The sequence below is a fragment of the Cibotium barometz genome, chromosome 52 (genome assembly GCF_041138505.1).
Source record: "Cibotium barometz isolate CiBa-2024 chromosome 52, ASM4113850v1, whole genome shotgun sequence".
Classification (NCBI taxonomy): domain Eukaryota; kingdom Viridiplantae; phylum Streptophyta; class Polypodiopsida; order Cyatheales; family Cibotiaceae; genus Cibotium; species Cibotium barometz.
Window position 1 is genome coordinate 20,222,883 of NC_141097.1, and position 63,187 is coordinate 20,286,069.

A 63,187-nucleotide genomic window follows, 5' to 3' on the forward strand; every position below is an offset into this window, starting at 1 on the left:
GAAAAAAAATTTCCAGAATAAAGAATACAATTTCCAGAGAAATAATGTATTTTTTCAGGATTTTTTCCTTTTTCCAAGCTTTTCCAAATGAAGGTATCTTGAAAAAATATACCTTTTTCTAAAAAAAGATTTTTTTTCCAAAAAAAAACTTATAAGCTTTTAATTACAAGCTTTTAAAAAAAATTTATAGGGGGGGGGGGCGATTCAGCCCCCGCCCTGCGCCTGTGCGTGGAAAAGCCAAAGAGGAGGAAGCAATCCTCTCCTCTCTCTTCTCTTCTCTTCTCTCTATCCTTTTCATACCCACCCATCTCTCCTCTACTCTTCTCTGTTTAGAGATTAGAGAGATGCTTAATTACTTATTAATCATAATTAGTGTTTAATTATGATTAATATTTAATTAAATTATCTTATTTAAAATAAATTCCACATATGAGAGAGAAATGGAGGTAAAAAAATCCAGATTTTGAGGAAGAGAAGATATTTACGCACACGGTAGAGAACTCACGCATCAATTGACTGCCCCACATTGCTTTTCAGCAAGAAAAAATTGGCAGAAAATTGAAAACATGCCCGCGGAAAACCCGCAAAATGTATTAAAAATACATTTTTACCAAAGAAATGCTCAAAAAATCTCTTAAAAATTAGGAAAAATTTCCTAAAAATTTTAGAAATTTAGGGAATCCATTCTACCAACAATATTCACAATAAAATATATGAAGTTTGGTAAGAATTTCCATGAATGCTTATTTTAACCATAAAAAATAGGGAAGAAATAGCATTAAACTCACGGGATTCCCCCGCAACGTCGATTCGTCCATTGAGTAGAAGTAACATGCGTTCCAATCGCCATATCGACGATCCACGAGCAAAATCACCAAAACAAACCAATAAAATAACATTTTATTTAGTAAATATAAAAATTTACTTTTAAAAAAATGCCAAAAATTGGAATAAGAAAGTAGAAACAACAACAATTAACTAGAGATTGCTCTGATACCACTGTTAAAACCCTAAGATCTCTCTAGATAATTAACATGCATAAACATGCATAAATCAGGCATAAGCTCTACCACCCAACCACCCCCGAGCCCAAGGGTTGCACACATGAAATATAATGGAGTACCACATACCTTCACCTTAGTGTCCCATACCACCAAGAGAGGTATAACTCCAATACAGCAGCACTCAGCTCTATAGTGAAATGGCAAGAATGTAGATACAATCCTCTACACAAGAGAACCTCCCTTGAGTGTGCCCCATGCCCCTATTATATAGGAGGGCCCTCAAGTGACTCTTGACTCTCCATTTCCCATGTGTGACCCTTGGATGCCTGACCCTAACCTTTACCCTTAAGGTTAGTCCTAACCCATGCTCCACTAGAGCTTGTTCCCATGCTCCCATGCTCACAAGCCTAATGTGGGTTAGCCTCCTAGTATATGCACAAATAATGTGTACATAACATCTACCACCCTCATCTCCCTCTACTACCATCTCTCTCTCCTACCATCTCTCTCTCTCTCTCTCTCTCTCTCTCTCTCTCTACCTTCCTCCCTCCAAGGTTGCATATAATAAGGTATGTTTTAGTGTACAGTAGAGTACGGATCCATACGTGGTAGTTTTTTTAGTTTTCCCCCCTTCCTACTAACTAGCCTTTGGCCCAGGATTCTCCCGTAGTTATCGATTTTTCACTACCCATAGACGCCCATCTGCAACCGCTTATTTATCCACCCGTAGTAGGCCATGCAACAATGAAGTGGATTAAGCGCTTTGCAATGTGTAGTGATGGTGACACTAGTGACTATAACTTCTTCTTTTTTAGCTTCTCTAGATAGTAAGTTGTCTTTTATCTTTTAAATTTTGATTGCAGTGTGTCTATCGATTTCACCATAGCGGCTTACCATTTACCGAAGTTTAGTTTATCATAGTCTCGGATAATAGGTCAATATTTCATTTTTTTGAATGAACATAAAGAATATACAGGCAAATAGAGAGCTTTTTAAAAAAAGCACTTGCTTAATGTAGGATCGAATCCGTATCGATTGTAAACTGTCTTTTAACTTTAAATTTCGATTGATTGCTTATAGTATGTAACCTGTGGCATTTAAGTCATGGGTAGTGAACGTTTGAGTGATTCCATTTCATGAAACCTATTTATGCTTTTGTTTACTGATAGCTCTCATTTTGGTAAATGTGTTGTTCAGAAATGAATTGTTTTTTATTCCTTTTTTTTGTATATGTATACACTATATAGTATATTTTTTATGTTTTTACGTACCTTATGTATTTAACGTACCTCAAATCTCAACATGTACTTGAATGTGTACCTTACATAACTGATTCGTACCGTACCTTACATACCTTTCCACTTTGCCTCCCTCTTTGTCTCCATCACCCTTAACCCTCTCCGCTCCTCTATTTCATTAATAGTCTATCACTGTCTCTCCCTTTCCAACTCATTTTCACTCTTCCTTCTTATCAATCTCGCTCTCTTTGGACTGTTCCTATGATGTTATAAGGGAGATAGCATCCTCTCTCTCTTCATGTTCTCTATCTCTTGTCCATGTTGTCACCTCTTGCACCTCTCTTGCTCTTCATGTTCTCTCTCTCTCTTGTCCTTCTCATAATTTGAGGTTACAAACTTATCATTAATTTATTATCTTTATATTAAATGCTCATTAGCCACTAATGAGTTGTCTAAAATGGTATTAGAAATTAATCAAAGATTAACTAATCTTTCTCCCTTTTGAATTAATAAAGAGTCTTTAATTAATTATTAATAATCAATTAATCCATAATCCACACCATTAAGCACATCATCAGATGGATCCTTGGATCATTAAGCTTAGTTAATTTACACTTTAGATTAAGCTTTGTGCTTAATCTAAAGTGTAAATTAACTAATAATTAAAGATTAATTAAGTCCTTAATTCTGGCTCTTTTCTTTATGCAAATTAGGCCAAAGAGAGTAAAAATTCTCTAATTGGTGAAGAAATTGATGCAATTAGATGTTTTTATGCATCTGGATGCTCTCAAAGCACCCCAAAACATTAATTTTGACACCCTACATGCTCGATTTTGACCCCAAAAAATACATTTTCTAGTTTTTTTGCCTCTTGAACTGGATTAATTACCCTTTAATGAAAAAAACCAATAAATTAGGAAAGATTAGTCAATTTCAAGATTTTAATTCTAAAGAGAGCTAAAAATCACAAAATTACAATCCGTTGTATTGTTTGATGCAATGAATGCAAACTGAACCTAACACACTCTATGTGCACACTTAACAAACACTAAAAATTAACAAAATAACACATTTAAGCCAAAAAAATCATTCTTTCAAAAGATTAAAAAAAGAGCTATTTCTCACAAAATCACATCCAAATTTCCATATTAACCACATATTTTTTTGTGGAAAACCTTTAATCAAGACAATGGGCAATGGGTTTGCATAGATTAGAAAGCAAACACTGGAAAAAGCCAAGGGATGGCTTCCCGACAGCGGTGAAACACATCAACAAGAAGATTACCTGTCGAACTACAACTGTCATGGGGGGGTCTTTTCGATGGCCGAGCTCATAACCCTTGAGGTCTCCAAGCTCCACCTTTCCTGGAGTAGCGATTCCAATGTAGCCTCCCACATGCATTGTCATACACTGCCGCATTGCACTATGTGCACTCGTCCCTCCTCTCACCTCACTTCACTCAGTCACACTCACTGGCATGGATTAGAGAGATTAGCAAGAGCAAGAATTTATTGCACAATGGGAGAGTTCTTTGTATTAGGAGAGATTTTCACTTATATACATAGCCATAAGTGTTCACACTCACTTAAATTGTGGGGCCAGCCGGGCACTTTAGGCTCATAAGAGGCCTAATGCTACTACAATGACTACTCTCATAAAATATCCATGAAGCACATCACTTGGGACTTCATCCTAACTTGTTACCACACATTCTTAGATCGAAAATCGCCATAAGTATTCTCTTGGACTATTATGAGCACCCGTCCAAGTTTAGATTTGGACACCGTTGAATGTATTGACCTTTTGTCGTATCTACCTTGACCCTTGATGTAAGATAATGGCAGTAGCTCTTGTTAACCCTAAAATGGGTTAACAATATATACAAAGACTGCTTACATGGTTTAGTCTTGATAACTATAAGCCAGTTGCTACACCAATAGAGACATGCACTAAGCTTGTCTCCGAGATATAGGTGAACCATTTGATACATCACTTTTGTAGGTTGTTGTTGGATGTCTCATCTATCTATGTAATACGAGGCCAGACATTTAGTTTGGGGTCTCCTAGTTGAGTAGGTTTATACACAGTCCTAGAAGTAAGCATTGGCGCAACAGGCTCCTAAGTGAGTATTCAGATACTCACATAGCACTTTGTCCCTTGGCTTATTCTATATTAAGGGAGGTGATGTTCAGCTGCATGCTTTTAGTGATTATGATTAGGCTAGATGTTACGATACACAAGTATCCACTAGTGACTTTTCCTTTCATCTTGGTGATTCATGTATATCATGGCGGCTCAGTAACAAGAAGCAGACAATGGCCACTTGAAGCTGTGAAGCTGTATGTGACGACTTTTACAGTGATTGTGGAGTGTGTATGGCTTAGAAACCTTTTTGGTAAATTTTAGTGTTGGACATAGTAGTCCCCCAGCTCTATGGTCATTGCTAACAAGAGTTCATTAGTCGTTGAGGAACCCAGTGTTTCAAGCTCGCACAAAGCACATTGAGGTGCATTATTATTATGTCAAGAGAGACTCATTGTATGAGAGATTATCCTAGCGTATGTCTCTACACATAACAATATATTTTCACGGAAGGCTCTCTCACAAGAGAAGTTTGAAGCTTTTCAGTCGCAAAGCTTTGAGCTTATTGGTTGCCATTTGGGGATTGATGGGCCACATAATCCCTATACATGTTCATGTCATCACTACAGGGGGATTTGTGGCCATTTATATGGCAGTATGGTAGTGATGTATAGATGTAGGCTAATAATAGATCGTGGCACTTTTTTCATCTTTAGGAGGTTTTCCCCCCTGAGTTTATGTACGCACTCTTACGAGTGTGTGTAAGTGACCTTATCACGTCACTTCATTTGTACTTCACTCATTCTATCAATCTACTTTGAGAGTGGTACTTCCATCTATCTCTTCTTGCTTGATACATCTATGTGCGTTGCTACATTGATCTTCACTCCAATGCTATGCAAGGCATACTATAATTGGTTTATAAAATGGTGCATGGAGAGATTTTTTAAAATTTTATATTTATATATACATTAATAAAATGGTACTGTTTTTTTCTTCTTGCCTTGCTTTTCAGAACCAATGAACTTACAAGATCTTTACTAATAAATATGGAGGTGTAGAGCTGTGTATAAGCAAAAATTGTTAACTAATAAATTATAAAATTATGCTCCTTTCACAAGGACATACACTTAATTACTTAAACTTTGATATGGTGGTACATAAATTTATTTAAATTCATTAAAATTTTTATTTAATTTAAATTGCGATCCTTTCACAAGGGACATAGTGGTACATAAATTTGTTTAAAATCATTAAAACTTTCGTATAATTCATATTCACTATGTGCCCATAATTCATTAACGAGGCTCTAATGAGCCCCGTTAATGAATTAATAGGATAAGGTTAGAGCCTTACGGCCACCCCTCTCGCCCTCTCCTTGACCAGCCTCTCCCTCTCTCCCCTTCGCCCCAGGCTGTGTTGCTTCTAGGTGTCCCTCTCCTTGCCTTGCCCCAACAGCCATCCTCTCTCGCCCTACCTCGACCAGCCTCTCCCTCTCTCCCCTCCACACAGCCTGCATTGTGTCTAGGCGTCCCTCTCTATCATGGGAGTGAGATTTTAAAAATATTTTACTATCCAATTTTTATAAAAAAAAGAAAGCTTGTAGAGCAAGCTTGGACTAGCGAGGATGCTTTTGGCACACGCTTGGAGGGGAAGTTGGGACCCAATTTGGTGTTTTTCTATTGTGTCTGTATTTTCTTATTGGCACACTTCCCGAGGTTCTGCGTTTTTCCCGTTTCACTCTCCTTACCTTGCCCCAACGGCCACCCCCTCTTGCTCTTGCCTCGACCACCCTCTCCTTCTCTCTCTCGTCTTCGCCCCAACCTTCGCCTGGATCACCCTCTCCCCTTCACCCCAGCTTGTGTGTCGTGTCCTCGCCTCGACCACCCTCTCCCCCTCGCCCCCTCTCTTTCCCCCTCGTTGTAGCCCTAGCCTCCCTCTCTTTCCGTTCACCTTAGCCTCCTCTCCCTGTCCATCTCAATCCGCTTTTGTACCACTCGAAGTCGGCCTCCGATGAATATCGAAGGCACCATAAGGTTTATGATCCGAGTTTTATTTCTTTTGTTGCAAGGTTTACTCTCGGCAGTTTAATGAATTAATTAATTTGGGGACCCATATTTAATTACATACTCATATGTAAAACCTCAAAAGCATAAGCATACATTTGACAGTGATCTCGTTCTTCTTCGAGTAGCTCTTCTGTGGAATCAAGGGTTGAGCTCGACATGTTCTGTGCAAGTAAGTGCATAGTCGCCATGGATTGCTTTTTTCTGTTGCTTTTGCGTCTCCTTGACAGCGTGCTTTGCAAATGCGAGAAAAATCACTGATTTTCATGTGCCTTTCTCGCAGTATCGGGCGTCACGCCCGAAGAGCCTGTTGTTAGCAGTCGCACAGGCCTCCTATTCGAGAGAAGGCTCATCGAGAAACACATCTCGGTAAGGGTTTATGTAGTCTGTGAATTAGTGCTCATTTAGGTTTCTTTTCTGTTTTCTCTTCTTTTCATTTCCTGTGAGATTTTGTACAGTAGGGTTTCTTCTTTTCTGTGCAGGAATATGGCACTTGTCCGGTCACGAAAGAAAACCTGTCAGTGGAAGATCTTGTCCCTGTCAAGGCTAACAAGGTAAGTTAGGGTTTTCATGTTTGTGATTCATGGTTACAGTAAGTTGAAATCCTTATTAGGTAAACAAGGTAAGTTAGGGTTTCATAAGTTCCGCTGCTTACAGCAAGGGCTAACAAGGTAAGGTAGGGTTTTAGATGCTTACAGCGAGATGAAAGCTTCACTTATCATGCTTTGTGGGTTTTGTCTACAGGCCATCAAGCCAAGGTCTTTGCAAGCTGCTAGCATTCCTGGGATGCTTGGGCTTTTTCAAAATGTGAGTCCCTCCTCCCTGCTCCTCACATGACGTTTTTGCAAGGTGTTTGATTTGGATATAACAAATGTAGACGCCTTCAAACCAACACTCACACCTACACTTTGACATGCAACGTAACACATACACCAGTATTTATAAGCAAGGCATGCAGATCGGACTTGACTCTTGAATACACACATACAAATTAAAGTTAAAGAAAGATGATTCAAAACATATAAGTATTTTAAGATAAAGGAATATGCTGTTTGAAACCCTAATCTGCAGTTTGTTTGAACCCTAATCTGCAGTTCAAAACCCTAATCTGCCCTAATCTGCAGTCTGAAATCCTAATCTGCTGTTCAAAATGAACCTTAAATCAGAATTGAAGAAGCAGTTTGCGAGCTCCTTGGAACCTGCAGACAACCTTTGCATCTGGTCCAGCCCATGCTTTTACTCTGCTTGTTCCTCTTTTGAACTCGCGTCTATTCCAGCACATGCGTGTGCCCCAGCTTGCATTCTTCTTCCCTTTGTGCCTGTTCCTGCCCACATCTTCTGCCTCCTCTGTCCATGCAGCCTTCCTTTCCTCGTCTCATTCCTCAATTTACAGGTTTCAAAAAGCTTTTGATTGAGTTGAAGTTGGCCTCCACCCTTGATTTGCGTAATGGTTTCAGCCTCTACCAATTTCTCTCCATTCCCTTTGGCCAGGAGCACAATATCATTTTCTCAAGATGATTCTCAAACACGAGACAGAAAAAGAGACCCTGATGAAAGTGCGAGCGAACTTGAGAGCTTGAGAGCTTGAAAACTTGAGAACTTGAGAGATGTGTGGCAAGAAGCCCACTTGAGAGGTTTATAAAGGTTTCCCAAAAGCCAAAAAATCTCCAAAAGCTAGGCTTAGCTTATGCTTTGCTTTTGTGTTTTTTTTCTTGAATAATATATATATATATATATATATATATATATATGGATATATATATTCTATTTTCTTAAAAAAATAAAACACCTTGGAAACCTTGAAGGAGGGTTCTTTTAAAACTTTAAAAAAAATTTTAAACTCCAAAAAAGAGAAAGCTCATTAAAAAAAACGTGTGCTTTTACCTTTTTTTTTTCCCCTCCAGGATTAATCTGCCGACTCTTGGATTAGCCCGCCGGTGGAGCTGTTGTCGCCTGCCGGCGCCTGCGTGTCATACGTGCGGCTGTCACCTGCGCTACCTGTGCCATCTCGCCGGCGTGTGCCTCGCTAGCCTGCGTGGGCCTTAGCGTGCTGGCCTTGCCTGGGCACTGCCCGCTTGGCCTGGGCGCTGCCTGGGTTGGTTCCGCAGGCTTGGCCGCAGGCTTGGTCGCCTGGCGTAGGTGCTGCTGCGCTACCTGGGCTGGCTGTGCAAGCCACCTGGCTTGGTAGGCTTGGCCGCCTCTTGTAGTGTCGCCTACAACACGTCGCCAAGGATCACCCGCCAGCGCACAACCGGCCAACAAATAGGCGATCCAACCCGTCTCTCGCTCTCTCTCTCTCTATCGTTCATGAAAAGCAAACGTGCTTTTTCTCTTTTTTTTTTTTTTCCTGTTTCTCTCTCTGCAGTTTATGCGTATGCACAACAAACTTGCCTCTTCTTTGCAAAGCAATCAACCCTACTTAACTACCATCCCCCCATCAACATGGGTTTCTTTGATGAAGGAAAACACATACTATTCTGAAATCTGCAGTATGCATAGTAAAAACAGCAAGCTTTTTAACACATACCGTTCTTCGACCTCATCTTCTCTACCTACCAACTTGCTCGTTCACGAGGTATGCTCTGATACCACTGTCAAATCCCCACGGATCCCCTCGTGTGATCGATCTTGGTTCGAAACTCGAATCCTGCAAACAAACGAACAAACAAACAAGCAAGGGGGTGCAGGCCTGACTCACCTCCCAACCATGACAGCCGTGGGCGAGCCCACAGTCTTGGCTGTTCCCACCGAGCCACGAGCTGAGCTAACTAGGTTGACGTATCGACCAATCTCCTCCTCGCGACGTCCCATACCGCCACGAAGCTGCCCTTGCGGGCCTCGAGACTGCTGTCGGCCTTGGCTGCACAAAGCAGGTGCACGTCTGCAATAGATTCATGCTCCAAGACCATAGAGCTCTCACAAACTCGCGAGACTCTCTATAATACAATAACTAACCTTGGCCACCCTTTTATAGGCTCTTGGCCGGTCATCGGGCGTCCACACTTGGGCGCTCGCCCTGATGGGGAGAAACTAGAATTAGGGTTTAGAGTTCATTCATGGGAGACATACACAGAGAAGCAAGGGAGAGAGAGAGAGAGAGTTGTGGGGATAAGTCAACTCATGAAAAGCATGAGTGTGTGACTCCCCTATCACACATGTATATTGCACTAGTACACATAGTGCACTTAGTACATTAAAAGTACTAAGTGTACTATGTACTATAACTTATGGGCTTGTACACACTATAAGGGTGGGCATAACGCCTTTACCCCAACAACCTCCCACTTAAAGGCAAAGTGCCCTTAAGTAAAGGAAAAGAAAAAATCAGCATGTACATGATAATATACAAGGCCATATCAAGGCTGAAAATGGCCTCATCCAATGCCCATCAAGTGTCTGCAATGAGCAAACCGCTCCGGAGGCAAACTCTTCGTCAACAGATCAGCCGGGTTGTCATCCGTGTGAATCTTAACAAGCTGAATTTGCTTGTTCTCTATCACCTCTCTGATGAAGTGATACTTCACATCCACATGCTTCGTCTTTGCATGAAAAACAGGGTTCTTTGCCAACTGAATGGCACTCTGACTGTCACAATGCAACAATGGAATATCCCCTGTATAACCCAAATCAACCACTAACCGAGATAGCCATAATGCCTCCTTGCAAGCCTCTGTGGCTGCAATATACTCGGCCTCTGTAGTAGATAAGGCAGTGCACTTCTGCATCCTGGATATCCATGACACAGCACCTCCTGTGAATGTAAATACATAACCGGTAGTAGACTTCCGGTTATCTGGATGACCGGCATAATCCGAATCCGTGTAACCATGCACTAATGCATCCTGTTTGCCAAAGCAAATGCACAAATCCTGTGTGCCCTTCAGGTATCTCATGACACCTTTCACTGCTTCCCAATGCTTCTTGCCAGGGTTGGCCATGTATCTAGAAACCACTCCCACTGCAAATGCAATGTCCGGCCTAGTAGCAACCATGGCATACATGAGACTGCCACAAGCTGAAGCATACGGAATCTTGGCCATATCAGCCCTGTCACTATCCGACTGTGGGCTGTCCATAGCACTGAGTTTCACATATGGAGGCAAAGGAGTACTAGCTTTCTTCCCCCCGTCCATATTGAACCTCTGCAAGACTTTGCCAATGTATTCCTTCTGAGACAAATACAACACATGCTGATTTCTGTCCCGAAGTATCCGCATACCCAAGATGTGATTTGCATCACCCAAATCCTTCATATCAAAGGTTTGATGCAGCCTTTGCTTCAAGGCATCCATCTCTTTACGAGATTTCCCGGCAATCAACATATCATCAACATACAAAATGAGAATCAAGAGACTGCCATCCAAAGCTTTCTTGGTGTACAAGCAGTGATCTATGTCACTTCTCCTGAATTTCTGAGATTTCATGAATGTATCAAATTTATGATACCATTCTCTTGGTGCCTGTTTGAGCCCATAAAGACTCTTTTTCAGCTTGCATACAAGCTTCTCCTTTCCACTCACTGCATAACCCTCTGGCTGCTGCATATATATCTCCTCATGGAGATCACCGTGAAGAAAAGCAGTCTTCACATCCATCTGAATCAAGTCCAGATCATCATGCGCAACCAAAGCCAACACAGCTCTAAGTGTGGTCATTTTGACCACTGGAGAGAAGATCTCATCAAAGTCCACACCATATTCCTGCTTGAAGCCCTTAGCCACTAACCTGGCTTTGTATCTTGGCTTAGCATCTGATGCAACTTTGAGCCTGTATACCCACTTGCATGGCAAAACCTTCTTGCCTGCAGGCAAAGGCACCAACTTCCAAGTTCCATTTTTGTGCAGAGAATCCATCTCTGACTTCATGGCACGCTCCCATAGAGCTTTGTCTGCCCTCTGTAAAGCCTCTTTATAACATGAGGGCTCCCCACAGTCAGTGAGCATCAAGTAGTCAACCCCTGGAACAAACCTGTCAGGGACTCTGGAGGGTCTAGTGGACCTCCGTACCCAATGACCATCATTTGCAGGTTGCTGTCCAGCCTGCATATCACCCATTGGTGGCTCCTGTTCCATGCCATAAGGCTGAAAAATCATGCCCGGTATCTCCTCTAACTGTGGTATATCCATAGGGATATCTTCTGCCATATCTGGCTGTCCATTTGGACCATTTTCAGCACCATTTAAGGGCTGGTTTTCCTGCTGTAATGGCTGATTTACAGCCCTTTGTTGTTGTCCATGATGTCCATCATCATCAAAGATGACTCTGCTAGGCTCCTGTTGCCTTGCAGGCTCCTTATACATGCATGTTTCATCAAAAATGACATCATTGCTGCGTATGATCTTTCTATTCATGGGATCCCAAAGTCTATACCCCATTTCACCTCTGTCACCATATCCTAGGAATATGCATTTGTGAGACTTAGGATCAAGTTTGGTGCGCATTTCCCTGCGTATGTGCACGTACGCAACGCAACCAAATACTCTCAAGTGCTTGTATGACGGAGGCTTCCCTGTCCATACTTCTTCTGGCACTTTTCCACCAAGCCTCGTGTTAGGTGACCTGTTTATAAGGTGAACGGCTGTCATAACAGCTTCAGCCCAAAAACCATGAGGTAATGCAGCATGTGACAACATAGAACGGACCTTCTCCTGTATGGTCCTGTTCATCCTCTCTGCTGTCCCGTTTTGTGGAGGATCATAAGGAGTAGAGAGCTCCCTCTTGATGCCTTTAGCATCACAAAAGTCCTGAAACTGTTTGGACGTATACTCTCCACCATTGTCGGAACGCAAAGCCTTCAGTGTTTTGCCAGTTTGATTCTCAACAAGAGCAACAAACTTCTCAAACATTGAGAATGTATCACTCTTCAAACGAAGAGGATAAACCCACACCTTGCGTGTGGCATCATCAATAAAAGACACAAAGTATTTTGCCCCTCCCAAAGAAAGCTGAGGCATCTCACATACATCTGTATGCACAAGCTCTAACTGAGCATCTTTCTGTCCAAGAGCTTTCTTGTGGGGGCACTGTAGTTGCCTACCATATATACAATGCTCACAAAATTGAAAACTGGAAAACTTTAGAGAAGGCAAGTAACCCAAACGAGACAATTGCTCCATTCCTTTGACACTCATGTGTCCCAACCGGCTATGCCACATAGAAATTTCCGGCAGCTCGGTTGCATTTACATTAGCATGGTGACAAACACCTGCATGCATGAAGTAAAGAGTGTCCACCTTAGAGCCTCTGGCAACAACCAGTGAGCCCTTACTAATCTTCCACTTTCCACTACCAAATGTGGTAACATAATCAGCATCATCAAGCTGTCCAGTAGAAAGCAAATTCTTCTTGATCTCAGGCACATGCCTGACATCATGGAGCATAAGCTGTGAGCCATCTGAAAATACAAGCCTCACGTCACCTCTGCCAAGAATTTTGCATGCATGGTTATCACCCAAATAAACCACTCCTTCATTGCCAGCAGTGTACCTGACAAACAAGTCTCTGCAACCTGTGACATGAAAGGAGGCACCTGAATCAATGATCCATGAGTGCATACCATGACCACCTGTAAGAAGTGAATGGGCATCAAGTGAAGACGTAAAGAGGACCTCATCCTCACTGCCACCTGCATGTGACACATTGATTTCTTCGATCTTGACTCCACTTTTGCCCTTTGGCTTTACATCTTTGGCTTCATCCTTCTCTTTGTCTTTGCCTTTTCCCTTTTCCTTTTGATCATTTTTCCATTTGTAGCATTGCTTTTTGATGTGTCCATTTTTTGCCACAATAATGGCATTCCAAATCCTTTTTGGAGCGAGACTTGCTCCTTCCCCTTTCTTGGCTTTTCCCCCTTTGCTGGGATCTCCCACGTGCATTCATTGCATTAGACTTGCCAACAGAGTTGTTTTTCCTGTTCATCTCTTCTTGAAGAAGAGCACCCTCAACATCTGCATATGACAGCATAGCATTCGAATTGCTAGTGGCTGTCTTGAATGTGTCCCAACTCTCTGGCAAAGTGCATAACAAAAAAGTGGCTTTGAACTCATCGTCCATTGCCAACTTTTGATTTATAACCTGGCTGACAATACCATTAAACTCATTGAGATGGGCTGTCATAGAAGCCCCTTCCTTCATCTGAAGACCTATGAGTTTCTTCAACCAATACACTTTGCTTGAGGCACTTTGTTGGGCATACAAGTCCTGCAATCTCTGCCACATTCCCCAAGCTGTCTTCTCTTCACGAATGCTGAAAAGTAATGAGTCTGACACAGACAACATGATAGTAGATCTTGCCAGCTCATCCATATCTTCCCACTCTTCAGCTGTAAGAGAAGCGGGCATCACACCCCTTTCTTTGATAGGCTTGTGTTGCTTTTTCTGAAGCAACACATTGTAGCACTGGGTTTGCCAAATATCATAATTCTGCGAGCCTTCAAGCTTCTTGATGTGAAGCAATGAAGAGCTCTCACCTGTGGTTGCCATAGCAAAATACAACCTGTAATGCCTGACTCCCTGCAAATGTGCAAACACTGCACCCAAAAGATGTGCAAACACTGCACCCAAAGCACACAAAGTGCTAACAAATGTTCTCCCAAGCTTTATCTCCCACTGCGGAAGCAAGAATGCAACTTTTCTCCCACTTTTTGTGATGAAAACACCAAAATCTGGTTGCTGCAGATTTTGGACAGCACCTTGAATGTGCTCTTTTGCCCTTCCAAAGTACTGTACAGCAGTACTAAGTGCTTACAAATGATGTACCAAACCTGTACCGGCAATTTCAGCAGCTGAATTTGAACCTTTTGATCACTCAAAACAGTGTACAGCCATGCCAAAACATGTACAAATCTGTACCAAAACTGTACCAGCAGGTACAATAGCAATAAATGCTCTCCTGGCTGTCCAAATGAGTAAAAATCAGACTTTTACAGTCCTGTAAACTGCATACAACAGTCCCGAACAGAAATTGGGCAAAAGCCCCTTGACTGCAAGTTGATTTTTGAGGATTCAAGGCATAAATGGCTTGCCTGCTGCTTTGCCAAGCTCAACAAGCATACAAACTTGAAAAGCCCCTTGATTTGAGATCAATTTCTGATCATGCATGGTACATTGGCGCACATGAAGGCATCCAGAGTGTTCACGATGAAGGCATCCAGAGTGTTCACGATGCTTCCCCCTGGCCACATATACATCAAATACATGAAAGCCCCTTGATTTACAGGCACATTGAGTGCTTGTAAGGCATCAGCACATTAACCACAGCATCAAATGCGATTGCCTGCATGCAAATCAACCAAATCGGCACAAAAGCCCCTTGATTTGCACTGCAATTTGCTGCAATTTGCTGCGATTTTGCCCAAATGTGCAATTTCTCACATCATACAGCATGTATGAGTGCTTAATTGCACAATTACATCAAAAGCCCCAAATTTCGACATCCAATTTCCTGCAAATTGATCCTGATTTGACCAATTTCCTGCAAATTTATCCTGATTGTGACCAATGTCACCCAATTTTGCCAATTTAGCTCAAAATTGAGCAATTTGGGCACCTGTACCTGCTCAATTGCTTGAATTCATAAGAAATTCGCAAAATTGAAGCAAAAATACCTCTGAAATTTCTGATTTTTTTTCTTGCAGTAAAGGAGAGCGTCGATTTTGCTGTTGATGCTGCTGCTGATGCTGGGGAGCCTCTTCAAGCGTGCTGCAGGAGTCGTGGAGGCACAAGCTCTTGACTTGTTGCTGCTGCGCTGACTGGTTGGGCAGCTTAGCTGCGCCTGTTGGGCAGCGTGGCTGCTGCTGCTTGGCAGCCACGTGGGCTGGCTTTAGGTGGTAACGCTACACGGCGATAAGGAGCATTAGCCAATCAAGCATAGCGCCAACTTCGCGTGTGTTCGCCTGAGTTCGCACAGTCGGCGCATTGATCGCCTGAGGTCGACTTCGCTTGGCGCTGGCGATTCGCTCGTTGCCTCAGCCACGCTACACGATTAGCGTGTGGCGCCTGACACGCCTGAGTCAGGTGGCGCCTGACACTGATGGAGTGCTGCTGCCGTCGTGCTTCCTCTCGCCCAGAAGCTGCGCCAGCCGATCAAATCGCTATATACGCCTTTCGTTTCGCTCGCCTGGCTGATGACGTCTACACGCGACTTGGGCTGGGTTTTGTTTGCTTCGCCGCCTAGCGCCACTCTGATTCGTACGATTAAATGGCTGTGTAAACAGTGACGAACGCTTTGCTGCTGCCTTCGTTCACTTCGCTTTGCTGCTGCTCACACTGACTGGGTCACAACCGACAAGCTACTTCAGCCCTCCAGGTTCCATGGAGCTACACACACAGCCTGCATAGCAGAAGTTGAGCCACGCTTTCCTCTTTGATGGCTGTGTGAAATGAGAGCTATGCAGCAGAGAGATTCAAAGGGCCAGCCTAGCTCTGATACCAGTTGATGGGGAGAAACTAGAATTAGGGTTTAGAGTTCATTCATGGGAGACATACACAGAGAAGCAAGGGAGAGAGAGAGAGAGAGTTGTGGGGATAAGTCAACTCATGAAAAGCATGAGTGTGTGACTCCCCTATCACACATGTATATTGCACTAGTACACATAGTGCACTTAGTACATTAAAAGTACTAAGTGTACTATGTACTATAACTTATGGGCTTGTACACACTATAAGGGTGGGCATAACGCCTTTACCCCAACACGCCCGACCATACTTGGGTGCCCGTCCGTTAGTATTTTCCTAACGCAGCTCGTCAATCAGCCTGCCTAGTTTCAAGCTTCCCCAAGCCTTGAAACTAGTCTTGCATGCGTATAGCACACGGTAGATACACAGTGTGCACATGACAATGGAGGGGAGCACTATTGGCCTTCCTTATGAATTCATGGACAAAATAGGAGAAGCTCTTGACTTATGTACTGCATTGTTTAAAGCTAAGTTCTCATTCTTAGCAATTGCCCATGGCTAAAGAATATTTATAACTTTATGTTTTCATTCTCTCTAAACTTCATTACTCTTGGATTTTCTTATAAAGGATCCAAGATTTGAAAGGCATACGGAACCAACGTTGGGATTGGTTTCATAGCCCCATCCATGCCGTTGCCTATATCCTTCATCCTCTATGGAGGAGTGAGGAGAAGTATGTGAACAGAGAATTAGAAGATGGATGGACAGTTTATATGAGCAGGCTTGTGGGAGATGACGATGATCTACTCTTGAAGCTGGAGGATGAACGTTTCTTGGTGGGAGAAATACGACATTGAGACCTATCCCATAGAGCCCTGTCAAGTTAACCCAAATAAGATAGACATCACAAAGTGCACCATGCTCTACGAGGAACTCACTACTCCATGACACATGATCTCAGGCAAGACTCAGGAGCTTCAGCCGCTGGTGCCAATACTTCGCATTGTTGAGATGTCAAGTTCAACATGAGTCGACACTCATGAGGTGCCTTCGTGACTGTTCGACATTTACATCACTGGTGGGTTAGGTAGGTGGCATCGACATATCTTCGCTAGAGATTCTACAGCTAGACTACACCGACTAGTCCACACCTACCCACTCCACTTAGCGTGTTCACATTATGTACTCTTAAGTATGTGTGTTAGTCACTTTATCTCTCTTGTAGATCTCTTTTGTTGAAGAACAAGTTTCAGCCTCTCATCTTGTGTGCTCTTCTAGGGTTTGTGTGAGTGTGTGTGCTTGCAAGAGCTGAAGCTTCCTTCTCCCTTGCATCTTTTTATGGTATTAGAGCTTGGTTCATGCTAAGGAGCTAAGCGGCAAGCAAGAGAAGCATTGGAAGTGGTACGAGGGTAAGAGCTTCATCTACTGTTCCTTTTTTGTGTTGGCTATTACACTCTTGTTGGGAGCTCTTTGGGACGCCCTGACAAATGAACTCCGATTGAGGAGCTGTCTTCGTGGGAGTGGAGCTGCAGGGTAACTATATGGTTCTTTGGACATAATTTTTTGGGACCAAAAATGCGTTTCAGGTGCGTCTTGACGTCCGTTTTTTCATTTCGCCAGCGTTCGCGTATACTCTGAGTAATTTTCGATTCTCTGTAGATTTTGTTTTTGGAATTGCATGAAGGGTAATTGGTTGTGTAGACAGTTTGGGTGCAATATAGTATTACTGCAGAGAATACAATAGTTTGTGCAGGTCAAACAAGAGTGTTGTTTTTGGTAAGTTTGTGTTACAGACAAGATGTCGAATGATGGAATTAACCAGATTGTTGCAAAAAAGCTTGACAAAAACAACTTCCATGCTTGGAGGTTTAGATTAACAAATTTCCTGATGGGAAAAGACTGTTGGGACTACATTGAAGGTGAACATGAGGAGACACCAGAGATACTTGAGATTAATCCAACTGCTGTACATGTAAAAGAATATAAGGATTGGAATTAAGGAGCAAGGAATACTATGTATTGGCTTTCTATTAGCATATAAGACACTATGATTGGACATATATAGGATGCCAAGTCATCGAAGGAGGCACGGGACACCTTGGTGAAGCTCTAAGAAACTAACACCAAGCATGAAAGATTCAATTGAAGAATTGAGCTTCACACTGTAGAGAAGAAAAATATGTTTGTGAATGATTATGCCTTGAAGATCAAGGGCATTGTGGAATCCCTTGCATCTATTGGTGTTTCTGTTGATGATGATGATAAGGTGGAAGTATGTCTACATGGTCTCGAGCCACAATAAAAGGCATTCAAGACGTCTATTCAAACTTAGGAGAACATTCTAGCTATATATATTCAAGACTTCTATTCAGATTCAGGAGAACATTCTCAACTGTACAGATTTGGTGTCAATGCTGATCATTGAAGAAAAGAGTTTGGATGAAGACTAGTCTTCACAAAATAAAGGTAGTTTGGAGCAGTAGGCTTTCTACACAAGTGCAGGTAGAAGACGAGGTAGAGGCTGAGGCCGTGATCAAGGTGGTTGCCGAACAGGTAATCAGAATTATGGTCAGCAGCACAATAGTCTCAAGATTTACAACAATAACACACATGTGGAAGAGGTCAGTTTAGAGGCAAGGGGAGTCAAAAAAGAGGTCGTGGTAATAGGCAAAGGTAGCATAATGATACACAAGGCGGTTTTTACTATGGTAAACTTGGACATGTGTAGACAGATTGCTACAAGATACAGAATGACATGCGAAATGAAAAAGTGCAGCAAAATAACTATACGTCCTCTAGCAGAAATAATGAGAATAATGAGAGGTTGTTTGTTATGTAACATGTAGCTAATCTGTATCTGAAAATAATGTAGTAGTATGGAAGGATGATGTATGATATGTTAATTCAGGTGCTTCGAACCACATGACAAGTCATGGTGAGTGGTTCAAGAAAATGAAGAATCTTGAAAGATCAGGTTTTGTTGAAATAGGGGATGACACTGCTCATTTGATTGTCCATGTTGAAGATGTGCCATTATCTATGCAGGATGGTAAGATGAAGTATCTTGCAGATGTACTTTATGTTCCGAACATTCCAAGGAATTTGGTTTAGATGATTGAGTAGGGTTTGCAGTGCGGTTTAATCCTGATGGTTGTTATATAGAAGACTTTAAAGATAAGTGCAGGCTGGTTGCAAACGGCAATAGAGTCGGCAGAATGTTTACACCGAATGTAAATATGTCTGAAGTGAGTGCTGTAATATTTGTAAATGGTTCATGAGTTGTTACAGATACAGATATTTGGCATAAGGGAATTGGGCATGTAAATGTGCAAAGAATGAAGTCCATGCAGACTAAAGAAATTGTGACAGGGTTGCCTAAGTTTAAGATTGATGGTATACAGAAAGTATGTGAAGCATGTCAATTTGGAAAGCAGACAAAGCATATGTATTTTCACATGACAGAAATGTGAGCAGAAATGTACTAGATGTTATACATTCAGATGTATGGGGTCCGACAAAAATTACGTCCATAGGTGGTTGCAGTTATTATGTACCATTCATTGATGACTACATGAGGAGAGCGTGGGTTGTATTTCATGAAGGAGAAGAGTGAAGTTTTCACTCATTTTCAGAATTTCAGAGTGATGGTTGAAAAGGAGACAAGGAAGCATGTAAAGTGTCTAAGGTTAGATGGAGAGGAAGAGTACTTCTCCGATGAGTTCTCTGATTTCTTTGGGAAGAATGGCATTCAGAGACAATTTACATGTAGACACACTCCGTAGCAAAATGGAGTTGCTAAGCGGAAAAACAGGCACATTATTGAGATTGCATAAGCATTGATGGCAGAGAAGAATATGTCGTATAGCTATTGGACTGAGGCTGTGTCTATAGTAGTTTATATAATAAACATGACTCCTACTGCAGCTATACATGATGTAACACCAGAGGAGAAGTTTACTGGTAAGAAACTTGATTTGTCTCACTTGAAAGTTTTTGGATGTATTGCATATGTGCATGTGCGAGATGAGTTGCGTACTAAGCTGGATCCAAAGGTAAAAAAATGTGTATTTATTGGGTATTCTCTTGAGTAAAAGGGATATAGATGTTATAATCCTGTTGCATGTGAATTGAAGGACAAGCAGGGATGTTGTATTTGATTGCTATGTTGTTGAAGAAGATACTGTTGGTTTTGATATAAGTGAAAATGTAGTTGCACAGAATGTAAGTGAGCAATCACAGTCATTGAGTGGACCAGGAGAGTCCTCATGCAGCGGTTGTATTGATAGACCATGGAGTGGCAAGCTGTGCCATAATATCAGTCCTGGAAATGTAGTTGGTACATCGTATAAAGGCAAAGAAAAAGTGGTTGAGTCCCTTGGTATGCCTGATATTTCTGCAAGGCATTCTTTTGTTGATGGAGAGTCTGGTGGCTCGGAGATGAGCCTTGATGAGGAGCTTGGGATTCCAGCAATGAGGATACGTGGTGTAAAGAAGGCTTTGGAAGCCATGAATGTAAAGTTACGAAGATCTGGAAGAGTCAAAAATCCTGTGCAGAGGTTGACTTACGATGGTTATGTGGCACATCACTATGCTTATATAGTAAAAGTTATGTAGGTTGTAGAGCCCACATGTTTTGATGAGGCTATTGGAAATGTGTATTGGGAGAAAGCTATGGATGAGGAGATGGATGCATTGTATGGAAATGAGACATGGGATTTGGTGCCATTGCTTGAAGGCAAGAAAGCTATTGGATGTAAGTGGGTGTATAAGGTGAAACATAACAGTGATGGTAGCATAAGCAGGTACAAGGCTAGATTGGTAGCCAAAGGATATGCGCAGACACATGGGATTGATTATGAGGAGACGTTTGCTCCGGTTGCAAAGATGGCAACTGTTAGAGCTGTGATTGCGGTGGCTGCAGCTAAAGGTTGGTTTTTACATCAGATGGATGTAAAAAATGCGTTCTTGCGTGGTGACTTGCAATAAGAAGTGTATATGGATTAGCCACCTGGTTTTGAGGATACAGGTTACTCAGAGTATGTATGTAAGCTTCGTAATGCCTTGTATGGGTTGAAGTGAGCTCCACAAGCATGGCATGACAAGATTGTTGAGTATCTTGTTACTATGGTTTTCATATGGCAGATGTAGATCACTCTTTGTATGTGCGCAAGAGTGATAAGGGTATTGTGATTATCACCATCTATGTAGATGATCATATTGTTGGGGGTGATAACTTGGAAGAGATTAAGCATGTGAAAAGTCTTCTCAAAAGGAAGTTTGACATGAAGGATTTCGGAGATCTGCGCTACTTTTTGGGCATTGAGATCATTCGCACACTTGATGGTATTTGGCTGTCACAGAGACAGTATGTATTGGACATGTTGTCCAAGTATGGGATGGTTGGTTGTAAGTCAATCTCGGTGGCATTAGATCAAAATGGCAAGCTTAGTACGGATGCAGGTAATGTGTTGGAGGATCCCAGTATGTACATGAAGATTGTGGGGAGTTTAATCTATGTGATGATCAGTAGGCCATATTTGAGTTACACTGTTGGCTTAGAGAGTCAGTTTATGTAGGTTTCACGCAAACCACATCTTGACAGTGTGCGATGCACACTTCGGTATTTCAGGGCCATTGTTGATTATGCATTGATTTATACAGTAGGTGTACCGTTGGAGCTATATGGGTACACAGATGCAGGTTGGACAGGTAGCATCTCAGACAGGAGATCCACCAATGGATTTATGGTTTCATTAGGGAGTGCTGCTATGACATGGAGCAGCAAGAAGCAGTCCACTATTGCCTTGTCGAGTACAGAGGAGCTGCGGTGATAGCGCGAGGCAGCTTGGTTACACAAGTTACTTACTGGTTTGGGGTTGCATGTGGAGAGAAAGGTTGTCATATATTGTGACAATCTTAGTAGTATACAGTTGGCCAAGATCCGGTTTTCCATGCGCGGACGAAACACATTGAGGTACACTACCACTTTATCAGGGAAAGAGTCTTAGTAGGTGATTTGACTTGGTCTACCTCAGCATACAAGATCAGGTCGTTGACATCTTCACGAAGGCTTTGGGAGCTGAGAAGCTCCACAGATTTCGAGATATACTTAGAGTTCATGAGTTGGAGTTGAGCTTGAGGGGGAGTGTGAGATGTCAAGCTCAACATGAGCTGACACTCATGAGGCGCTTGCATGATCGTTCGACATTTACATCACTGGTGAGTTTGGTAGTTGGCATCGACATATCTTCGCCAAAAATTCTACAACTGGACTATACCGACTAGTCCACACCTTGTCATGTGCATAGTGTGTATCTACCGTGTGCTACACGCACACAAGACTAGCTTCGAGGTTTGGGGAAGCTTGGAGCTAGGCAAGCTGATTGGTGAGCCACGCACACAAGACTAGCTTCGAGGTTTGGGGAAGCTTGGAGCTAGGCAAGCTGATTGGTGAGCTGAGTTAGGGATAGACTAATGGGCGGGCATCCTAGTATGGATGGGTAGGTGCCCAATTGTGGACGTCCGATGACCGGCCAAGAGCCTATAAAAGGGTGGCCAAGGTTAGTCATTAGTGATAGAGTCTCGCGTGATTTGTGAGAGCTCTATGGTCAGGAGCCTGGATCTAGTGCAGACGTACATGTGCTTCATGCAGCCGAGGCCGGCAGCAGTCTCGAGGCCCGCAAGGGTAGCTTCGTGGCGGTATGGGATGTCACGAGGTAGAGATTGGTCGGTACGTCCATCTAGTTAGCTCAGCTCGTGGCGCGTTGGGGACAACCAAGTCTTGTGGGTTTGTCCACGGTTGTCGAGGTTGGGAGTGAGTCAGGCGTGCACCCCCTTCTTGTTTGTTTGTTTTGTTTGCAGGTTTCGAGTCTCGTATCAGGAGCGTTCTATGAGGAGATCCTGTGGGGATTGACAGTGGTATCAGAGCATGCCTCGTGAACGAGCAAGTCGGTAGGTAGAGAAGATGAGGTCGAAGAAAAGGTATGAGTTCAAGAAGCTTGCTGTTTTTTCTATGCATACTATTGTTTTTTCAGATTAGTATGTTGCTTTTTCATCGAAGAAACCCATGATGATGGAGATGGTGGTCTAGTAGGGTTGATTTGTTTAGCAAGAAGAAGGCTAGATGTGCTTTTTGCAGTCGTATGAACAGTTTTGAAGAGAGAAAAGAAGAAGCATGTCGACTGTTTTTTTTTTCTTTTTAGAGAGAGAGAGAGAAGGAGAAGTGTCGCTTGGGTGGTGGTAGCACAACTCGTACATGCGAAGAAGCTGGTATGCGCAGCCAAGGCAGGTGGATAACTGGTCGTTGGCGGCGGATGGTATACACAGGCAGGCGGGCGTCACCAGATGCATAGGCGGGCGCAGGCGCACAGGTGCGCAGTCGGCAGCATGGGCAGGCGGTTCAGGCAGACACACATGCTGGTACACACACGCTGGTAGTCGGGCGTCAGACACGTGTGCTGGCGAAATCCGTATGCAGGAGGCCGGTTACGTGTGCAAGCGTCAATGCTGGCAAGTGGGCGTACGGGTGGCAGACGCAAGAGAAAAAGCGAAAGCATAGGCGTCTTGTTTTTTTTTTATAGCTTTTGTTTAAAAAAAAAACCCACGCCATGGTTCCTTTGCTTTCGTTTTTTCTGAACCTTATATATATATATTATAATATATATATATATATATATATATATATATATATATTCTGTTTTCTTAAAAAAAAGAAAAAGAAAAAGAAAAAAAACACAAAAGCAAAAGCTACAGTTAGCTTTTGGGGTAGCCTATAAATTCTCCTTAAGCGGGCTTCTTGCCACACATCTCTCAAGTTTTCAAGCTCTCAAGCTCTCAAGTTCTCTAGCACTTTCCTTGTGCAAGATCACTTTTTCTCTCTCCTAGCCCTCTTCAAGATATCGACCCAAGAATCTGAGTTGGAGTCCCTTATCGAATGGGAAGGCTTGCCGGCTACGGAAGATACCGATGCCGACCTTTTCGACGATTATGTGTCAAAATTTAAAGTTGCTCTCGAAGTTTCTTCCTCGGAACGTCAAGCACAAATCGCCGCGCAGATGCAGGCTTTGCAGAACTCCATTTCTCTTTTGACCACTACCCTATCTACTCTTTCGGGTATGGATACCTTGGCATCTGCTTTAGGCTCCAACATTACTCCGAAACAGTTCGGGAGCGAGCAAAAGCAGCGTACCATTGAGATAGTGGACACTTGGCTACATAAGTGGCAAGTCCATTTTTAGTTCCATCCATATGACGATGGGAAAAAGATCCAGCTAGCAGCAGGTTTTCTCTCAGGCAAAGCTTTGCTTTGGTGGAAGGAACTCAACCTAAGCCAACGACTTGGGCACAATTCGAAGATGTCTTCAAGAAAGAATTCCTCAAGAAAGAGGATGATTATGATGTTGTCCGGTTTACAGCTTTGACCATGACCTTGCAGCACCTCACTTATGAGGTCTACCTCCAGAAATTTAGGGATTTGCAGATGAAAGCTATGAAGATGAATCCCACAACCTCTTGGGGTTCTTCGTAGCCGGTTTACCCGACTCATACCGTTTACAGGTTAAAAATAACAAATGCAAAACTTTGGACGAGGCCATTCATTCCGCTCGTATCTATGATGATACAATGGTCTCTTCCAAGTCCAAACCCGTTACCAAGCAAGGGAACAAGCACAAAAGAAAGTTCTCCGCACCAATGGCTAACTCGACTGAAGGAAAGTCTTTGGACCAACCTTCGAAGAATTCAAGTTCGACACTAGCGAAGAGGAAACGTCTTCTTAAAGCTTTGAAGCTCAAGAAGGAGGGACGTTTCATTTGCGAAGAAAAAGAACACATGCGTAACAAGTGCCCGAAGCAAAAGGGTGCAAAGACCAACGCAGGACCCAAGCCAAAGGCAGCAGCTAACCAGTTGTCTTTGGCAGGTACGCCAGTTACTGTACTTTCTCGCCCTAGTACATGTTCTGATTGTTTGTTCAACTCTAAAGTTTTTGGCTTGCATGATCTTCTTCGAGTTTATGGAGAAGTGAATGGCCATAGAATCCACATTCTTCTAGACCCTGGTAGCTCACACAACTTTGTTAACTACAAACTTGTGCAGAAATTGGGTCTTGATACGACACCCAACGATCATACTTATGAGGTACGCCTACCTACGGGTCGGCAAGTATGGGATCGAAAGGTGGAGATGCTACCAATCCGGATTCAGGACTACAAAGATACTCTGGAATGCTATATTATGCACCTAGAACATGTAGACTTGTTATTAGGGATTGAGTGGTTTAAGACTCTTCAAGTCCAGATAGATTGGTCTAGTCATATTTTTTCTTTTAAACATAGGAATACTCAATATAGTATCTTAGGTGATTGTATACATCCCTCTCAAGGACCTCTTGTAAATACAGTTGATTTTGGAAATATAATGGATTCTTCTTTGTATACCGCTTTCCATTGGTATTGATTCCACTTTCTTCATTTCTCATACATTCTATGGATGTCAATGAATCAAGTGTATTTGAAAGCAAAGTATGACAGAAGATACTTGATTCATTTCAAGATGTATTTCCTAAGGAACTGCTATCAGACTTACCACCTGAAAGGGCAGTAGATCATCGTATTGACCTAATCCCTGGTGCTCATCCTGTTAGTATTTCACCTTATAGGATGAGCCGAGTTGAGGAAGATGAGTTGGCTAAACAACTCTAAGATTATCTGAGAATGGGCCAGATCCGTCCAAGTAAATCACCTTGGGATGCACCTGTGTTGCTTAGGAGAAAGAAGGACAACACTTGGAGAATGTGTATAGATTACAAGAGATTGAACAAGTTGACAATTAAGAACCGTTATCCTCTCCCTAGATCAGATGACCTGATTGACCGGTTAGCAGGAGCGAAATATTTCACGAAGATAGATTTACGTACTGGCTATCACCAGATACGTATTCATGAAACGCATGTCGAACGAACCGCCTTTCGGACTAGGTATGGCCATTACGAGTTTCTCGTATTACCTTTTGTGTTAACCAATGCTCCAGCCACTTTCCAGCAAATGATGAACGATCTTTTTCGTGAACATTTGGGAAAATTTGTGGTTGTGTTCCTGGATGATATTTTGATATATAGTTGTACTCTTGAGGATCATGTTAGACACCTCACGATTGTCTTATCTATTTTAAGACAGAATCGACTATATGCTAAGTTAAGTAAATGTGAGTTTTTTATGACAGACATCATTTCCTTGGGACACAAGATCACTAGAGATGGATTGAGCACAGGTTTTCTTGTTTTTCTTCGGAAATCTGTGCGGGAGTACTGTCAGCTCACACTACCGATGACCGACTTGTTGAAAGGTCGTGGATGTAAGTCAAATGAGCCTATCACTTGGAATAATGATCTGGATATGGCCTTCAGACTTTTGAAAGATAAAGTCAAGGAAGCACCTATCTTAGCATTACCCGATCCTAGTCGGCCTTATGTTCTTAAAACTGATGCCAGTGACTATGCCATCAGGGCTGCACTATTTCAAGATGGTAGACCTGTTGCTTTTGAAAGTAAAAAGCTAGACGACACTCAATCTCGTTGGCCAACCCTTGAGAAGGAGCTTTATGCTGTGATTCACGCTCTCAAGGTTTGGAGACGCTCGACGGGCTGATTTAATGCAAGATTTTGATTTTGAGATTTGTTATAGAAAAGGGTCCATGAATAGTGTTGCAGATGCGCTTAGTCGAATTAGAGAGGTGAATACTTTGTCGTTCACCGAGATTTCTATTGACTTATTTCAGTCATTGAGAGGGCTTTGCAGGATTGATAGTTATTTTGGTCCATTTTGGCAGAAGATCCAGGACGGAAGCTCATTGATTGACCAAGACTCGATGACTGAGCAGCCTACCATTCAGGTTGCAAGAGGCCAGTGGGTGATTCGGAATGGTTTACTATTCCGTAATGACAAAATTTGTGTACCACAGATCCCAGACATTAGGTCCAAGATTCTTCAGGAGTGTCACGACGCCCCTTCTGCTGGACACCCTGGGGTACACAGGACATTATCGTTAGTGAAACACACTTTTTATTGGCCAAAGATGAAAGGGTATGTAGAAGATTGTGTTCTCAAGTGTCAAGTTTGTCAAGCAAATAAAGTTGAACACTTTAGACAAGCTAGGTTGTTGCATCCTTTGCAAATCCGAGGTAATAAATGGGAAAGTATTTCCATGGATTTTATTACCGGATTGCTAAGAACACATCAAGGCCACGATTCTATTTGGGTTGTGGTAGATCGCTTGACAAAAATGGCTAGATTTTTACCGACCCGGAAGACTATTACAGCTACGCAATTAACACGGCAGTTTATCGAGCAATGGTTTAGATTGTACAGGTTACCGCAGGACATAGTCAGTGATAGGGAAGTTTACGAGTGATTTTTGGAAACTTGTTTTTGAGAAGTTGGAAACAACTTTGAATTTGAGTTTCTCAGATCATCCTCAATTTGATGGCCAGACTGAAAGAGTGAATCAGACTTTGGAGGATATGCTTTGAGCGTATGTATCCAAAAGATAGAGTTCATGGGAGGATTATCTTCCTATGTTAGAATTTGCATATAACAGTACTAAGCATACGAGTACAGGTTTTAGTCCTTTCATGCTTATGTATGGGTTTCAACCTAGATCACCTGTTACAGTGGGATTCTCAGGACTTCAGCATGATGTAGCACGTAATTTTTTGCAAGATATGCAAGAAATGTTACAAGTTGCGAAGGAATCTATTAGAAGTGCTCAAGACCGAGACAGATTATATTCTAATAGACATCGTTCATCCAGAGAGTTCTTTGAAGGAACGATGGTGTATTTGCGAGTTTCGAAAGATTCCGAGACTTTACGGAGAGGTCGATCTCCGAAATTATCCCCTAGATACTGTGGACCATTTCGTATGACACGATGGATTGGTTCAGTTGCATATGAATTGGATTTACCTTCTCATGTGAAAGTTCATCTTGTATTTCATGTCAGTAGACTTAAGGAAGTACTGGGTGAAACAGACCAGTTAGTTCCTACAGAAATCATAGATGTCGAGGACATGACATTTGTTCCACACGAACCTGAAAAGATTTTTGGATTTCTTGAAAGAAGATTGCGTAATACGCTTATCACGGAATACAAGATTAAGTGGAAGGATCGTGTTGAGGAGGACGCCACATGGGAGACATTGACTACTCTTCAGAGAGATTACCCTGGCTTTTTAGTGAGCTCAGGAGTGAGCTCTTAGAGGGAGGGGAGTATGTCATGTGCACAGTGTGTATCTACCGTGTGCTACACGCACATACACGCACACAAGACTAGCTTCGAGGTTTGGAGAAGCTTGGAACTAGGCAGGCTGATTGGCGAGTTGACTTAGGGATAGACTAACGGGCGGGCATCCAAGTATGGACGGGCAGGCGCCCAAGTGTGGACGCTCGATGACCTGCCAAGAGCCTATAAAAGAGTGGCCAAGGTTAGTCATTAGTGATATAGAGTCTCGCGTGATTTGTGAGAGCTCTATGGTCAGGAGCTTGGATCTAGTGCAGACGTGCACCTGCTGCATGCAGCCGAGGCTGGCAACAGTCTCGAGGCCCGCGAGGGTAGCTTCGTGGCGGTATGGGAAGTCACGAGGTAGAGATTGGTCAGTAGTGAGCTCAGGAGTGAGCTCTTAGAGGAAGGGGAGTATGTCATGTGCACAGTGTGCCGTGTGCTACACGCACATACACGCACACAAGACTAGCTTCGAGGTTTGGGGAAGCTTGGAACTAGGCAGGCTGATTGGCGAGCTGACTTAGGGATAGACTAACGGGCGGGCACCCAAGTATGGACGGGCAGGCGCCCAAGTGTGGACGCCCGATGACCTGCCAAGAGCCTATAAAAGAGTGGCCAAGGTTAGTCATTAGTGATATAGAGTCTCGCGTGATTTGTGAGAGCTCTATGGTCAGGAGCTTGGATCTAGTGCAGACGTGCACCTGCTTCATGCAGTTGAGGCTGGCAGCAGTCTCGAGGCCCGCGAGGGTAGCTTCGTGGCGGTATGGGAAGTCACAAGGTAGAGATTGGTCGATACGTTCATCTAGTTAGCTCAGCTCGTGGCTCGGTGGGGACAGCCAAGTCTTGTGGGTTTGCCCATGGCTGTCGAGGTTGGGAGGCGAGTCAGGCCTGCACCCCCTTCTTATTTGTTTGTTTTGTTTGCAGGTTTCGAGTCTCGTATCAGGAGCGTTCTACGAGGAGATCCTATGGGGATTGACACACCTACCCACTTCACTTAGCGTGCTCACATTATGGACTGCTTGTATATACTCTAGTATGTGTGTTAGTCACTTTATCTCTTTTGTAGACCTCTTCTGTTGAAGAACAATTTTTAGCCTCTCATCTTGTGTGTTCTCTTCTAGGGTTTGTGTGAGTGTGTGCGTTTGCAAGAGCTCAAGCTTCTTTCTTCCTTGCATCTATTCACGCATGCACCTCCACCTGATGAAGATGCATTTCAGGAGTCTTCTGGCAGTGGCACTAGGAGTGAGGATGAGGTTGATGATATTGAGTCTGTAGATGAGGATATGGATCTGGTTGAGCGTCAGGACGATGATGAGTCTTGACTCTTGAGTCTTTTGTTGTAGGAATTAGGACTTGGGATTTAGGATTTCATTTATAGTTTGACTTGTGTTATTTACATTTATCTTTACTTTAGTCTCTTCATGAATCATGCGACATGGTTTATCATTGATGACTCCAATTTCGTTTACATGATTCATATGTAATCTTGTTTGAGTCATTATTCATCTATGCTTTTGCTATAATCATTGTTGTCTGTTGAATGTTCATTTATGCTTTTGTATACAATGATGAATCATGATCAATCCGTGTTTGCTATGTATCATGTATGAGTAATTCTGTATATGTATAAATTTCCACAGTTATTTTTCAGTTCAAACGAAACCTGTTTCTTACATTTTACGAAACTCCTATGAAACCTATGTTTCATACCTCCCGTTTCAGAAATGCTTGGTAACTATGCTCGTGAGTATTCAAGTACAAGCACGAGGTGTCCGGAAGGACCACTAGATTTCCACATGAAACCTAAAAGCATTGCCTAGGAAGAGTGATCGGATGACAAGTGCTCTTTCTCCCTCATAACCCTCGTCTCTCGATGGAATAGGTGACATAGCATCCATGCCAGATGGATCAACCATCTAGTGCATTGCACCCAACCTCTCTTGCCTTATAGTAAAACTGCATGTGCTTACCCAACCTACTAAGATGAGATTCCTTGGGACTTGTGATTATTTGAAACCAACGGGCCAATGTCGGTCTCCAAAGTCCTACGCTTTCCACTCTCAACGAGTCTGTGGGTGGCAACTGTTATGTATTTGGACACTAATTTATGGATTAGAGATCTAATCCAGTAGGGTTAGGGGGTCTCAAGAGAGGCCAATACCTCACCTTAAAGCTTGAGAGCTCAGAAAGCCTCATTAGCTTAGCAAGGCTTTCCCAAGTATAAAAGAAGCATGAGCCTCTCTTGAGTATCAAGTTGAAGAAGAACCTCTTCATTGCGTTGCCATCTTTGTTGAAGCATGGAGATCATCTTCTCCATCATCATCTATGAACCAAATCATGGAGTTTTTTAATCGCTGCCCACTAATTCAGAGTGTCTTCATGAACTGCAATGCCATGTCATCATCTGTCCATACAATTGTATTGATCCGTACAACTGTAAGGAAGGGGTAGCGGAACTTAGGAGGCATCAAGCATATTTTCTAAGTAGCGGCGACGGGAGGCGGCTCTGAGCAGCGGCACCTCTGGCGGAATTGGCTGAGGTGGGCAGCGGCCGACGGAAGTGGTCGGCAGCGGATCGGGGCAGCAACGGTGGCGCATAGGGGCGGCAGCGGAACTGGTGGGGGTGGGTAGTGGCCGACAGAAGCGCGTGGCGATGGTTTCTGAGATAATGTTGCTGTGGCACAGGCGCAAGGAGGAGATGATGGCCGTGTAGAGGCACAAGATGGTGGAGAAGATAATGAAGATGTTCTTCCCAAAGTTGATCTTGCTCTCCTCAAAATTTCTCTCCATGAGGTTGATTCACAAAGTTGATCTTCAAAGAGTTGTTCTCCATCATCAAGAGAAATACACGCGTCTTATATACTTGAAAGGGGGTCCCTGCTTTTTTTTGCTTTTCTTCTTTTAAATATATTAATAGTCAAATATGGCCAAAGTTATTGATTTATGTTTTTGTAGCTTCAAGGCCTTGCTTTTTGGCCCCAGAGCTGCTTTTTGGAAAAGCGGCTTTTAGCTTTTTTGATCCAGCTCAGTGTCCTCTTTCCAATGGTGCCCTCAGGTCGTAGTCAACACAGTTTGAGTTTTTGTTTTTTCTTGCTTTTTGACCAAGACTACTGCTTTTCCTTGTGCATGCTTTATGAACCCTGTTCCCATGTGTCCGGCATGAGTTCCTTCATGTGAAAAGAGCTAGGAGGGCCAAATAGTTACACGGGGAATACTTGAATGGGAAGTTCCCAAGAATTCTTTAGGAGATCTGCTCTTTTGTAGGTCTTTGTCAAGTATAGAGTTCCCACATGGACAAGTTTTCCGACCTTGCAGCATCTCTTATAGACTTGCTCAAGGGCATAAAGACGTGTCGTTAGAAGGTGTCCGTCATGGGCAAAGCACTCCTGGCATTCCATGCAATGAAGAAAGTTGCCTTCGAGTCTGTGGTTCTCAAGTTGGCTTCATGGGATGATTCTTTTGAGGTGATTATTGATTCGAGCATTTTAGCCATAGGAGCTATCCTATGTAGGAAAGGTGCCTAGTGGCTTATCATAGTTGGAAATTGAATGACGCAGAGAAGAGCTATCCAGTATACGTCAAAGAGTTATTGGGGGTGATGAGGGCTCTTTAGCATTGGAAATCTTTTCTTTATGGGAGAGAATTCATAGTTAAGACGCATCATTAGACACTTAAATGAATGCAAACCATCTCTAGTACCCAATGTGGTGACAGACAAGCTTGGTGGAGTCAAATTTTTCAGCAATTTGGAGATATGATCGAATATTTGGTGTGAAGGATTGTCGCTCATTATCTTGCTCTATGGACCCAAATTAGAGGTTGAGTAAAAATGATTACCCTCCACCCCATCATGATCCTACTCAGTACAGAGAGCTTGTCGGCTTGCTTATTCATCTCACCTTTACTAGGCTTGATCTTGCTAATAACGTTAGTATCCTAAGTCAATTTCTTTCAGCACCACATCCTTCTCATTGGCAAGCTGTTGTTTGTGCTCTCAGATATATACGAGACACCTTGATACATGGGATTTCATATGGCTCTAGTCTTGATTTAGTTGGATATTCAGGTTTTGATTGGGGAAGTGATCCAGATACCCAGAGGTTTACTATGGGCTATTATTACTTGGTACGGGTCTCATTTCTTGGCAAATGAAGAAGCAGCCTACAGAGGCCGGTTCTTCAACAGAAGCAGAGTATCGTACTTACTTTGAAACAGTCAAAGAGCTTCTGTGGCTTCATCGGTTGCTTGATCATCTTCATGTCCCTCCTTCGATACCTACCGTTGTCTACTTTGGCAGTCAGAGTGCCATGGCTCTTGCACGGAACCCGATTTTCCACTTGAAGTCCAAGCACATTGCTGTTCATTATCATATGGTTCGTGACTACTTGGCGCTCGGTACCTTAACAACGGAGTACTGTCCTACCAAGGACAATGTGGCACTTTTTCCCAGTGACTAGATGGCCTTGAGGAAAAGTCTTAGCGGTCCTAGTGACCAGATGGCCTAGCACGGTTTCGATGAAACCAGACAGGACAATCCATGAACAGGAGGATCATTACTTGTGCATTGCATATTGATGTATGTCTAAATTTCTTTGACTTTGTGTGCTGTTTTTGATGTATGGACAATGCTTGGATTTATGGCATGTGATAGTCCACTGGGCTCTAGACTACTTGGCCAGTACCTAGAATACCCAGTAGACGCGAATGATGCATACTTGTTTCTTGACTAGCTTGTGTCTAGTTTTTGCAGGAGGTAAGTATGCACATGTGACATGCCATGAAGATGTACCATCAAGAACAAGAACATTGGTCAAAGAAAAGGCATTGAGATGTTGCCAAATGAGCAGATGACACCATAGATATGGGGAAAGACCAGATGCACAAGCTCACCAAATGGGGCTAGTACCTTGAAACATATGGATGTACTTTATGTACCTTGAAACATATGGATGTACGAGGAACATATGGATATACCAGGGACATATGGATGTACTTGGAAGATATGCACATGCTTTGAACACTTGCGGTTTGCAGTTGAGGACAACTGCGATGTAAGAGGGAGGGAATGTAACTATTTGGCCCTCCTAGCTCTAATTCACATGATGAAACCCATGCTCGGACACGAGACAGGTGGAAGAAGACATGGAGATAGGGTCCATAAGGATTGATTAAGAAAAAGCACCATTCTTGGTCAAAAAGCAAGAAAAAGCAAAAAGTCAAAAAGGGTTGATCTCGAGCCAAGGGCACCATTGGAAAGAGGAGACCGAGCAAGACCAAAAAGCTAAAAGGCGCTTTCTCAAGGCCAAAAAGGAAGGCCTTAAAGCCAGAAAAGCAAAGCACTAGAAGTTGAGTAATATTTTATTAATAAAAGTAAAAAGAGAAAAGCAAAGTGTAAAAAGGCAAAGCAAAAGCATGAAGGCTTTTTGGCAAAAAGCAGGGTCTCTTACAAGTATAAAAAGGATTGGACTTCTCTTGTAGTACCATGAACAAGATCATTGAAGATTGAAGGAGATCGTGGAGTGTGTGTGGACATCATTATGGTCATGAAGAGTTTCTTCTTCGCCATCAACACCTTCTCCAACTTGCTTTTCAGATGTACCGTTAGCCCTAGACTTGTATGGGTATAAGCATGGGCGATATGGATGCATGTACGAAGATATACGGAGATGCACGGACAGAAATTCCAGAAATCCTAAAAATTTCAAAAACCTTAAAACTGCTCCAAAAACCATAAAAACCGTTTTTTGGATGTTTTTATCGCCCAAAAACCATTAAAACAAGTTTTATATTAGTTTTCTTGCGAGAAAGAGCTTTTCCATGGTTTTCCTCATGGACAAGGCTATAGGAGTTGTGGAGATTACTCATGGGATGGGCGAGTGTTTCTTGGACTTGGACATATAGCTTGGACATGGAGAACTTGGGCATAGAGCTTGGACATGGAACATGAAGCTTGGACATAAACATGGAACTTGAACATATAGGTTGGGCATGAAGCTTGGACATGAACATGGAACTTGGACTTGGACTTGGACTTGGACTTGGATCCATTGGATTTGGATATTGGATCTGGTACTAGTCCGGTGAGAGATACTTGTGGGTCATCCTCGTGGTGTGCTCGACATCAGAGATCTTGACATTGACATCGACTTGGATATCCTACATCGGCATATTTGTTTGTTTTGTATTCATTGGTTGTATTGATCTTGGCCAGCGTGCTCGTGGATTGTTTCTAAAAGGGGGCAGGGCTTGTTCCCCGCTCAATGTGGTGTACTGTGCAAGATCCCCATTCCCTTTTATCTCCCCCCTCTCTCTCTTTATATTTTTCTCTCTTGGACACGTGGTTGAGTCTGTCACTGTACGCCCCGTTGGGCTTACAGAAGACATGTCCACTAAGGAAAGGCTTCCAATGTTTGAGCGTTGTGATCACACCCAAAAGGTCCTTGTTATAAACTGAATAATTCTTTTCGGCGACATCCAATTTTCGAGTGTAGTGGGCCACGGGTCTATTGTTACATTGTTGGCATCGATAATGACCTCAAAAGGTTCATCCCAAGATGCTAACTTCAAAACAGGCGCCTCTGAGGAAGCTTTCTGGAGTGCACGGAATGCATCAAGCGCCTTGCTTGTTGAGACTAAGATTTTTTGTTTACGAGTCTTTACCCCCTTAAGCAAGTCGGTGAGAGGTGTGCCAAGTTGGAAAACTGGTGAACATAGGTGTTGTAGGCTTGACAAAGGCCTACGAAAGAATGGATCCCTTGGGTGGTTTGAGGGATGTTCCAATCTAAGATCTCTTGAACCTTTGAGGGGTCCAATCGAATCCCATCGGAACCGATGATATAGTCCAAGTATTGAATCTCTTTAATACCGAAGAAAGACTTTTTGGTGTTTATGTAGAGTCCATTATCGTGCAAAAGTTGCAAGACTTTCTCCACATCTTTCTCATGTTGCACCGCAGTGGCTGAGAATACAAGGATGTCATCAAGAAAGATGAAGACACACTTACCAATGAGGACTGCGAAAATCCTAGAATGTTAGCTTTGAAATGCGGACCTGATGGTAACCACTCTTGAGGTCGATCTTAGTGAAAAATTTTGCACCGTCTAAACGTCCCAAAATGTACTCAATCCTTGGCATAGGAAACTTATTCTTTAATGGTGAGTTTATTCAATGTTATGTAGTCTACACAAAGGCGTGCAGACTTGTCCTTCTTTTGGACAAATAGCATGGGTGCAGCAAATGGTGAGGAAGAAGGCTGAATGAATCCGTATCGGAGGAGCTCAGATAACTGTCTTTCTTGCTCGCCCTCTAAAGTCTTGGAAAGACGATAGGGGAACCTGCTAGGAGGTTCTGATCTAGGGACCAAATCGATATGATGGTCCTTAGGACGTGATGGGGGGAGACTAGGCAGAAGATTGTCCCTAAGCATAATGTCCTGATGTCTGGATAGGAGGTTTGCTAACTGTGGGACTGGAGATGAGATGGGTGCTACCGATGAGGTAGAGGTTGTCTGAGCACGAATATAAAGTAGTGCTCCTTCTGTTCCCTTGCGGATAGCTTGTCGGGCCTAGAGGTGTGAAATCAATGGTGTAGGCATATGCTCACTTATGTTAGTGCTATGTGTGAACAAGGCTTAACCAAGGGCACTTTTTTCCATGTGGTTTTTCCCCTTGGATATCAAGTGTGAAAGGACACTCTACAAATAATATTTTGTACTTCTATATTATATGGATGTGACACACATGCAAGGGTTGACTTGCATTTTGTGGCTACCACCACTTTTGGCTCTCTCTCTCTCTCCACCACACATGCGAGGGTTGACTTGCATTTTGTGGCTACCACACTTTTGGCTCTCTCGGCCCATTCCTCCACCCGTGAGCAAGCCGACACCATGGGAAGCCTACCTCATGCAAGAACTGAAGAAACTCCAGGGAGAATTAGCAGCACTGAAACACGAGACTATCAAGAAAGATGAACAAATCAACGAACTGAAAGTGCAAGTGCAAGCCATGAAGACGAAGCAAGAGGAAGCACGGTCTGTATGAAGACTAGACCAATGCTGCCACCAAGTGACTGCCTCACCTGTAAGGTGGGGAGTTGCTACGTGGACTCTATCCTGAGGATTTGTGATTCTAGCTAATGGAAAATGAGTAGTAAATTGATGAATAAATTGATTAACTGCTAAATGATCACACTTACCATCATACTTACTAAAATTTGGTTGACTTCGAACGACGGTAGTCGATGTCGTGGGCTAGTGGCTGGTGGCACTTGAGGCTAGGAAAACTGAAGAGAGGTGTTGATATCTAAGATCCATGGCCTCCTTTTCCCTTTGGTGCTCGAGTAACATACGTTCTCGATCGAGCTCTCATTGGTACTCCCGAGCGGCGAGTTCAGCTTGACGCCGGTCTTCTTCGATCTTGCATTGGGCTTCCTCATAGTCCCGTCTATCTGCTTTTTCTTGTTGCTCTCTTGCATCAGCTTCTGCTTTCTTTTCCTCTTTCTTGCTTTAGCTTCTACTTTTTCTTCTCTCCGTCTAGCCTCGTCTCATCTGAAAGAAGAGGGAGCTGTAGTCGGGGGTTGCTGGAGGTGGAGGAGGACGTGTTGCTGTTGCCTCCAAGAGTTGGAGATGCTCCATGAGAAGCTGGTTCTGAGCTCTGAGTAGAGCTATGGTGTTTGCTGTAGTCGAAAGAGCTAGGTCTCTTTCGGGGGAGACGTCTTCCGACTGATGGGTACTCTCCTCTGTAGACATGATGGTGAAGTCGGTGGTCGTGCCGGAACGCAATCTGACCATCCAAGGATGCCCTCACGCTAGGATGTGTGTGTGGACAAGCTGAATTTGATACCAATGTAACATGCGGCGGAAGTATTCGTAATTTGAGGATCTTGTCACGCAAATACTCACACCGTCTTCTGTATCTTGAGTTTCGCGAGTTTATAAGACTTCAAAGTTCAAACTTTAAGAGATTTGAGAGAGAGAGAGATAAAAACTGTACACCATATGGGGTCCCGAATTACTCACTGAAGGGCCCCCTATCCCATTACTGGAATAGTATTTGCTTTATTACTTTGAAGAGAGTGACGGTGGATTGACGATAAGCCAAACGCAAGATCTAGGAAGACCAAGAGCCGGGCTGAACTGTACACGGCTGTAGAAGCACCAATGATGACCAATCTCGAGCCTATGCACTCTTCCCAATGGATGTAGGAAGGTTGCAAATTTGAGGCTGAGAGAAGGGGCTAATTGGGACTGTTCTAGACTATGTATGAATGCTGAAAATGAGTATGAATGCTGAGTTTTACCTTCACCAAGTGGCTGTAGCAAAACGATGCATATGAGGATGCTGAAAATTGTATGAATGCTGAAAACGCAAGGGGTATTGAAGGTTGAATGCTGTAATGTTGCGTTTTAGTGATAGAAGGCTGAATGGCTCAAGCGTTGATGCTCCTAGATGCTGATGAGGAAAACGCTGAAGGCTGATGTGCTGAATTCTGCAATCGCTTATGCTCCTTGTGTTGAAGGCTCCAAGCGTTGAGTTCTTCAATGCTGAATATGATATGAATGAATGAAAGGACTACATGCTCAGCTATTTATATGGACAAGGGATGCTGGTCGGCTGGCTATAGAGCTGCTATTTATATGGACAAGGGATGCTGGTCGGCCAGCTACAGAGCTGGCCGAGTGCATTTGTCTTGGCTAAAATAAATAAATGATGTAAAAATGCCCAAAAAATGTTGTAAATTATGGGAATAATATTGGATAAATTATGATGGATGCTAGATGATATTTGAAGGCTCCTGCAATGGTCTAGATGGCCTACATGCATATGGGATGAATGCTATGCATAAATGCACACTGTTGGGGTAAAGGCATTATGCCCACCCTTATAGTGTGTACTAGCCCATAAGTTGTATAGAACATAGTACACTTAGTACTTTTAATGTACTAAGTGCACTATGTGTACTAGAGCAAATATACATGTGTGATAGGGAAGTCACACACACACACTTGATGAGTTGACTTATCCCCACAACTCTCTCTCTCTCTCTCTCTCTCTCCCTTCTTCTCTCTGTGTATGTCTCCCACATGAAACCCTAATTCTCATCTCCCTTCAATTGGTATCAGAGCTGCGGTTGTGTTCGTGTGTGTGCGGGTGTGCGGAGTCGTCTTCATCGCGAAGAAGAAGCTCGGCTATGAAGCCTTGAGCTTGGCACAAGCAGAGGAGAGCTTGCTGTTGTGTTGGGCGCTGCAAGACAGTGAGAGGGACTGGCAGGCAGCAAGGCGTTGGGCGTTAGACGCCTGGCCACAAGGCGTAAAACCACAACAGGCGGCGCTCAGCTGAAGGTTTTTTTCGCACGCAGCTGGAGGAGTCGGGCGCTGTGCGAGAGAGGCTCCGTGTCACTGTTTCTACCGGCGCCTGTTTGTTGTGCACGGGCAAAAGGTGGTGCGGTGAGCGTGGAACGAACACGCGAATACACGGCAGGTGACTTTTTCGAAGCGTCGTGGGGGGTTGTTGAAAAAGGCCCACGATCTCTCCGTTTTGTGCGACGCAGAGATCGCCGTCATCACTTGATCTCTGCCGTGGCCGTCTCGCCACACTCCGTCCAGTGCCTCCGTCGACGTACCAGCTTCGACCACGCATCACGTCGATTAGTTCGCTTGCCCCCTCAGAGTCGGATTGCAGGGAGGTGCGCATGTCACAACTGGACCGAAGGGACATTTCACAGCTTCCCGGCGTCTACTGTGTTGCACGCCTGTTTCGCTTGGAGAAGAAGCGTTGGGCAACACTGTGTGTCCCTGCGTTGAACCAATGTGTGCCCTTGGCGCCATCTGTGGAAAAACCAGTGTGTGCCCCTCCCCTGCGACCTTCAAAGGCCAAGCAGTATTTCAGACTGCAGCAGCATCAGCACGACCCCCTCCCTTTCCTGCAACAGAAATTTTCAGAGGTACTTGCTTCAATTTTTTTGGGATTTGCATGTCAATTTTCATCAATTGAGCAGGTACAGGTGCCAAATTGCTCAGATTTGAGCACAATTGGCAACAATTGGGTGACATTGGTCACATTCCGGGTCAATTTGCAGGAAATTGGGTGTCAATACATGGGGCTTTTGATTGTGCCATTGGGCATTCATACATGCTGTATGATGTGAGCAATCTCACATTCGTGCCAAAATTGCAAGAAATTGCAGTGCAAATCAAAGGGCTTTTGTGTCAATTGGATTGATTTGCATGCAGGCACTGGCATTTGATGCTTTGGGCAATGTGTTAATGCCTGTCAAGCACTCAATGTGCCTGTGAATCAAGGGGCTTTTATGTATTGGATGTATATGTGGCCAGGGGGAAGCATTGTGAAGACTCTGGATGCCTTCATGTGCATTAATGTACCATGCATGATCAGAAATTGATCTTTTATCAAGGGGCTTTTCAAGATTTTGTGCTTGTTGAGCTTGGCAAAGCAGCAGGGAAGACTTTTATGCCTTGAATCCTCAGAAATCGACTTGCAGTCAAGGGGCTTTTGCCCAATTTCTGTTCGGGACTGTTGTATGCAGTGGTGGGGACTTTGAAAGTCTGATTTTCACTCATTTGGACAGCCAGGAGAGCATTTATTGCTGCTGTACTTGCTGGTACAGATTTGGTACAACTTTGTACAAGTTTTGGCATGGTTGTACATTGATTTGAGTGAAGAAAAGGCTCATTTTTAGTTGCTGTACTTGCCGGTACAGATTTGGTACATCATTGGTGAGCACTTAGTACTGTTGTACAATACTTTGGAAGGGGAACAGAGCACATTTAAGGTGCTGTCCTAAATCTGCAGCAACCAAATTTTGGTGATTTTATCACATACAGTGGGAGTAGAGTTGCATTTGTGCTTCCGCAGTGGGAGATAAACTTTGGGAGAACAACTGTGAGCACTTTGTGTGCTTTGGTGCAGTGTTTGCGCATCTTGCAGGGAGTCAGGTATTGACAAAGGTTGCATATTGGTATGGCAACCACAGGTGAGAGCTCTTCATTGCTTCACATCAAGAAGCTTGAAGGCTCACATAATTATGACATTTGGCAAACCCAGTGCTATAATGTGTTGCTCCAGAAGAAGCAGCACAAGCCCATCAAAGAAAGGGGTGTAATGCCCGCTTCTCTTACTGCTGAAGAATGGGAAGATATGGATGAGCTGGCAAGATCCACCATCATGTTGTCTGTGTCAGACACTTTACTTTTCAGCATACGTGAAGAGAAGACAGCTTGGGGAATGTGGCAAAGATTGCAGGACTTGTATGCCCAGCAAAGTGCCTCAAGCAAAGTGTATTGGTTGAAGAAACTCATAGGTCTTCAAATGAAGGAAGGGGCGTCTATGACAGCCCATCTAAATGAAGGAAGGGGCGTCTATGACAGCCCATCTAAATGAGTTTAATGGTGTTGTCAGCCAGGTCATCAATCAAAAGTTGGCAATGGACGATGAGTTCAAAGCCACCTTTCTCTTATGCACTTTGCCGGAGAGTTGGGACACATTCAGGACAGCCACTAGCAATTCAAATGCTATGCTGTGATATGCAGATGTGGAGGGTGCTCTCCTTCAAGACGAGATGAACAGGAAAAACAACTCTGTTGGAAAGTCCAATGCAATGAATGCACGTGGGAGATCCCAGCAAAGGGGTAAAAGCCAAGAACGGGGAAGGAGCAAGTCCCGCTCCAAAAAGGACTTGGAATGCCATTATTGTGGCAAGAAGGGACATATCAAAAAGCAATGCTACAAATGGAAGAATGATAAAAAAGAAAAGGGCAAAGGAAAAGACAAAGACAAAGATGAAGCCAAAGATGCAAAGTCAAAGGGCAAAAGTGGAGTCAAGATTGAAGAAGTCAATGTGTCACATGCAGGTGACAGTGAGGATGAAGTCCTATTCACGTCTTCACTTGATGCCCATTCACTTCTTGCAAGAGATGGTCATGGTATGCACTCATGGATCATTGATTCAGGTGCCTCCTTTCATGTCACAGGTTGCAGAGACTTGTTTGTCAGGTATACTGCTGGCAATGAAGGAGTAGTTTATTTGGGTGACAACCATGCATGCAAGATTCTTGGCAGAGGTGATGTGAGGCTTGTGTTTTCAGATGGCTCACAGCTTATGCTCCATGATGTCAGGCATGTACATGAGATCAAGAAGAACCTGCTTTCTACTGGACAGCTTGATGATGTTGATTATGTTACCACATTTGGTCGTGGAAAGTGGAAGATTAGTAAGGGCTCACTGGTTGTTGCCAGAGGCTCTAAGGTGGACACTCTTTACTTCATGCATGCTGGTGTTTGTCACCATGTTAATGTAAATGCAACCGAGCTGCCGGAAATCTCTATGTGGCATAGCCGGTTGGGACACATGAGTGTCAAAGGAATGGAGCAATTGTCTCGTTTTGGTTACTTGCCTTCTCTAAAGTTCTCAAGTTTTCAGTTTTGTGAGCATTGTATATATGGCAGGCAACTCCAGTGCCCCCACAAGAAAGCTCTTGGACAGAAAGATGCTCGGTTAGAGCTTGTGCATACAGATGTATGTGAGATGCTTGAGCTTTCTTTGGGAGGGGCAAAATATTTTGTCTCTTTTATAGATGATGCCACACGCAAGGTGTGGGTTTATCCTCTTCGTTTGAAGAGTGATACATTTTCAGTGTTTCAGAAGTTTGTTGCTCATGTTGAGAATCAAACTGGCAAAACACTGAAGGCTTTGCATTCCGACAATGGTGGAGAGTATATGTCCAAATAGTTTCAGGACTTTTGTGATGCTAAAGGCATCAAGAGGGAGCTCTCTACTCCTTATGATCCTCCACAAAACGGGACAGCAGAGAGGATGAACAGGACCATTCAGGAGAAGGTCCGTTCTATGTTGTCACATGCTGCGTTACCTCATGGTTTTTGGGCTGAAGCTGTTATGACAGCCGTTCATCTTATAAACAGGTCACCTAACACGAGGCTTGGTGGGAAAGTGCCAGAGGAAGTATGGACAGGGAAGCCTCCGTCCTACAAGCACTTGAGAGTGTTTGGTTGCGTTGCGTACGTGCACATACGCAGGGAAATACGCACCAAACTTGATCCTAAGTCTCACAAATGCATATTCCTAGGATATGGTGACAGAGGTGAAATGGGGTATAGACTTTGGGATCCAGTGAATAGAAAGATTATACGCAGCAATGATGTCATTTTTGATGAAACATGCATGTATAAGGAGCCTGCAAGGCAACAGGAGCCTGGTAGAGTCATCTTTGATGATGATGGACATCATGGACAACATCCAAGGGCTGTAAATCAGCCATTACAGCAACAAAACCAGCCCTTAAATGGTGCTGAAAATGGTCCAAATGGACAGCCAAAGATGGCAGAAGATATCCCTATGGATATCCCACAGTTAGAGGAGATACCGTGCATGATCTTTCAACCTTATGGCATGGAACAGGAGCCACCAATAGGTGATATGCGGGCTGGACAGCAACCTGCAAATGATGGTCATTGGGTACGGAGGTCCACAAGACCCTCCAGAGCCCCTGACAGGTTTGTTCTAGGGGTTGACTACTTGATGCTCACTGACTGTGGGGAGCCCTCATGTTATAAGGAGGCTTTACAGAGGGCAGACAAGGCTCTATGGGAGCGTGCTATGAAGTCAGAGATGGATTCTCTGCACAAAAATGGAACATGGAAGTTGGTGCATTTGCCTACAGGCAAGAAGGTTTTGCCATGCAAGTGGGTTTACAGGCTCAAAGTTGCACCTGATGCAAAGCCAAGATACAAAGCCAGGTTAGTAGGCAAAACCTTCTTGTCTACAGGCAAGAAGGTTTTGCCATGCAAGTGGGTTTACAGGCTCAAAGTTGCACCTGATGCAAAGCCAAGATACAAAGCCAGGTTAGTGGCTAAGGGCTTCAAGCAGGAATATGGTGTGGACTTTGATGAGATCTTCTCTCCAGTGGTCAAAATGACCACACTTAGAGCTGTATTAGCTTTGGTTGCTCATGATGATCTGGATTTGATTCAGATGGATGTGAAGATTGCTTTTCTTCACGGTGATCTCGATGAGGAGATATATATGCAACAGCCAGAGGGTTATGCAGTAAATGGAAAGGAGAAGCTTGTATGCAAGCTGAAAAAGAGTCTCTATGGGCTCAAACAGGCACCAAGGGAATGGTATCATAAATTTGATACATTCATGAAATCCCAGGATTTCAGGAGAAGTGACATGGATCACTGCTTATACACCAAGAAAGCTTTGGATGGCAGTCTATTGATCCTCATCTTGTATGTTGATGATATGTTGATTGCCGGGAAATCTCGTAAAGAGATGGATGCCTTGAAGAAGAGGTTGCATCAGACCTTTGATATGAAGGATTTGGGTGATGCAAATCACATTTTGGGTATGCGGATACTTCGGGACAGAAATCAGCATGTGTTGTATTTATCTCAGAAGGAATACATTGGCAAAGTTTTGCAGAGGTTCAATATGGATGGGGGGAAGAAGACTAGTGCTCCTTTGCCTCCATATGTGAAACTCAGTGCTATGGACAGCCCACAGTCGGATAGTGACAGGGCTGATATGGCCAAGATTCCGTATGCTTCAGCTTGTGGCAGTCTCATGTATGCCATGGTTGCTACCAGGCCGGACATTGCATTTGCAGTGGGAGTGGTTTCTAGATACATGGCCAAACCTGGCAAGAAGCATTAGGAAGCAGTGAAAGGTGTCATGAGATACCTGAAGGGCACACAGGATATGTGCATTTGCTTTGGCAAACAGGATGCATTAGTGCATGGTTACACGGATTCGGATTATGCCGGTCATCCAGATAACCGGAAGTCTACTACCGGTTATGTGTTTACATTCATAGGAGGTGTTGTGTCATGGATATCCAGGATGCAGAAGTGCACTGCCTTATCTACTACAGAGGCCGAGTATATTGCAGCCACAGAGGCTTGCAAGGAGGCATTATGGCTATCTTGGTTAGTGGTTGATTTGGGTTATATAGGGGATATTCCATTGTTGCATTGTGACAGTCAGAGTGCCATCCAGTTGGCAAAGAACCCTGTCTTTCATGCAAAGACGAAGCATGTGGATGTGAAGTATCACTTCATCAGAGAGGTGATAGAGAACAAGCAAATTCAGCTTGTTAAGATTCATACGGATGACAACCCGGCTGATCTGTTGACAAAGAGTTTGCCTCCAGAGCGGTTTGCTCATTGCAGACACTTGATGGGCATTGGATGAGGCCAATTTCAGCCTTGATATGGCCTTGTATATTATCATGTACATGCTGATTTTTCTTTTCCTTCATTTAAGGACACTTTGCCTTTAAGTGGGAGGTTGTTGGGGTAAAGGCATTATGCCCACCCTTATAGTGTGTACTAGCCCATAAGTTGTATAGAACATAGTACTTTTAGTACTTTTAATGTACTAAGTGTACTATGTGTACTAGAGCAAATATACATGTGTGATAGGGGAGTCACACACACACACACTTGATGAGTTGACTTATCCCCACAACTCTCTCTCTCTCTCTCCCTTCTTCTCTCTGTGTATGTCTCCCACATGAAACCCTTATTCTCATCTCCCTTCACACACGTCTTGATGCAAACTCTAAAGCTTCTACTGACTCTACATGCATGAATGCATCTCTTCAAGTGGGTTAAGGGACTTGGATTGACTGACTAAGGCTGAGAATGACCTACGTAGCTCATGCCTGACTTATCTTGGATTGAGGATTACAATGGGGTCACGATGTATGACAATTATCATCCTAAAGGGTACTAATAATGTACAATGTTGCACTAATGATGATGAGCCATCTTGTCACCATGCACTACAATAATGTAGAGTGCATGTGACATTGTAGCATACACATGGCTACTTGTAGGGTTGTTAGAACCTTCAAAAACGTGCGAACAAAATGGGTTTCAACGAGTTTCGAAAGTTTCCATCCCCAAACGGGAGGTACTGTACACAAATGTATATATGTTCATGCATACATACATACATACATATATACATACAACCATACATACACATACAATATGTCGTCTTTCAACCAATGGAAGGAAGCCTAGGCTCTGATACTAATTCTATCAGGGAGCACATATTTTGGAATTCTTAACTTTTAACTTAATTAAATACACAATTATTCACGAAGGAAAATGCCTCAAAAATAGCAAGACCATAAACACCACATTGGAACTTGAAAATGGGCAGAACAACTCCTCCCATTTTAGGTATTTTATTACGAAAAAGAGAGTATTTGTAATATAAGCTTGTGAGTGATCCCTTGGACCACTAGATTGTCAGCACAACAATACGAGATGTATATATTGAATAAACATTACTTTGCTGTTGTCGTCATAGATTCCCAAATCACATTGTGCGCGCAAGAATGAGATGCCTATGAATGACCCTTGACATGCCTTTATATAGGGAGTTGATTGCAAGTTGTATTCCGGTCGGCTAGGACCTTTATGGCCTCGAAATGTCATCCAGAAGGTCTTTTGTTGTTCGTATTGTGCCCAATGTGTGTCCCAACTATTGGTCCATGTTGTGGGCACCTTCATCTATTGGCTGCCAAAACAGCCCCAAATAGGCCATACTCTTATCACATACTTTTCCTAGAAGGCGGTTGCAAGTAGGAAGCATGTCCACATGGCACTCAGATGGGTGATGCACGTGACATTAGCCCCCTTCTTTCTCTGGCCACCATCTTTGAGTAACATACTGAGGTTGTCTTCAAAGCTTCCAAATCGCAAGAGCACTCAACACCTTGATGGATGCTATTAAGTTGGAAGCTTCACTAGCTGGAGTTGCACCAGGCATAAGGTAAACTTTTAGATTTGGGACCTTACCAGCAGCAATGGCAGCTGGCAGTATGGGTGCTGCTCTATTTGAATCCCATCCACCCATTTTTGGCTTCTTGTTAGTGTCTGCCCAAGCTGCAGCCATCCTGGTGCTGCCACCAATGTTTAATTTTTGCTGCTTGGCAAGTGCGTTGTTGGCCCCCCTTAGTGTCTCCTGCCTTTGTTAGTCACTTTGAAAGTGGTTTGTAAGCTGTAAAAACAGTAAATAATAAATTACTATGGTATCCACTTTGAAAGTGTCACAAGCAAAACCTCTGAGTTTATGTTACCTTTTTCTTATGGGAAGGAATGCCTCTCTGCTGTAAGCAGGAATGGGATGCAGTGGTGTTGTCAAATTATGCTCTAGAACAGCAGTTGCACACTGCTCGGCAAGAGCTCAGCCATGCCTTGTATCAGGTGTGTACAAACTTGATCTTTGTAGGTGTAAGCTAGATTTGAGGTTGTAGATTCATTTTATGAGACAAGCAAAAATGAACTTAAGTTTCCTCCAGCATGATGCTGCTTGCAGGGTTATTGCAAGGTTGAAGAAAGAGAGGGATGAGGCACATGCCTTGCTAGCTCAGGCAGAGAGGCATTTACCTGCTCTACCATCTCCTGTGCCAATCACGCCAGCATTAAGCAATGGAAAACGAGGTTTTTGGAGTTAACCACCTTCAAACTTATAATTCAAGAGGCATGTGTTTTTTTTTTTTTGCAGAGGTGAGTCCAAATCTTTGGTTACTTAATTGTTGCAGCTGCTGCAGAGGATGATCAGGAACCTGCTGCAAGTAAAAGGGCTCGGCAAGGTATCACTGCTGATATCATCAAGGAGCTGACTGACTGCAATACAAGGCTATCTGCACAAAGAAAGAAGCGCCAGGTTTGTGTTTTAAAAGGCATTGCTGTAACATCCTTGCAATGTCGTCCCACAATCGTCCTGTATCCAGAGCACTCATGCACATACACAACTTGAATATACAAGGAAAGGAGTAAGCGGGGGACTCACCTCCCAAAGGTAGGCTCGCTACTCCGAACCACCCCCAAGCTTGGGAGAGATGTGTGCATCACCATAGCATGAGGCCCTCAGATGTCAATACCATGTCTCAAACAGACCACCACCACCTGCATCCCATACTACGTGTCATACCAGCCCGTGAGCTCAGCAGCCCTAGACCCACTTCAAGGGATAGTCTAGTTCCAGACCCACATGTAGTTGGCCCCTTGGCCATAGAGCATGAACCCATGCCCATGCCAGGATGTCACAATTGTACTCTCATGTACCCTGTTGCAAGCAGCTTTTTTTCATGTTCTCTATCTGTCAAACCAGGTATCTCAAGAATTGGCCCCTCCAGAAGCTGTGGAGAGATATACACAGCTATCAAGTCATCCCCTTCACAAGACAAGCAAACCAGGCATTCTGTCAGTGGATGTACACCAATCAAAAGTAAGTTGCAGCTTGCAAGCTGATGCACATGTGTTGGTGCTGGCGGTCCTGTGTCTTTTATTCTCTCTCTTTATATCAAGCTTACTGGATATACTCGCACAGGATCTAATCTTGACAGGTGGGATAGATGCCAATGCTGTAGTTTTTGATCGATCTTCTGGAGAGATAGTGTCTACTCTAACTGGGCACAGCAAACGGGTTTGCTTTACACTTCATTGCCGCTATTAAAGAGGCCTTCAGTAATTCTTATTGGCTGCTTTTCAATGGAATAAATTGATGATTCCTGCTGAGTTTACATGCAGGTGAATAGTGTCAAGTTTGTTCCCCAAGATGGATATGTTTTGACAGGTTCTGCTGACAAGGTTGAGTCCAAATCATATGCTTGTGTAATCTCTTTCCAAGCTCTGAGGTTTTACATGCTAAGGGGTGGCCACTTGCTTTGCAGACAGTAAAAATCTGGCAAGGAAAAGATGATGGAGTGTATGAATGCAAGCACACACTGCGGGATCACGCTGGAGAGGTTTGTTCTATGAAATTTTAGATTTTGGCAATTTTTTTTTTCCCGGAAACAAGATCCTTCTGTTAGTTAACAAAAAACAGTCTCAAAAGGCTAGATACAAACTCGCCTCCATGTACGGAGTGAGGGTCAGAGAACAAAAAAGGGGGGGAAGGATGCACTTTTCCTTTGGCTGGTCACTCTGTGAGGAGAAGGCTATCTTATACAAGGGGGGAGAGAGAGAGAGAGAGAGAGAGAGAGAGAGAGGAGGATGAGGAGGAAAAAACCACAGAGGTGGTATGTAGTGCCAAGTGGGCTCACTACCACTATCTATGAGAAAAGGACTAGGTCGCTAGAACCTCAGGAAAGCTTCCCGACGCTTCTGCATACGGTCAGAACCACCCTAGCGCTTCCCCCATTGGCCGTGGAGGATATGAATGATGTCGAACCAGATGCTGTTGATGGACTCCGCAAGCGGAGTGTGGGTGGCTTCGATGGCTTCGCGGCATCGAGCTCTCTAGATGTGCCATGCGGCAATGTTGCTACAAATTTCCCATCTCTGGCACGAACTAGGAGTCAAGTGACGAGTAGATGGGATCGGGACTAGCATTGTCGAGATGTTAAGGTTAGAGACTTGAAGCCTAGCCCCCCACCTTCCTCCTCATAAGCCATGACAACCTCGGCCTTAGTGGCCCAAGCAACCGTGCCCCATGTAATAGTATGAGAAGAGATCCTTGTCCATAGTGAAGATCCGGAGAATCCTATGCCAAACATGTTGAGCCTTCGAGCAATCTCAAAGACAATGTCGCCAAGACTCCTAGGGATGGCCACAACTTAGACATACTACTGGTCTGCCTCTAATGGCCACCCACATGCCAACTGCAAAACTCCTATATGCCAACAACCACAAAAAGAGAGCGATCTTCCGAGGTCGAAAGCTGTCAGATAGCCTCTTTTAGAAATCTGAGAGAAGACGCGGTGAGAGGCCTTCAGATTGCTAGTGTCTTGTTGCCGGAGTGCCCTCCACCTCAAGCATCTGGATCCTACGGCCAACCCGTGCAGTGTATGCAAAAATGGGGTACCCAGAGTCTCCTCCTTGTTTTTGCAAGATCACACTAAGTCCACTTGCCCGGGTCCCAGTGGAGGCGTGTGATGGGCCGGCTCTCTGATCTCCCAAATCCATAAACGCTAGAGTCTCTCCCTGGCCGCCTTGGCCGGTGGTGGATCAATGTGTCACTCATGTGCATGGAATCTGATTGCCCTCACCCTCTGTAACGTGCATCCCCTGAAGTTCGCCAAGGGGGTAATTGATGTTATTTGCCATGAGGTCCAATTGAAAATGTGAGCAAGGCAGAGCTCTCCTTCGCGCCATGAATTGCTAGGAGAATATCATGCCTCGTAAACACTCCTAGCCACTGCAGGGGAATAGGGTCAGGGATCGGGACAGCCACTCTAGAGAAATGGTAGAGTTGATGTCGAGGTTGAGTCTGTCTCTGCCCTGGATCCTAGTCAGGCCTCTCTCTTGAGCCACTCCAAGGGACCTAGCAGGGTGCGTGCTCAAAGCTCCCCAAGATGCATGAGGCCGAGCCCCTAGCATGTGACCACTAGGTAAATGGATGAGGGGGTTCCAAATCAAGGGCTGTCGGAGACGCTCCTTGGAGGCTACCGGAATAGACTGTTGGAGGGCCGGCCTGAGATGGTCCCAAGCTCCTAATAAACTGGCTGCAAATGTGTCCTCAAAATCTGAAAATTTGGGCTAAAGCCACGGACCCGCATCTCCGTGAAGATCCACCTCCCCACGCTCAGTGTACGGGCGGATATCCTACCCAGGAGGAAATTCCTCAATGGCTCGCCACATGAAAGAAGTCCTCCAACTATCGGCTTGCCGAGAAGGGCACGGCTCTGAATGGTGGGGTCGATGATGCTTAGGCCCCCTCTGTGGTAATGATCACTCTCCAAGCCTTCTTGGCCCAGGCATGTCTTCCGTCGCTGCCAGCCCACAGAAAGTTGTGGATCAACCGCTGAACCTGACCAATGCAAGCCCGTGAGAAAGCCCAGCACGAAGTAATATACCACATGGTGGCAAGAAGAACCCGGTTCACCACCACCACTTGGCCGGCTAAGGAAAGCCTCGCTGAAATCCAGTATAGAAGCTTCTTCCGAATGCTCAAAAGAAGAGGGGCTAATTGTTGCTCTGGGGAAATATCGATGCTCATTTGGCATCCAAGATAACGGACTGGAGTGCCCCTCGGGATCCATTGTAAAGTCTTAATTGTACGCTAAGTTGGGGCGGGTGAAGAGCCAACCCAAAATCCAAACGACTTGTGCCAGTTGATTTGTGTTCAGATAAGGAAATTTGGATTCTTCCTTTGTTGGTATTTCTTTCCCTAGTTCCGTACTTTAGGTGATTTACACAATCAACATGATAGGTTTACGGATGGACATATGTAACTCATCGAGATGTTGATGATTCTCTATGTTGATATGGGTAACTCGAGACGTCGATTATTCCATACGCAGATGTGGATATGTCGGGGCGCCGATGAATCCCTGGTTTTTGCTGTTATAATGCCATGTTTTCTTACTTTATTCCGAATGGTTTACAACGAGGAAGTTACTTTGAATGTGAATTGCTCTAATCATCCGCAGTAGTCTGATGATGGGCAAACAGAGTGTATGAATCAGATTATAGTGTATTCTCTGAAGATTCTCCACATCTCCTGCTAAGTATGTTGCTGTGTCATCTGTGAACTCTGAGTCTAGTAGCTCGCTGAGAGAAAACTACTTATGGCCTCGGCAACAAATAGAAAGAGATAGGGTGCCAGAGGGTTCCTCCAAGAAAGACATCTTACCTGCACACAAGTTACAAGTTTCAAACAGGTTCTGAAGTAAGATTGGTGTGCAGAGGAGTGGCTGGCAAAGGGAAAAATATTTCAAGAAGACACCTTTTACACACAGCTTAGGAGCAGGTTGTCAGGGCTCACAAATAGGGCCTTTTGACCTAGCAGCATCCACATGCATGTCTAGATGTGGAAAAAGTGATTTGTGAAATTTTAGAACTATGGTAACTCAGATGGGTGTAATTTGAAAGTGATGGGCATTCCATTTCCCCAAGTGTTTCAGGCCCTCAGGAGAGTGCCATAAACTCAGCAAAAGAAAGTCTAGTGCTTTGTTAGAGCATGTCCATGATCAATACATGACATGGCTAAAGAAAGACCTTTGTGTTGTACAAAGCTTTTTGCAGAACCTTTAAGCACCTTAATGCTTGGTGGTTTGGCTGTCAGATAGATAGGGACCATCTTGCAACCCATTACAACTGTGCCAACAAAATTGCCCTGGGTCATTTGGCATAATGTGCCTTCTTTTTGGCTCCATGCTAATCTTCTATTTGTTCTGCATCTTGAAACGCTAGTTATAGAGGTGAGGTGCTGTAGATTGTATACCGTGGATCAGAGGCTTGATAGAGGAATGGTGTTTTCAGGTTCGTGCTGTGACGTTACATGCAACACAGAATTTTTTCGTGACTGCATCATCCGACAAAAGCTGGTGCTTTTATGATCTTTCTTATGGAGAATGTCTGGTTCAGGTCAGTCAAAGTGATATCCTTGCTTAATTATGTTGTTTAATAGATCCTTTACTGTTTATAATTACTAATCTGTTCAAATTAGTCACCATGGTGCCCTCTTGGCTAGATTATGTTGTGGGAGTTGCAATCAGGGATGACTAAGCTGATTAATTTTGATGCAGGTGACTGAATCCACGATGCAGGATGGCTATACTTCAGCAGCGTTTCACCCTGATGGTCTTATCTTAGGCATGGGAACGGCTGAATCCCTCGTGCGAATCTGGGATGTCAAGTCTCAGGCATGTCCTTTGTTCTGTTGAGTCATACGTAGCCAGCTTATGTATTATTGGAGGAGAAAATGCTTAATATTGTCTTTCCATAGTTGGAAAGCTGTGTTCCAAGGATATCTTAATCAATGATTTTTTTTCAAAACTTGTGTTGGGGGCACCAGGCTAATGTTGCACAGTTTGAAGGGCACAGTGGACCGGTGACTGATATATCATTCTCTGAAAATGGCTATTTTCTTGCTGTAAGTAATTGCTGCAATTGGATTTTGATGTTTTCTTGGTAGTATTTTCTTATGCTACCTTCTATATATCAAGTGGAAGTCCACTTGTCAGATGTATCATGTTTCATGCTACTGGAGAACCATTAGTGTAACTGCTGAGCTGAGTGCCATTGTGAGCCCTTTGATAAACGGACAGATGTCTGAGTGATGAAGGATAAAGGATGGGCCCTGAGACATTGGCCTATGAGAATGACGGGCTGGGAACTCAAGGAGCAATGCTTGGACAACACAGAGTAGGCAAACTCAGCATGACAAAGATGTGGGTCAGCAGGGAGCCTTTTTGGCCAGTTTCCAGCCAGGGGCTGGGCATGAGAAAAAAACTGAAGGGGTAAAAAGAGGAAATTTTCTCCTTTCCCTTGTCCTACAGCAGGCCGAGCAGTGTGACCTGCAGGAAGGTTGTGGTCGTGGTCCCATGTAGAGGGGGGGGGGGGGGCGGGTGCACAGGTGTGTGCGTCCCCGGGGCTCATAGCTTCTCAATTGCATGTTCACTATTTTTAGCAGCCTGCAGCCCCCTTTGAGCAGTTTCTAGCAGCCAGGAAAGGAAGCTGCTTTTTTTAGGAAAGTTGTGAATTAAAAGGGGTGGTTTTCTATTATGAATTATTAGTGGATTCCTAGGGGAGTGCATATGAAGCATGGCTAATATGGGGCACTTTGAGAAGTGGTCAATCCCAAGGTCCAGAGGAGCCGTCAATCACCGTACTAGGTGGACTGTAACCAGAATGACCTGATTAAATAATAATTCTTGGAAGCTCGAGCCTTGATGACCTCAGGGATTCTTCACTATTCTAGGTTGGGTCAAGCTGGGGAGGCTAGTGTCATCTCTGTTCTAAGGTATTACTAGTGCAAATGCACAAAGCAAGCATCTGGGATGGCAACAATTAGACAAAGATATTAACTTCTGGCCTGTATTGTCTTTCTCCTCTTCAGACTTTGACACTTCTTTTTTCTCTTTGTTTTGTTTGAAAGTTTGAAGGATTGGTTGTGTATGTCATTGTTTGTTTGCATCTATATCACATGCATCATCCCTGAAGTACAGATAATTGGTTGATGCCTCTTGTGAAACACTCTGGTAAGGGTTCAGCAGAGAGAACATGCAATTGTGAGCCCTACTTATTAGGGACAGAGAAGTGAGGATACGAATGCAAATGTGAAATGTAATGGGCCTTGACAGTGATGGGCACTGTCATGTGAATGGGAAACTCAGCTACAGCTCTAGCCAGGTGTCCCAGGGCCGGCCAGCTGTACCAGCTCACAGGGGGACTAAAGGGAGCAAAATTTCAGTGATGGGGCTGGCTGACCAGTGAACCAGCTGTGCGGCATGTGCCATTTGTTTTGCCTGCATTGTCTCAACTGTCTAGCAACTAAGATTTTGTGGATGGCATTTTCTAGACGGCTGCTCAGGATGGTGTGAAGCTGTGGGATTTGCGCAAGCTGAAAAACTTTCGGTCTTTCTCACCATATGATTCTAACACCCCTACTAATGCAGGTGAGTGCAATTGAATGGAAGCTGTCTGTGTTTCTCCCTATCCAACGAAGATTCATCTTTTGTTTGAAATCTTCTTTCTGGAAGCTTCTGAACTTAGTGTAATGTTTTTACAGTGGAGTTTGATTTTAGTGGAAACTACCTTGCCATAGCCGGATCGGACATAAGGTCAGCATTTGCATATATCATCCATTATATATTCTATACAGGTCTTGAAAGCAGGCCGAGGTGTACATGTGGAAGAGTCCACGCATCCCTTTTCCACTGTTTGGGTGGAGCATTCTTGGCCTTGCTAAAGATCACCCATAGCATTTGTGTATGAGTTAGGTTACAATTTTTCCCAGGGGAGAGCTGCCATCATACCTTGGACGAGTTGGAGTCCTGTTTTGTAACACACAGTCAGCTCTACTGTTGCATGTGGGACCACCTTCTTTGAGAGGTGGCAGCAGTTATATGTGCTAACAGTATGCCAATTATGACTGCAGGATTTATCAAGTTGCAGGTGTCAAACAGGATTGGAATACTGTCAAGGTTCTCCCTGATTTGTCAGGGACGGGTATGCTTCTGTTTAGTAATCCATGCATTTGTAGACAAATTGTTACATTTATAAGCTACTGTTTTATCTGGGTCCTTGATCCTAATGCTCTGATTTACAGGCAAAGTTACATCCGTCCGATTTGGTCCACATGCAAGTTATTTGGCTGTTGGAACTGGTGACAGAAATTTAAGAGTACTTGGTGTCCCAACTGCTTCAGTCGAACCCTGAACGTATTCACATATTGAACTTATTATTGTTTGGACAAGCTATTGTGGGGGAATGGGACCTGTGTGATGAGTAGAAGGACGGACTTTTACATGCTTTGTTGGAAGGCCTTTGTTGGGACTGGGTAGACTCTAGAGACCTTGGCTGAAAGGATTTACATGCTTTGTTGGAAGGTCTTTGTTGGGACTGGGTAGAGAGACCTTGGCTGACATGATACGAGTGTCGCACAGGAGAAACCTGCTAGAGACTCATAAGAAAGCCTTTTCCTGTTTTTGCTTGAACCTCTGAGTGCAGCCCAATCCTCCCCCCTCCCTTGCAGAGTTTTGAGCTACTGATTCTTTACTTGAGGTGCATGGTCTCCAATAATTGTGGGCAGTCGGACATCTATTACTGGCACTCGTGGAGCTCGTCCTTTTGAATTAGAATGAGACACATGGCATCAGCCCTGCTTTAGGCCATTCGTTCAACCCCTTTGTACCAGATGTTATTGCCTCGACAATATAGCTATCTAAAAATGAGGTCCATGGCAAGATGGATACTTCAAGCACCTACATATCTGATTTCAGTGCTTCCACTTCATTGCAATGAGCTTCTCTCAGTTTTATTCTGTAGCAGGTCTGATGATGTATGTGATGAGTGTCTGATTATGTCCTGCTTACTCTACCTGAATCGTCACTGTACTAGCTAAGATAATTTTATGGATAATAGCCAACTTCCATGGAGAGACGTGGCTGTGAGTCACGATTAATCGATATTCAATTATTGTATAAATAAGGATAAGCTTGTGTGCTGTTTGTGTTTGTGTGTGTGTGTGTGTGTGTGTGTGTTGGGGGTGCTGGTGATGGGGTATATCCTAAGAAATGCTAGCAAATTATAGAAGAAGATGCCTCCTAGGGTTTATCCCAACGGTAGTGCCCTTGCTAGGGAGGTAGTAGAAAGTGTTGGCATGTAATTCAAGTACCTTTCCTCGCATAAGAAGAGGAAGAAGATGAGGTTCATTGTAATTTGCCTTCAGGAAATGTTTCAAAGATGGACTACATAATAAATGACTTTATTTAATGCATATATAACAAGATTATTAAAATTTTAGATTCATGATTCTTGATATATAGTACACATCACAAAAAGGAAGGGCCTGCTCGTGGGATTTCACATTCCTTTGAGAGGATGCATGCAGCCTCACCTGGGCATTTTCCAACTCTCCACAAAAATGGTAAGGGCATGTTGTCAAATTTTGTATTTTTGAGTGTGCCAATTCTCATTTCAGTGACAAATAGTAATAAGCGGGTGGTTCAATTTTAACTGAATTCAAGGTACCTATTTCTTTGTGGATGATGAGAGGTATCAATCACTTCTCTTTTTGTTTGACTTTGGAATATAGAAAGCAAGTTGATACGTCACTTTATCGTAGGATTTTTGTATTTGGAATCTCTATACTCAAAAGTTATTTGACTTTCTACTTGGTTTTCTTATCCACACGCAACTATAAGCCATTAATGTAATTAGCTCAACAGATTCCTTTTTGTAATTGTGTCCACTATATTGCCTTGCAAATTTAGTATGACAATACATGTGTGCACGTTATTCACACATGCATATGTGGACGCATTACACCCACAAATACACACGTGCACACATTTTTTTTATTAGTGAAACCACTATCCCATAAAGAAAAACAAAATATACATTCATAGTTGTCCCAATTTGGACGGTTACTAGTCACTTCAAAAACATTGGGAACACTTCTAATTGTTGGAAGGAAAGTCCTCCGAATCCATGAGAATCTTGGAGGGATTGGAGAAGGGCTCTTCGGAAATAAACAAACAAGTGAGTTAATCTCTTCTAGAGGAACAATTAATTCCGAGCATGATAGATAGTCCACAATGCCTAGAATCTGGTCGAGCAAGTGAGTGCGAACAATACCATAGAAGGTGAGGCACTCTCAGTAGGTTGAGTGCAAAGACTACAAGAAGCAATGGCAATATGCCTTTGTATCAAAAGAGATCCCACTGGGAATACCCCAACCAAACATCTCCATCCATAGAAACAATGAATGCTGGAGGGGTTAATCCACTCTTTCAAATTCTTTTCAAAGCAGCTTTCCACCAAGGAAGAGATTTTGACATATACCAAAGGCGATCCTCAATCCATGGAGGTGGTAAGAGTAACCTATAAGCCTTGGCTGTATATAAGTTACCAAACGATACATAAGTATATATCTTGGAAGGTGTCTATAAAAACACCAATCTTGAATTCTTAGTGTTTTCTTGAGCATTGGGATTGGCATCCCCAAAGGATTGCATTATTTTTGAAATGACTCCTTAGATTTGCATCTCCAAATTGCATTGTCTAACTTCACATGGGAAAGCGAGGACATTTCCATTTTCATCCATGATCACATATACGTCGAATTTCCAATGTAGAAAGGTTATACGTCTTTCTTAGTTGAGACAAAACAAGCGATGGATCAAACATCCTACTCCAATGAATACTATGCAACAATATTGAGTTTCCTTGATTGGAGGCCTACCAGACCATTGTAGGTGACACAATATAGCTTGCTAGTCTTGAATGAGAGCACTCGAATATGGAGAGCTTGGAATACAATCATGGAAATGCTCAAAGATTATATCATCATAATCGATGATCCAATGTCCATATGAATTTGTTTACATGTTATTGCACAAAGCTCCATGTGTGCCCGTAGCTTGACTTGCTCTATAAATGCAGGTAGAGTAGTGGCTTTTCTTGCCAATATATGGTAATGAATGTTAAGAACATTGAGCCCACCATGCATTTTGGGTGAACATATAAGGTCTTGCCTTAACAAACACAACCCTTTTCTATCCGCGTTGGTTTCTTACAAGCATTCCATTGCTTTAAACATGAAATTGTCAATCTATTTGCTTGACCAATGTAAGAGCGGAAGATAGAATTGGACACATGCTATAATTATTGATTGAACTATACACAATCGCACATGCAGAAGTCATGTAGATAATTTTCAATATTCTATTTTAAAGTGTAGTTTTAACCAAAGACAATTCCCAGCCAATGGGATAACCAAGATGCATGACTATCTCTTTAGGTGGGAGAATGTGATCCGGCCACAAAAGCTAATGTCAATCATAATCTTTCAAAAGACCAACTTTGATTTTTGAAAATTTACATGTAATCTTGCAGCCAAACCTTAGAGGGACAATGCTTTTATGAGAGTCCTTACATCAGTCTCTGTATTCTTGGGAAAAGAGAATCATCAACAAATGGTTGTGCCACAAATTGTGCACCATCAGCTATGGAGAGACCATGTAGTTGTCTATCTCTTGTAAATTTATCCATGTAAAGGAGCATTGGGTAAGTCGCGATGGCATACAAAAGTGCACTAAGCGGACAACCCTGCCAAACAGATTTCCCAAGATATAATGAACCTGAAAGTTCTCCACCCAAAATACAAAATTTGTCTTCTATTCTCTCCCATATACCACCTTCCATAGTCCTGTATCACAGCTTGCATACATTGTACAAAGTTGAACCAAGCGAAACTATGTCTTGTTGCATGTGCATGAGAAGAGGATGCGCATCTGTATGTACCAAATCAGTAAAAAGAGCATGTGACAAATAAGTGTTATTAATCATAAGTAATCTTTTATGAGGTAAGGGATAGTCATTGTCGGCCATGCCAAGGTATAGAGCAAGCCATATCGGCAAATGATCAGGAAGGCACAATGTATGATCAATCCATATCTTACATTTGTATGCATCATATTGAACAGCATTTAGAAGGTACCATCTATCCAAATGTGCCTACTAATGCATAATAACATTATGATGAAAAGTATAACCCTTTGAATGCAGCATGACCTATGTCCACAAATCACATGCATCCAAAGAAGTCATTGTCTGCATCCAATCTTGTCTTTCAGAGGACATCATATGAGAGCGGTGAGAGGTGTTATCATGAAAGTCAGGCTAATTATTAAAATCCCCTGTGTGATAAAGGAATTTGAAATCCATGAGTATGCGTGTAATAAGCGCCACATCTCAGCTCTATATCTTGAAGTTTGCGAAGCATAAACACTCGTAAATTCGTAAAGTTCTCCTTGAATCATACATTGCACCACAAGCCAATGGCCATGCGGATCCTTATGGGCTAATATAGGCTGTAAATCATGCTTAACCATTATGAGAGTCCGAGAAAAAGTTTGAGTTCTTGCATAGAAGATTTGATATCCAGAGAAGCTGTCACGAGACCCTTTTGTGCTTCTTGAAGAAATAATTAAAAACTCATAAAATATAAATCAAATATCATAGCATAACACAAAGCAAAGGAAATAAAATAGCATCACCACCATCAAGACAAGATTGGGTGCAATCTCCCCCCCCATGTCGTGTAGCTTCACTTCCACGACATGAGTATTTAGAGAATTTTATTTATTAAAACAGCCCAAGGAGTTAAGAATAGATGAGCGTATAAATTTGGCTTGCTTTTCCCACTTTTGGGGTATTGCATTACATATTTTTAATCATATCAAAATCCCTAAGGTTTGTACATATAAAAACCTTTGCCCAAATATAATTGCTAGTGGGCCTTGTTACATAAAATGACTTTGTGCACATTTGCACATATATAAATCTTGTGCTCACTTGCACATTCCATTAAGCTGAATCCTACACAAAATAAATTAAACATATTTTTGTACGGTTATTAATTCATCAAAAATATGATAAAATATATACATGTAAAACAGTCCTCCCATTTGAGGAAGCAATTGTCCTCAGTTGCGGAAGAAAAATATCGTGAGAACAAGATTATTGATGTCATAACTTGCAAGGTAAACTCAGAGGTCTGAACATGGCTTAGAGGCACAAAGGCATGGCTTAGAGGTTCTTATGGACATGGAATACCAATCAAGAAAACTCGTGCAACACCAAAATTGGTTATCGTCACACTGATTATCATAAAAAATAACATGTACAAAAAGTTTAATACAGAAGAAAAACGATCATCATCTTCACACCACCTCACAATCCACCAGCTATACGACACCTCAATTGGTACCCTCGTATAGTGTGACACCTCAATCGGTACCCTCGCACTTCGCATTGCTATACTCAGACGCTATCCACGTTAGTTAAACAATTAATTAAACACATCAATTAATCCCAACGTTTTCTTGAGATATAAACAATCCATAAATAATCAAATAACAGCCACACACATGTTTACCACCACAGGCGTATGTACCCTAGGAATCACCCCTCCATACGAACCAACTAAAATAAACAATGGAGGCAGCCACACACATGTTTGTCAGGCATAAGTATCTCGAGAATCACCCCTACATAATACGAACCAATTGAAACAAACAGTGGAGGTCTAAAAGCATACCATATACGGGCATCCCATATATAGTGTGGCATAAACGCATGAGAGGATGGCTTCATGATTGGTGTGGAAGACTAGATCTACACAAAATGCATATGCAGTGAACCAATCAAATGAATGTATGTAAGACGAGTCTAAGTGACCCATAACACATATGCACGTTATACATACACACATAGAATGGTAGAACATAGAAGACGTAAATGTGTCTGGAGTAAGTATATGAAACCAATATGATGTTCCATACCACCAGATGAATTCCATACATCACTTCCTTCAGAATAGAAAATTGAGGCGAAGTGGCAAGTTCCCTCTGAAACTTAAATTCCGACACAAATTTTCTCTATCTAGAAATTTTATTTAAGTTACTGGACTTGAAATAACCTTAATGTTAAATCTATGGTTAGATTCTTAGGTTGGAAAAATATTATAGAAATTCTTATGAAAAAGTTGTATAAAAGAAACTGAATATACACGTATACATACCTCCATTGTCGTGGTGTAATTGAAATAATATGTCAAAAACAATATTTACACTCAAAATAGACATGAATCGTTATTACTTCTATGGACAGGGTATATATATAAAGTTATTAATCAGAATCTTATGAGAAACTTATCATTATAAAAATAAAAGTTAAATTGGTTATGGATATAAGGATAGGAAAATGCTAACCTTGAGTTGGAAAGGTTGTTTGAGGGGATGTGAGATTATAAATGAAAAACGGATAAACTTGATAAAACACGAATGACTAGTAGTGATTCTAACCATTTGATTAAGTGAACAAGTCTCGATGATGAAAGATTAATTTACTTTTGAAGTTGAAATTAACTTGAATAATAAACATGAAATTTAGCAATTATAAGGTTGAGTTAAGCGTAAGAGAATCGTACCTTATATATATATACATATACATACATATATATATATATATATATATATATATATATATATATATCCGATTGCAATGATGTTCTACATTGAGAAAGATGAGAAACAATGCGAACGGATTGAAATATAACTATTCTTTCAAACGTAACTAGGGTTATATCAATTTACGACGTTATAAGAAATAGAACTTCGAGTAGTATGAATTGAAATTCTATGCATACTTATTTAAGCATGATCATTATTGTACGAATAGGGATGAGAAACTTACTTGGAAGGTATTTGTCACTGTCTGAAAGATAAAACTTACATAGAAATATTGAAAAATTTATTTACTAAGCTATGAAGGATAGCAACTTACTTGCAAGTGTCGAGCAACTTTGCTACAAAATACATAATTAAAAGGTCACAAATATCGTAAGTATATGTGATATTTTAATTATGGAAAATAGAGGAACTTACAAATCGACAACTAACACTTTTATTTTAATTACTTGAGTTAGAAGAAAACAAATCGACAACTAACACTTTCATTTTACGCAAGTAATCAAATTACATAAAGCGAATACTTAATTGGTAAATCATTGGAGATTCTACATATACTAATATGTACGTTAGTTTCAATTCATAACTTCAATTGTTAATCTATAAAATTTAGAGGGTGTAGTTATTAGTTAGCTTTCATCCGTAATTCGTAAAAGTTGGAAGCTTGTATGTCGAAGAGAAGTTGTTGTCCTCCAGGTTGACTTGTGAGTGATAATTAACAACCCTTGATGAAATCTGTAAAAAAAAGCAAACCTTGACAAAACTTTTGAACGTCTAATGTTGCTTGTAGTGCTTGAAATCCTTAATTTAATCTCTAAAAAGCAATGGTAGAAGAATCTTGAAAGTATTTGTTTATCTTGGTTGATTACAAAAGTCCTTAATTATAGCAATCAATATATAAAGCTTATAAGCTTTGCTATATAGGCTTATATTATAAGTTTTATAATATAAGGCTTTTTTACATGGCTTCAACTAAACCCTTATATTTAAGAAACCCTTATATTTAAGGTTGGAATACAAAAGGGACATGTGGTTCTCTCTCTATATATATATATATATATATATATATATATATATATAGCATTAAGATGTAATTAAAGCCTAAATTAAGGCTTTCGAGAAATCGGCTAGATGAAGCATATATATATATATATATATATAATTAAACCTTAAGCATTAATTAAGGCAGGCACCTCTATGCTGTAAATTCGCGCTGTGCGCGTTTTGGGGAGGAGGAAACGGAAAGAAAAGAAAACAGAATTTCAATTTTGTGCGCTTCGCCCGCATCAGCGAAGAGGAAATGGTGGAGAAAAAAAATAGAAATTTATATATTTATATTTCAAGTTTGTTGCCCACAGCTTGGTAAAAAAAAAGATTTGCGCCTGGAGGAAGAAAAAAAAATGCTAAAAGATAAATTGGGAGAAGGAATTAAAACTGACAGTCCTCAACCGTCCATGATGGAATTCTTGTAGTTGCAACAGTTTAACAATCTGGCTATGGTTCTCCATGCTCCTCTCCTTGCTGATTCAATCCGTACGGACAGATTATGAAGAGGATTAGTGTTGAGGAAGGTGGTTTAGTGGTTTTGGAAAACCACTAATGGTTTTCTAACCTTGCTTTAGGCTTTGGACAATAGATTGATAGAGATTGGTTATCCATACATAAACAAGTCTTCTTTCAACCATACATAAACATGAATCCATAAAAGTGTTCTTCTACAATTAAAATTCAATTTTTTAAAACTAAAATCACATGTGCTTTTCTCTTTCACCTCTTTGTCCACAAGCCTTTGACCGCCTTCAAGAAGATTGAATTAAACCAAAGCTCAAGTCTTTGACCCCAGTCAAGAAGATTGAATTAAACCAAAGCTCGATACCATTATCACGGGACCCTTTTGTACTTCTTGAAGAAATAATTAAAAACTCATGAAATATATCAAAATTAAAACAAATACTTGAATTAAATTGAAATCAAATATCATAGCATAACACAAAGCAAAGAAAATAAAATAACATCACCATTAAGACAAGATTGGGTGCAATCTCCCTCCCCATGCCGTGTAGCTCCACTTCCACGATATGAGTATTTAGAGGATTTTATTCATAAAAATAGCCCATGGAGCTAAGAATAGATGAGAGTACGAATTGGGCTTGCTTTTCCCACTTTTGGGGTATTGCTTTACATATTTTTAATCATATCAAAATCCCTAAGGTTTGTACATATAAAAACCTTTGCCCAAATATAATTGCTAGTGGGCCTTGTTACATAAAATGACTTTGTGCACATTTGCACATATATTAATCTTGTGCTCAGTTGAATCCTGCACAAAATAAATTAAACATATTTTTATACGATTATTAATTCATAAAAAATATGATAAAATATATACCTATAATAGAAGCCTCCTTGTCTTCCAACAAATCTATGCTGATTATGGTCTTGCAAACAAACCACATGAGGATGCATAGTATTTATGACCAAAGTAGCCTCCATTTATTTACATCAAAGAGATCTTGTATATTGTAAGTAAAACACCTGATTAGTATAGACATATTTACAACATGAGTAATGCACAGGCTACAGCTCAACTTGCATGGCAACCTAACTGGTCAAGTCACCATGTAAAGGACATTCTACATTTTGAACAT

The 63,187-nt window shown here is 42.6% G+C and overlaps 1 protein-coding gene across 3 annotated transcripts; it reads left to right on the forward strand.

Annotated features, from left to right (window-relative positions):
- The first annotated feature begins 6,430 nt into the window (after positions 1–6,430).
- Positions 6,431–54,825, forward strand: LOC147608927 (pre-mRNA-processing factor 19-like). 3 transcript variants are annotated; one of them, XM_086788638.1, is made up of 18 exons: positions 6,431–6,563; positions 6,675–6,760; positions 6,874–6,945; positions 7,136–7,198; positions 46,231–46,317; positions 46,413–46,563; positions 46,665–46,780; positions 47,228–47,344; positions 47,447–47,542; positions 47,647–47,706; positions 47,790–47,864; positions 51,322–51,426; positions 51,588–51,704; positions 51,857–51,934; positions 53,363–53,459; positions 53,573–53,624; positions 53,942–54,012; positions 54,113–54,825. In XM_086788638.1, the coding sequence occupies exons 1-18, from the start codon at positions 6,551–6,553 to the stop codon at positions 54,220–54,222; spliced, it is 1,566 nt and encodes a 521-aa protein (XP_086644764.1). In that variant the 5' UTR covers positions 6,431–6,550; the 3' UTR covers positions 54,223–54,825. The 3 variants fall into 3 exon arrangements, with proteins under 3 accessions (XP_086644764.1, XP_086644763.1, XP_086644765.1); XM_086788637.1 differs by having other exon boundaries at positions 46,413–46,554; positions 46,656–46,780; XM_086788639.1 differs by having other exon boundaries at positions 46,413–46,554.
- The last annotated feature ends 8,362 nt before the right edge of the window (positions 54,826–63,187 follow it).

Bases quoted from the DNA above. Each gene is read 5' to 3' on its own strand.
- LOC147608927 (XM_086788638.1), top strand. The intron at 46,564-46,664 runs GTTAACCACCTT...CAGCTGCTGCAG, and splicing joins TGGAAAACGAGGTTTTTGGA to AGGATGATCAGGAACCTGCT. The intron at 51,705-51,856 runs GCATGTCCTTTG...TGGGGGCACCAG, and splicing joins TCTGGGATGTCAAGTCTCAG to GCTAATGTTGCACAGTTTGA.